Here is a 72,089-nt window from a genome sequence, read left to right on the forward strand (position 1 = left end):
AAGATAGCAAGGGAGTATTATGAAAGGAGGGAAGGAAGGAAAGAAGGAAGGAAGGAACAAAGGAATGAAGGAACAAAGGAATGAAGGAACGAAGGAAGGAAGACAGACCCCAACATGACTAGAACTCACCAGGATGATGTCTTCCATAAATTCAGAACACTGGTGGACTGCAAGTACCACCATGAGTACATTAATGATCAAATAAATGAATCTGGCTAGAGCGATGCTAGCATTGCATCCAAGAATCTGGTCTGCAGATTCCTTTGTATTCTATGGGGTATTAAAATTAGGAAAGCAATTATGAATGACCAGAAAAAGGCATAGTAGAAGAAATGTCCTATCAAAACAATCGACCATGTAGTTGAGTTGAAGAAAACATCTACTTTTAAAGTTTTTAACTTTGTAGCCTAATGATCTATAATTATTATGGGAAAATGGAGATTAATTATGAAAGAACAGCTTTATAGAAGCACGCGGAAATGTCACAGGCACTCTGTACTATATAACTCTCAAAGATTAATCTTCAGACTTCAAGAAGCACAATTTCTTCCATGCAAATAAATAAATCTTAAAGAAAAGTCCACGTTCAAACAACTTCATCAGTAAACTCTGCCGAACAATTATATACAGTCAATATCAACTCTAAAATTTCTTCTATAATAAAGAAGTAGGAAATTTCTCATTTTCCTGGCAATTTTCTGCTATTAAAAACTAGACGAATTATTAAACTAGAAGCAAGGAGAATACAGAAGAATATTTTTCATCAGGATAGTTATGAAAATTCTCAACAATACTGGCACATTGAATCCCAAACAGTATTATAAAGAAATGTTATTTTTCAAATACATAGGCAAATGTCATCATTAAACCACTGAACTGAGAACAAGACCCCCGTTGAAGGAATCTTAGAAAGAACTGAAAGAGCTTGAAGGGGCTTGAGACCCCATATGAACAACAATGCCAACCAACCAGAGCTTCCAGGGACTAAGCCACTACCCAAAGACTATACATGGACTGACCCTGGGCTCCAACCTCATAGGTAGCATTGAATAGCCTAGTAAGAGCACCAGTGGAAGGGGAAGCCCTTGGTCCTGACAAGACTGAACCCCCAATGAATGTGATTGTTGGGGGGAGGGCGGTAATGCGGGGAGGATGGGGAGAGGAACACCCATAGAGAAGTGGAGGAGGAGGGGTTATCGGGATGTTGGCCCGGAAACCAGGAAAGGGAATAACATTCGAAATGTAAATTAGAAATACTCAAGTTAATAAAGGTGAAAAAAAAAGAAATTCTATTTTTTCTTTGAATAACAGATACAACATTGAACGACTATAAAATAACTTTTACATAACATATTACATGATTAACATACTACAAGAGAAAACAAATAATAATTTCTCTAAATTCAAGAGAAAATAACCATATCAGTCAACATGGGAAAGGCTGGCAGCCTTTCTGTCTCTCTCTCAGCTGAAAACTGCATAGAATACGAAAAGCAGTAGCCTGAAAGAACCCGAAGCTTCACAGAGCATTCCAGAAAAGAAAGCTGCAAGAACACAGAGCAGACAAGTGGTGTTCGGGGGCTGGCTAAAAGATGTAGGAAAACATTTAGAGTGTGATAGGTCTGCCTTTCTGTGTCCTGGTTCAGTAATGACTACATAGCCATTATGAGATGACATGAAATTGAACATTAATACATAATTTAATGCATGTAAAGTCACCCCAAACTGGGCATGATGTTGCACACCTACTCCAGCCCAGAAGGTCCTGAGCTCCAGGCCAACCTAAATTATGCATGGAAACCTTGGCTCCAAGAACAGTTAGGCAGTTAACCTTCATTTAAAAAATAAAAACAATTCAGTAAGAGTTTTGTATATGAAGTCAAGGTATAGACTTTCTAGAAAGTGGAAGAAAAAAATACTAATAGATGAAGGCAATCTGGAAAGTCCTTTTCTAACTTGTTCAGTTTTAGAGTTGACATTTCCGCTTTAAAGGAATTTGTTTTTTAAGGTAAAAGAAGTGGGGACTTGAGTGCCGAGGACTCAAATGCTCAGCAACAGAGCGCTTTCTAACGCGTGAGGCCCTAGGGTCAATGTCCAGCACTTCACAGAGTGAACAGAAAGATTTCTAAACTGAAGGTTTAGAGAACACCAGATGAAACCAGGGAGGTAGGCAGGTAGATAGAGAGATGATAGAAAGTTGATGAATGATAGATAGATAGATAGATAGATAGATAGATAGATAGATAGATAGATAGATAGATAGAGATAAACAGATAACAGACACATATATACATGTATGCATACATACATACACACATAGAGAAATGATTAAGCAAGAAAAACATGGCTTAATGAAATTTTAGAAGTCTAGATTGAAAAAAAGTTTCAGAGAAAAAGGGCAACATACTATGTAAAAAGATGGAGGGGTAAGGGGAAACTGAAAGCTGGAAAGTAGTAGAGAAATTCACTTCAGCAGTCATAGTTTCCAGTCTAATGCCATATGTCCAGTCATACCGTACACTAAAGACACTAGTCAGAATATTTTAAGATTTGTGTGCTCTAGAAAAAAAAATCAACTTTGTGGGGCAATGGGCTGTGAAAGGTACCCTGATTCCTGGTCGAGATAGGTCAAACCCCTGGGAACCCTAAAAAGGATGACAGATGTGTTCCCAGTCTCCTAGAGATCAAGACCTCACTAGCTGCAGCCTCCCTCCCCCCTAGACCCCTGTAGAGAGGTTTGAGACAGACCAGTCATGTAGGGCAATGCCCCAAGCCCCTTCTTCACAGGTGAGGATGTGACCACAGGTCATGTAGGCTCAAGACAGATCAGTCACAAAGATAGGACCATACCCCTGAATATGTAGATGAGGTCTTCCCAAGCTTTCAGGCCAACCAATAGGAAGTACCTGCTGTCAGACATTGACCCATTCAAAAACTGTATTTAAGAGTCGTGTTCAGGATTAAAAGTGTGCAGGAATTACTTCATTGTCTGAGAGCGTCTATCATAAGAGCTGTAACACCGCCGCTTGGGGAAGAGATCCGCTCTCTCAAAATCTCCACTAGAAGCTCCCCTGCACCCCTTGCCAGCTAGTCAGTCTCCTGATGGCTCAGCCTGGCCCAAGCAACCAAAGTGGCTGAGGCAGAAAGGAGAAGGACCAGCAGCAGGGGCAGCAAAAGCTGTCCCCCATCCATGCCTGAGTTCTGTCCCCCCTCACCTGAACCCAAGCACCTAGTCGGGCCAGAGATGGCCATAGAGAGCCCCTAGGTGCCAGAGCCCCACACGACTTTACATGCCCACTTGATCCCGACTCTACTACAAGAGGCATTTTACCAAAACAAGAGAATAAATTATGAAGAAATAGGGCCTGGGGTTCACAGAACAGGAAATCAGCACTGCCATGTGGTAATGAGAGCTCCCAGATACAGGGTAGCCTCAGGAGAACTCAAGTCAGCATATTTGGAAAATGCTACATGAGTAAGAGGCTGCAGGAAAACACACCCAAGTAGAGAGAAAAGGAAAGTGGCAGTTTATCAGATGTCCTTGGCCATTTTTGAGGAATGTTGTGATTTGGCCCTAAAATGTTTATTTTAAACTTTTTTAATCAAAATAGAATTACATCACTTTTTCCTCCCTTTCTTCGCTCTAACCATCCCACATACCCTCCCTTCAGAGCCTCCCATGCTCAATTCAATAGCCTCTTTATCTTTAATTATTATTACATAGATATAGATATAGATAGATAGAGTACAAAATGAATACATACACATATGCATATGCACAAATATATATAAATACAGCATGATGGATCCCTTTTTGTTGATTTTATTTAATATAGTTACAGGGCTGACCACTCCACATTAGACAACCAGTAAGAGAGGTGTCTCATCCCTGGAAGAGGCTAATTCTCTTTCTCCCAGCAGTCCTTAGCTGCATGTAAAAGGACCCTGGGAAAATATCCCCTTTCCATAGAAGCATGTCATCTGAAATTTTCACTGTTCTAGTCTGGGTTAAGCAGTAATTTCTAAGAAAGACTGTTACACAGCACACTTCTTGGTATTCTGGCTCTTAGAATCTCTCTTCCTCCTCTCTGCAAAGTTTCCTGAGCCACAGAAACAGGAACTGTCCTGGGCAGCCTACAATCATTAGATTTCCGAAATGTGTCCAACTGTATTTTTATGTGATGGTCTATATTTGTTGTGGAGAGAGTCTTGTTGGATGAGTGGTAGTAGCCACGCTTACCTGATTTAGAATTTAATAAAAAACCATGCTGATCTAGCAAAGTAAGAGTAGTAAATCCTTTTCTAAGGTCCATAACCCCCTAACCATGAGGAGCTGCCTGGGTTTCTAGCACCATTTTGTACCTGTTACTTCCTGAAGTTGTTGATTTTTCTCCTGTCGATTCAACTTTAAGTCCCGTTAGACAGCTGTTGGCTGCCACCTACATGCAAGTGCCACTTGCTGCATCTCTGTGCAGACCTTGACATGCTCGTTATTGCTGTCGTTCATAGATGTTGCAGCAGAGTTGAACCTAATCTTCACTGCCTTGGAGGCTTGTACTTTCTAGAGCCATGAAAGCTAAACTAAAGAAAAAAATGCTACCAAGTCAGACCCGGCTCTAATCATCTGAGTCCTTTGTCCTAAGTGTGCGGTATCTTCAGCAATATGTGCTCACTCTCAACCCCTGAGAGGCAGCTGAAGGCGATGTCAATAATCTGCATTGTTTTGGGAGTCACTTAGACAGCTCTGACCAACAATTCAAAAGGAAGCTTCTCCTGCCTTATACTGGGGTTCTTTAGTCTATGTTTATTGTGCAAAGCATTGTCAGTCCAAGTGTTTTTTGACAGATAGATAGATAGATAGATAGATAGATAGATAGATAGATAGATAGATAGATGGATGGATGGATGGATGGATGGATGGATGGATGGATGAATGGATGGATGGATGGATGAACAGATGGACAGATGGACAGACAGACGGATGGGTGGGTGGGTGGGTGGGTGGGTGGATGGATGGATGGATGGATGGATGGATGAACAGATGGACAGATGGACAGACTGATGGATGGGTGGGTGGATGGATGGATGGATGGATGGATGGATGGATGGATGGGTGGATGGATAGATAGATATTTATGTATATATTAAAGTCTGGAATAACAGTCTCTCCAGCATTCTTTTTGCTTAGGATTTCTTTGACTGGGACATTTTTGGTTCCATATGAATTTTAGGATTTTTTTCTATTTCTTTGAAGAAAGTTATGGGCATTTTTGTTGGGATTGTATTGAATTTGTAAATTAATTTTGGTAGGTTAGTAGTTTTCACGTATTAATTCTACCAATTTATGAACACGAAATATCTTTCATGAGAAAGATACTTTTCCATAGCATCTTCCTCAATTCCTTTCCTCGGGGCTTCTAAATTTTCATTGTAGAAGTTTTTCACATCCTTCATTAGGTTTATTCCCAGATATTGTTGTCTTGACAATGTGGTAAATGGAAGTGTGTCCATAATCTCTTTCAGTATGTTTGTTGTTGAAGTCTAGAAAGGATATTGACTTTTATACATTAATTTTGCACCTGTTACTTCCTGAAGTTGTTGATTTGCTTCTAGAAGTTTTGAGGTAGAATTTTTGAGACCTCTTGTATATAATATCATGACATCTGCACACAGGAATAATTTGACTTATTCCTATTCCTTTACTTCCTTCTCTTATAACGTTGCTTCAGCTACTGCTTCAAGAACTACATAGAAAAGGAGTGGGACTAGTACTTAGTCCTGTCTCATCCTTGATCCTAATGAAATCTCTTCAAGTTTTTCTCCCTTTAGGATGAGTCTGGTTGGGAGAATGTTTCTTTCTATCCTACTTTTTACAGTAGCTTTATTGTGAAAGCATGTTGGAATTTATCAAATGCCTTTTCAACATCTGAGATGATCTTATGATTTTTGTCTTTGAGTCCATTGATGATGTATTATATTTATAGATATATGTATACTTAACCAACCCTAACTTTCCAGTAGGTAAACTTGATCGTGTTGGATGATCTTCTTGGTATTTGATTGCATTTGGTTTGCTAGTAATTTATTGAAGATTTTTCCATCTATGTTCATCAGAAATATCAGTCTTAGTTTTTTTGTTGTTTTGGTTTTTTGTGCCGGGGATTTTTTTGCTTTTTTTTTTTTGTTTGTTTTGTTTTTTTTTTGTTTTTTTTGTTTTGTTTTTTTTTTTTTTTTTTTTTTTTTTTTTTTTTTTTTTTGTTTTGGTTTTGGTTTTTGGTTTTTGGTTTTTTTGTTTTTTTTTGTTTTTTTTTTTTTTTTTTTCTTTACATGGCTTGAGTATTAGAGTGATACAGGTTTCACAAAATAGAGTGTTCTTTCTGTTTCTCTTTTTTGAAGAGGATATAAAGGGTTGGTTGTAGTTCTTTGAAAACATGGTAGAATTCTTCTATGAATCCATCTGGGCCTGGACCTTTTCTCTTGTCAGAAGACTTATTACTGTTTGAATTTCCGTCTTTGTTCTATGACCCTAACTAAGGGACTTAGCAAGGGATGTGAAGAAAAATAAATAGTAAGTTTAGAAAATACAGAGTTTTATAAGAAAGTGAACATATTGTAACACATCACCAACTGTAACTTATAATAAATGGCATTTATTTAAACAGACATTCTTGTGGAAACTTGAAAATGGAGAAATGGTGGGTAAGTATAGAATTGTGCTTTGATGTGATGTAAAAGAGTTAAGCACCCAGCATAAAAAGTAAAATGAAAGCAAATTGTGGAAATTTGAAAAAGCAGGAAGCAATACTATAAACTACTTGAGGGAAAACTGTTGAATGACACAGGGGTTGGAAACTGGGAATAAATAATGATGAAGAACTTTTAAACAATAAGATAAAAGTTAATGTGGAGCCAGAACAAACAAGGATGATACCAGTAAGCATGCTAAGGGGGAAGAGGGAAAGCTTACAAGGATGATACCAGTAAGCATGCTAAGGGGGGAGAGGGAAAGCTTACGGCCCCTCGGAGCCTAAAAAAAAGAGCTCCATGAACACAGCTGCAATTCTTTCTCCTCCCCTGCCCCTCCCCTTCCTGTTCCCTCACCCTCCTTCCCTTCTCCTCCCCCTTCCCCTTCTCCTCCCCTTTCCCTTCCCCTTCCCCTTCTCCTCCCCTTTCCCTTCCCCTTCCCCTTCTCCTCCCCTTTCCCCTTCCCCTTTCCCTTCTCCTCCCCTTTCTCCTTCCCCTTTCTCTTCTCCTTCCTTTTCTCCTCTCCTTCCCCTTCCCCCCTTCCCTTCTCCTCCCTTTTTTCCTTCCCTTTCCCTTCTCTTTCCCCTTCCCTTCTCCTCCCCTTCCCCTTCTCCTCCCTTTCCCCTTCCCCTTTCCTTCTCCTCCCCTTTCCCTTCTTCTCCGCCTTCCCCTTCCCCCTTCCCCTGAAGCTCTTCCTGCTGCGAGGCAGCATACATTTCTGAAGACTTTCCCCAATGTATCCTGAATAAAGGCAAATGTTTAACCCACAAACTCTGCCATTGGTTGTTTAGAGTCTTTCAATAGGAGATGACCGTGGACTCTCTTCCAGTCTGATCTCTTGCTACCTTCATTGGCTCCAGACGAATTCAACACTTGTGACTTCTTGAAAAAAGTTGTGAATTTCCCTCCTCATAACTGTGTTCACATTGTTTGTGACAAACACACATTTCCCAGCTTAACCCATCTTAATGGCATTCAGTCCCCACAGCAATGCCTTTCGTGGGATGGATGACAGTGAATGCAGAGTTGTCTTTCCCAACATTCTCTGCCCAGCCCCCACCATTCTCCAAAGAAATCTCTTTCTTCTCTATGCTGCTACACGACTTCGCTTGTCCATTTACAGGAATCGTTACATGCTGCCACACAGGAGCTGTTTTACTTCATTACCCTGCTGAGTGATAAAACTCTTGAAACACAAAACATTTTGTTCATCCTCAATGTATGCCATTAAATATAAAATGATTATCCAGGCTGAACACTCAGATTGTCTACTTCACCAGAATTCTGTGGTCATGTATCTTCTAGTATTCCAAGATAGAAATTCAGAAGTTTGAGTGGGAGACATCATGCTAAGTATTTTCAGGCTCTAAATATAAATAAGAGTTCTCTCAAACACAGAATGTAATTTTTATCTACTTTTTCTGAGGACAATAATAAATTAGTTAGGACTTAACTTGTATTTAACTATGACTTCCTTTTTCGTTAAACACTTTGTCCCCAATGTTTACGAACTGGGTTTCCCATCAACCAGTATGAACTCACTGTAGATAGACTATCAGATAACCAGATGTGCAGTCCATATAAGGGGGCCTTGTGTACAGTGTCAATTCATAGTCTCAATAGTTCAAGTCTTGAAAGTAGGACTGGCTTGACTCTGCCAAGTAGTCCAAAGCTACATCAGCTGTCCAAAAAGAGAGTTCTGGTAACCAGAGGCTATGAGTGTAGCCTAGGTATAAGACATACAGAGTCCTCTCTCCAGTGAAGAAAACGTTAAAAAAAAATTAGAATACCTAAGTTTGGCACCATTTTTCTAAAAGGAAGTCCTTAGCTAACAAGCCCAGCAACTCAGCAAGAATTTCCATTAAGGACTTCCCAGAGACCTCAACTCTCACAGAATCTTAACTGTAAAGTGATATAAGAGACCAGCAGGCCGTACCAGGTTGGATTCGAGGACAACACAAAGTCTTATGTGACATAGGTACTGCCAGATGGCCTTGTCTTCAGTTGTTTTGATTTGTGGATCTTTATTCCCACCTTCTTAGCAGATCAGAGAATGGAGGTGTATTGTTCTGTTTGCCAGGTTCCTTCTCTTCCTAAAGAACAGTCCCCTTCTCCTAAGAAACTACTTTTGCTTTCTCTTCCAACAAACCTCATTTCCTCAGATGATCTCAGAATGATTCCTGGGTTTCCTTTTCCTCAATTTACCTAAACTGATCTAATGAAAAGGGAAGTTCCTTCTATGGCAATGTGGCCATAAAAGTCAGAGACTTGAAGGAATCATCCCTCCCCTTTGTAGAGAAGAAGCTGGCTTATGTTGTCGAAACACAGAGAAGCTCTAAGGACCGTTAAAGAGAATTGGTCTTGGCAGTCTTCAGAGCCCTGGGACCAAGCTGCAATAGTCCTGTTCAGTTACTGTGGAAGCACCACAGCATCCTGCGGGCTTAGAGTTTTCAGAACCGACTTTAATTAGGGTTCTTGAAAGCTTTAACCTCCCTTCTAGCTCACCGACCAGAGGTAATGGAAAAAGGTTAATTGGAAAAGGGGCTTGTGGACCTGTTTAGAAGTAGTTCTTTGAGGCTAGTCCAATCTTAATTGTCAGAATATCAGCAGTCCAATCCAACAACAAACACGAATCAGAAGCCGACACTCAATCCGGCAGAAACTGCAAGGCTCCACTGAATTGGCGAGAGTCAGAGGAAGTGGCAAGAATTAGTCAGAATACCATGAGAGGTTCTTTGATGCATTTGTCTATGAAGTGAAGACCAGCAAAAACCAGCTAAGTGTCATAAGGCACAGCAATGCAAGAGTATCCTCTGACTGTCTGTGGGGTTGGTTACATTTATATTTTTTTCTAAACATCACTCACTCTCTCAAGTGTCTTCACCAGCAAAACATCATATGCCCTCTCATGTGTCTGTCTCTGCAAAACATCCTCTGTTGTGTCTACTTCAGCAAAACATCCTCTTAAAAGACAGCTTCCAGAAAAACATCATGTGACACAACTTAGTTTCCAAAGAAACCAGAAACTTTCACTTCATATCCCCCTTTCTGTTAAAAAAAAAATGTTTTTTCTCTAACATTAACAATCCACACACAATAGAAATATTTATAAGAACCATAAAGTTAGAACTTTTAAATAAGCTGTGTATGTACAATATATCAAAACAACCTTAAATTTCTATCATGATTCGTTCATCCATGCCAAAGTAAAATATTGAAGACTAGTATACTTAATTTTTTATTTTAAAATCTTTATTTATTGTTATTCCCTTTCCCCTCTTTTTTCTCATAATAAGATAAGAAAGTTCTTTTAAAGAATGAAAAACAGAGGAGTAAAATCTCTGATTTAAACTTTATTTTGTTTCCTCCCCTATGATAACAACCTACCACTCTAAATGATTACAACCATAACACAACAAATGACCGAAACCATCCACCTCAACTTCGGGGACAAGGAGCACAGTCTTTTAATAATTGCTTCCTGCCAAATTGGGGTGAAAAATCCGTGTTTGGGGCCCAAGAATAAAATGGTTAGACTTTAGCTGTAGCATTTGTTGCCCAGTCTCTGTGTTGTCTGTCCAGTCTATGCCTTGTCTAGTCTCTGTACGATCAATCATTCGGGGTAGTCTTTTGAGGTTGTTTTGCAATCATATTTTGGAGACATCAGTAACTGAGATACTCTGTGAGAGTGAACCGCCTGGGCTATTGGCTTTGTGATCAGGTCTCAGCTGATAAAAGGTTTTTTCCTTGGTCATGTCTAATCTTTATAAGTTTTGTGGGTAACTACATTTTTTATTCCCTATTGATACATAACCATTCACATCCCTGTCTTAAAACTACTGCAGGTTTCCATTCTAATGACAGCACATCCCTAGAGTACATTGCTTGGCTTAGTGCCTCAGCTTGTGTTTTTTTTTTTTTTTCCAAAACCCAGTGTTTCTCAGCAGCTATTGTTCTTTTTCACCGACATTAAGAAAATTCTGGGTTAACAAAGCATTATTTAGTCTGCTTCTGGAGTTTTTTACTCTTAGTTTTTGTTTAATAAGCATCTCTTTTAAGGTACAATTGGCTCTTTCTGTAATTGCTTATCTCGTGGGATTGTGTGGTATACCAGTAATATGTTTTATATTGTAATATGCAACGAATTGCTTCATCTTATTGGATACATATGCGGGAGCATTATCAGTCTTAATTTGTGCATAATGTCCTATTAAAACCCTCCTTTGGGCAAAGCTCAGTCAAGTTTAGTTTCTAGCATTCACCAGCAGGAGTCTTAAAAGGGTAAAATGAATTATATGTTCTATCTAACCTGTATAAAAGACACGCAATCCAGGTATTTCATTTACAAGCTATAAGCCTAGATTGGGCAGGTTTGAGAACTATTCTAACTTACATCCCAGTCATATGTCCCCTTGTCACTTGCTGTTTCTCCCAGCCAGATGTTCATGATCTGTGTCCTCTCACGGTAGCTTCCTCCTTTCTTGGTTTCCTTTCCTCTCTCCTAGTCTCTATATCCCCAGCCAGGTAATTGAAAACCCGCCTACCTCTATCTACTGCCCAATCACAGGCTTTAGCCTTTTACTGACCAGTTAACCTAGGGAAGGTTACATAGCATCACGCCGCCATGTACATGAGGATCTTCTCATTGGGGACAACCAAATCTCGGGGGCCAGTATTCAATATTTGAATACATAGCAGCACCAGGCCAACCACAACATGGCAGCAGTGACTTTGTCCCTTCTTTTCCTTCAGTGACAACTCTCTTCCCTGCCCAGAGTGAAACCCAACCTCAATGCTGCTCCTACTTGCTCTCCCCAAACTTAGCTTCCATTTCATCGCGCACTAAAACGCAACATCCCAAAAGCCACCCTGGAGAGGGTCGAGTGTCAGGCTCAAGAGTCTGTGGTTTTGGAAGACGTATACTCTAATTGTCTCTGATGTGCAGCTGGATGGAGGCATGACCAGGCCAGGTGATGCATGAACCCCACTAACCTGAGAACATATGGACCCGCTCCCCAATCAGAAGTGCATATTAGTTCCCCTCCCTCTGCCGAAATTTCCCCATGCTTCTTAGCCACAGCTTGCCAAAAGAAAGCAGAATTATCACAGTTGTGGGAATGCATCGGGGCAGTTCCAAGCTCTAAAACAACTATAAAGGAGGTTGAAGTGACTTTGCCATCTTGGAGCATTAGGGGGACAGCCCAGGCTCCTGATGCACTCTGCCATTGATATCCTCCCACTGAAGGTCAGTAATGTAAAGGCAATTCGTTCCTTTGGAAAGGCTAGAGTTATATCACTGGCCGGTATAATTTTGCTCACCAAGTGTTCTTTGGGAGTGTTGTTGTTGTTTGTTTGTTTTTTGTTTTTTTGAAGTAGTTCTCCTCAAGAGGGCTGGGTATACATAGTCCCCGCCCCCCAGGGGGCATAATACTGAAGTACAAGGGGGAAAACCTGCTTTAAAACTGTAGGTCACTTTTGAAGGTGTCAAACTAGCTCTCTGTTTCTTCTCACAGAAGGGAAGCAATCCACAGCACATCGCCTTTTTCTTTTGTAAATGAATGCCAGTTGGAGAGTCAAGCCAAGTCAAGCAAGAAGCATCCTTTTCTCTGGCTCAGTTCATGAGGAGCTGAGCATATCCCAATGAGGTTTCCATAGGACCTAGGACAGTTAGAAGCAGTTTTACATTTGATGCCATATGGCAGTTGTTTCAAGACTTTTCCTCTACTATGAAACGTCTCCCTGTTCCCTTTTTTATTTGTATTCCATTGTTTTATGCTTATTTCTACCGAGCATGTAGAACTTGGGTCTTAAGACTTTGCAAATCTTGGCATTATTGCAATCAGAAGAATTTGGCCATTTGGCCAATAGCACACCCCCCCCCCTTTACGGTATTTCATTTCGTGTGTGTGTGTGTGTGTGTGTGTGTGTGTGTGTTGTCCTTTCCTCCTACCCACCCCCTCAAAACATTTCAAAGAGTGCCCCAATAAAGGGTGACAAACTTACATGTGCTTCCCTTATGACTAAACCTCTGGGCCTCTGGCCAATCCCTGCCCAGCTCATATGGCTCCAAACTTTAGGCATCCGGGTCATCCGGGTCAAGAGCGCCGCCGCATTTGTAGCCCTGGTTGGAACTGAGAGGGCGGAGGGTGCTAGGGAGTAGCGGTGTCGGGGAAGGTGAAGCAACTACACGAAGAGGGCGTTTCCTTCTCACGAGCTGTAGCTGGCTCTGGGTCTTGGCCTCCGGGCTCCACCCAGTCCCTCCCTGCGCTCAGGGAAAAGCCAGTCGCCACACACACACACACACACACACACACACACACACACACACTCTCTCTCTCTCTCTCTCTCTCTCTCTCTCTCTCTCTCTCTCTCTCTCTCTCTCTCTCTCTCTCAGGCACACTCAGGCCGGGCGCCACGCCCTGAGGAGAGCGGCCTTGGGGCCCATCACCATGGCAACCGCGGAGCTCCTTCCACTTCTCCACCCAGCTGATTCCCCCACCCCATCCCTCCTCCCAGCGCAGCCAACCGGTTTTGCGTCCCTGGAGCGCACTATAAAACCTGCACGGGTGGCGCTCGCTGCTCAGCCAGACCTGGGTGAAGGGGCAGTCCCGTCTCCAACTGGTAACAGCCCCAGCAGGCAGAACATGAGCGCGTTCCTGCGAAAGCGATGCCTCTGCCTAGGCTTCCTGCTCCTCCAACTCTTAAGTCAAGTAAGTGGCGCACGCTTAAAATGCCCGGGATACTTGGTCCTCTTACACTGCCCCTAGTCTGTCCCGAGCTCAATCTGCTTTAAGTTTGCCCCTGATAACCAGAGTTCGTTTTCTTGTCTCGCCGCTCTTCCTAGGTCTCTGCAACTCTGCGCTGCCCGTCTCGGTGCCCGAGCCAGTGCCCCAGTATATCACCGACCTGCGCCCCCGGGGTGCGCTCGGTGCTAGACGGCTGCTCCTGCTGTCCGGTGTGCGCCCGCCAGCGCGGGGAGAGTTGCTCTGAGATGAGACCCTGCGACCAGAGCAGCGGTCTCTACTGCGACCGCAGCGCGGACCCCAACAACGAGACTGGCATTTGCATGGGTAACCCTACCTCCCACCTCCTGCTGTCCCCTCCTTGGCCTGACCTCTTTCTCCTCTGGCAGTTAGATGAAACTTTGCCCACTTTTTTACTTTCCCAGAGAACTAAACGAAAACATTTGTAGCAATAGTGCAGTAAGTGACATGCGTGGAGGGCTTTCAGTGACCAGGCATCAGGTTGGGAGGAAACATGCCCCGTGCAGGGAAGTCACTTGCCACCTAGAGAAGGGATGAAGGCAGAGTTAAGGGCCAGTGAGATCACTTTATTTGGCCAACTCCAAGGGAACACTTGGAGTGATGGACACATGGGCTTCCTCCCAGACCTTTCCCCCTGCCCCCCAGCAGCCCAGCGCAGTTGTTTTCACACCTGTAATTGTCCTAATTTGAGCCAAAGCAATTCCTTCTCTTGGGAGGACTAGGTCACTCCAGTCTGAGCTGCAGTAAAATAAATGCCGGCAACTAGCCAACCCAAGCTCATGAAAATTAATCCATGGGAGATCAATTTCCCATCAAGTACCATCAGGTACACTGCTGTAATCAGGATCATACCTACCACCCTTAGTAAGAGTCTAAAGTGCTCCCTCTCCTCTCCTCTTCTCTCCTCGCCCCTCCTCTCCTCTCCTCTTCCTCTCCCTTTGTCTCTCTCTGTCTCTGTCTATCTCTCTCTGTCTCTCTCTCTCTCTCTCTCTGTCTCTGTCTCTCTCTGTCTCTCTCTGTCTCTCTCTCTGTCTCTGTCTCTCTCTCTCTCTCTGTCTCTCTCTCTCTCTGTCTCTCTGTCTCTCTCTCTCTCTCTCTCTCTCTCTCTCTCTCTCTCTCTCTCTCTCTCTCTCTCTCTCATAAGCTAGTGATGATGTACTGTGTTTCAATGCCAAGAAAGCTTAATGCCCTTCCCGATCTGACCAGTGAACCTGTTTGGGTTTCAATCCTAAACTACTGCGGAGATGGTTCTTTGGAAACGACCTCATCTTTAGAGATAGGGTCTCTGGAGCGTGACTTCAGCATTTATTCTTGTCTTTGTTCTGTGTTCTGTCTTAGAAATGAAATCATTTCGGGGTAGGTGCTTTTGAAAGGAAGTAGAGATGTGTCAGAAGTCATCAATTAACCAGAATATGTGTATCAGCCGTGTCCAGGGTCCATAGTATTTACGCTTCTCTTTGCTCACTCATGAGAACTAGGTGAAGAAAGAAGGTTCAGGCGAGGATTGGTGCCTTCTCCTCCTTCTGGAAGCATCCACGAGGACTTATCTCTCCTAAGACATAGACTAAGTCAGTCATTTGCACTAGAAAAGGAAGAACTGACCGTTTCCTACCATTTTACACAGCTTTCCAGTTGAATGGTGCTTTAATCTCTCTCTCTCTCTCTCTCTCTCTCTCTCTCTCTCTCTCTCTCTCTCTCTCTCTCTCGCTCTCTCTCTCGTCTTCCCTCTGAATATTCTAGTTCCAGAGGGAGACAACTGTGTGTTCGATGGGGTCATTTACCGCAACGGAGAGAAGTTTGAGCCGAACTGTCAATACCACTGCACCTGCAGAGATGGGCAGATTGGCTGTGTGCCCCGCTGCCAGTTGGATGTGCTTCTGCCGGGTCCTGACTGCCCAGCCCCGAAAAAAGTCGCAGTGCCCGGGGAGTGTTGCGAAAAGTGGACCTGTGGCTCAGAGGAGAAGGGGACACTGGGAGGCCTGGCCCTTCCAGGTGAGAAACTCAGCAGACACAGACATGAGACAGTGCGGGGAAAATGCAGTCACAAAGCAGGTTTGACTCTGGGATTTGAGATGAGAACTGCTTTACGTCTGGCTGTTCCTCTGTGAACTACAGATCAAGCGAATGAGATCAGATATATCACTTATTTAACCCTGAGCTACATTACTGAAATATGCACACAGCCTCTTTTTCAAAGGGGCCCAATAGAGACGACCACCGTGTTTCATTTTTTGCCTTCTGGGTTAGGTATTCTTTGACTCTTTCTTTCCATGGATGGATCCCTAGAATTATTTTTAAAAATCCTTTTTCTTTGATAGATTTTTGATTTGGCTGGCTGTCCTTACTCATCAGAATTAAAAATGTGACATTGGGGAAATGTCTCAGTTGGTAAAGTAATTACAGTGCAAGGGTGAGGACCTTAGTTGGACCCCCCAGCACTCTTCAAAAAAAAAAGACCCACCTGTAATTCTAATGCTGAAGAGGCAGAAATCTGCAGGTGTCTTGGGGTCACTGGCCAACCTAATCAAGTAGCCCCAGATTTCAGTGAGTATGCTCATGAGGAACAACACTTAAAGTAGATCTGTGGCCTCTGTACATGTGTGCATGCACACATTCAAACACATGGGCACACACACACACACACACACACACACACCTGAACATTCTTTATATACAAAAAATTAAACTGTTGACATGACCTTTCTATGTTACAAATTATGTACTGAGACATTCAGCTTATAACGATATACATTCCTACATTCATATAATTACTAAGTTTCTTAGGACAAGTAACCCTAAGCTTCTTAGGGTTTGGTGAATAAAGATTTCTTGAAGTCCTATATTGTCCCTTACCTATTGAGGGATTATAACTAAACCTAGTTCTGTGCTCTGCAAGAACTGGTATATAGTAGCTACAGAATTAAAATTTGCCATCCAATGTTTTCTGAGGGACAACACTTATATCTCCATCCTTTACTCAAACAACGATTTATGCCTTCAATAGCCTACAGACCGGAAGCCACCGTAGGAGTCGAACTCTCTGACTCCAGCATCAACTGCATTGAGCAGACTACGGAGTGGAGCGCATGTTCCAAGAGCTGTGGAATGGGCTTGTCCACCCGGGTCACCAACAGGAATCTCCAGTGTGAGATGGTAAAACAGACTCGTCTCTGCATGGTTCGGCCTTGTGAGCAAGAGCCTGGGGAAGCAACAGATATGGTAGGAGCCCATTTACAGCAGTAGCCTCGCCTCCGTGAAGCCTGACCACCAGAAAGTCACTGTCACACTAGCTGACTGAAAAAAATAACAAAACAAAACAATATGCCCCAGTTGGGCATTAACCCAAACAAAGGACCCTGAATCAGAATCAGTACCTTCTATCTTTCATTTTTAAGATATACAAATGCCCCCCAAGCCATTCACATCAGTTCTACAAACAAATGGGAAAAGACACAGAGCTATAATACTTTATCCCAAAGACGATGCTCTAGTAAATCGCATTCCACACCTGGAGGGAAAAACAGCTTTCCTATTGTGAAGGAGAGCTGACTTTAGCAGGGTTGGCTTTTAAGTAAACCAGGTATGCGCTGTGGGAGGGGCCAGGATAGAGACTTGGTCTGCTGTATTCACCTGGCCCTGGAATATATTGTATACATCATAATCAGCTGTCAGCATGCATGAATGGATGTCTGGGAATTATGAACAATATTTTTAAAAAGCCTGGTAGAAATAGTACATTTGCCAGAGTAGGGCAACCTGAGCCAAGGGAAACAACATATTCCTTCCCAACCACCACCACTTTTTTTTTTGTTGTTGTTGATGGAATTATGTCAACACAGTATGTTGATTCTAGGTATAAAGTGTGCAGTTCAGGAGCCCTAATTGGTTCCTGATGACATAGAAGGTCTTGTTGCAGAACTGGGTCAGATAAATATAATATCAGATTAACCATTACATAGATTCTTCTATCAGCCTGAGGACAAAATAAAACAGCCCCTGGAAATTCAAGCTTTCTGAGTGTCTACTCTGAAAGCAGTATCATGTAAGGTTTAAGGGGACAAGACTAGAGCCAGTTCAGCCTGGCTTTAAATCCTTTCAACATGACCTAGCTTTGTAATCTTGGGCAATTAATTTTAAATTCTTTCCCCATGGACTGTGACCATTTATATCTCTGGACATACCTCTAATCCCTGCACTCAGGAGGCAGGGGCAGGAAAAGCTCTGTTAGTTTAAGGCCAGCCTGGTCTACATAGAAAGTTCCAGTTCCAGGAAAGGCAGAGGAACACAGAAAAATTCTGACTCAGAGAGAGAGAAAAGGAGGGGGGGTGGAGGGGGGAGGGGAGATGGAGGGAGGGAGGGGGGAGGGAGGGAGGATAAAGCAAAGAAAGAGGACAGAAGGAAAAGCTCTATCTTGAGGTTGTCATAAGGATTAAACAAAATGAATTTACAAAATGTTGAACATAGATTAAATACTCTGTTAATGTTAGCCATCAAATACTTAATTCTTTTTCCCTGCTGCTAAAACAAGAGACCCTTGTGATCTCACTGGTTATGTGGCTGTTCAGCTATAGGACTTTAGAAAATTATCACAACTTTGTTACCTCTGCAAATTCAGAAAGAACACCTAGAAACGCCTTTTTAATCCCCTTGCCTCTTCTGACACTTAGGAAATGTGTGTAGCTTCACCACACAAGCATTCACACATTTACTTGTATGCACACACAATTTGTCAGTGTTTAATGGCCACTGAAAAGAATATATCCTGAATATTAACTACAAAAAAGGAAAAACAGGACCTTCAACATTTTCATATTTCATATTACGTATTTGATAGTTATATCTTTATTAAATAAGGTCTTTTTATACAGTGCTTTTAGAATTTGGTCATTTGTGTTGTTCCTTAATACAACTGATGTTTCTTTTAACACCTCTCTTTATATGGGGAAATACTATGCTTAAGATGTTTATGTGGTGTACATTCTGGAAATGTGTTTGGAATATAGGACTAAATGTTTTCTTTTTTTAAAAAGATGTATTTATTTTATATATATAAGCATGTTCTCTCTGCATGTACACCTACCTGGGTGCCAGAAGAGGGCATCAGATCCCATGACAGATAGTTGTGAGCCACCATGTGGTTGCTGGGAATTGAACTCAAGACCTCTGGAAGAACAGCCAGTGCTCTTAACCACTAAGCCATCTCTCCAGCCCCAAGATGTTTTCTTGTTTCTGGGTTTTCTTAAGTCTATGACTGAGACTCTTCTTTTGCAGTCCCCAGGGAAATAGCATCTGCTGATTCATGGGCCTCAAATCACAAGTGCTAAATCCAAAACTAGTTTAAGGACCAAAAGTCTATGTTTTAACAAACCCCCAATGTACATGTGGTGCTGATGTACATGACAGTTTGAGAACCACTGACATAAAAGGATTCCTAGTCATCACTCCACATTCTGTGAGCCTTATCCGGAAAGTGTGCAGTAATGAGTTGTAGCAAATTCATAGTGGAATGAGAAATAACAGTCAGTTGTTTGTTTATTTGGTGAAATTGGGCTGACTTCTTTATTATCTGAACTGGTAGGCTACTGAATAAAGTCTCCACTCAATTCAGTTTCTTGGAAAGAATCTTAAATTTCGCTGTCCCAGAATTTCCAAGATAATATTGGAACAAACTGGCTTTGCATCAGACAAATTCCAATACTCTATATTTTCTGATCATTTTAGTCTTTTGAGACTCCATTTTCTCAAATAAAATTGGATCAGTTGTGCAGTGTATAAACAGGTATTCCTTGAGTGAATGAATGCTGTCGAAGTTATATGAATCAATGCCTAGAGAGTTCCTTGAAACATTAATAGACTTTACCAGTGCTACATTTGGTCCTTCTCTCAAGAACAGCAAAGAATACATTTAGCTATAGAAAAGCAATGTCTTTAAAGAAGAGAGAAATGCTTTCTTCTTCCTGTTCATAGCCTCAGAGACAAAGGGGGATTCTGCATATTTATATTCAAATTAGAGAAATTCTATTTCTTAGTAGAGAAAGTAAGAGACAAGTAAGAATGTCCAAAAGGCAGAGGCTTGCCCAGAATAATTGGACTGGTGTCATTATTGGACAGATATTATCACAGGTTCCTAGATATTCTGAGGAAGTAACTGATATCAGCTGACAATGTTGTCCAAATAAAACTGATGATTTATTTAAAGGGAAGAACGACCAAAGGACATTGGTTGGGTAACTGTTCAGGTGGTCCTTCAGAAAAATTGCAGGATTTCCACTCAACACTCTTCTTTTTCTTTTCTTAGAAAGGTAAAAAGTGTCTCCGGGCCAAGAAGTCCCTGAAATCCATCCACCTCCAGTTCAAGAATTGCACTAGCCTGTACACCTATAAGCCCAGGTTCTGTGGGATCTGTAGTGATGGCCGCTGCTGTACGCCCTTCAATACCAAAACCATCCAGGTGGAGTTTCAGTGTTTGCCAGGGCAAATAATCAAAAAACCAGTCATGGTCATTGGAACCTGTACCTGCCACTCCAACTGCCCTCAGAACAATGAGGCCTTCCTCCAAGAGCTGGAGCTGAAGACGAGCAGAGGAGAAATGTAACAGGTGCCCAGGGAAGTGCATTGGTTGAGGCAAACTGTTGCTGTCACAAGGCCCGCCATCACCTGTATATAAGAAACATAGTGAAGGAGTTGTCCCGTGTATGTTTCTGTGATCATATGAGGTCATTTATATTTGTCTCTGTTTTTAATGAAAGCTGTTCCAAATGTAAACTTAGAATCAAGATAAGCTCAGGATATGGCTTAGGGGTGACTTGCTTTCCTGTGCTGTTCATTACAAGTGCAAATTTGTGTAAATTTAAGTCACATAGATGATCTAGTTGGTAGAATGTGTCACATCACACTCATTTTCTGTACACTAGTTAAATCCCAATAAATGTTACAGAAATGATTGGCACAGTGAAATCTAAGATCATGTTGAACATGTACATATCTCTCACCATATACTGAGGTTGACTTGAGGGATCTCTACTGAGCTCCTTTTGGGGGTAGGTCAACTTTGTGCTTTCAAGTGTAAAATCAAAGGAAGCATTCAGCTCTTGAACATGAAGTTCAGAGACTGATTTTCTACTTAGTACGCTAGGAAACGTTCTATCACTATAGCACTGAAATGTCTGGTAATTAAGTGGGCTGGTGTCATGAACTTTCTCCATTGTAGACAAACTGACTCCTTTCCAATCGAAAGAAGCTGAACCAAAACCTCCCAATGCCGAGAGGACGGGGCCTCTCAGCACATGGTTTGTATCCCAGAGGCTGCCGAGGCCCACTTCTGCAAAATCCAACAGGGATTCTATCATAGGTAAACAGTACACTGAAGACCAAGCCACCTCATTTACAATCTCTGGGGACTTTCAAATGTGCTTTCAAGGCAATTTTGAAAAGGAAGAGCAGAATCTACAAAATTTTATGAAAGTTTACAGTTACTGAAGACCTGCTCAAAATACATCCTTTGGTCACAGTTATGAAAACACAAGCTATACATGTGTACCTATGTGTGTTTGATAGACAAAGTTCAAAAAATATGCTAAAATAATACAATTTGTACATCGCCACACGAGCTCCACTTTTCTCCTTAAAGTATTTATGAAAATATAAATTATACTTTGTAAAATATTCTCTTTAATTTCCCTAGTTGTTGCAAACAAACTTTAAAAAAAATACAATGTTATCAGTACGTGACTCTGGTCTTAGTTTTGTGTTACCAGTTTAATGTTGTTTACTGAAAATAAAAATGCGTGAATTAAGGACATCAATCAGTAGTGTCTATTGGAAGCAACCTGGATATTTTGCAATGAGTTCATAACTTTTCATCAAAGGAAAATGAACTCCATCACCAAGGTGTAAACATTCTCTGTGCCGCTTACTCAGACCGCCATCTTCAATCCCAGTCATTTTTTAGAAGGCCCCCCAGACATCCTTCTACACTGCTACCTGAATTGCAATCTTAGAATCAAAACTCACTTCTCCAAGTCCTTTATCAAAGTCAAAGACAGTCCAGCCACTATTTCTAATACCCAGGTAAAATCATGAGTATCCTCTTTTCAGTTTGCATTTGCCACATGCCCAGAAAACTATGCCGTTTGCCATCTATATCCATCAGGGCTGTACTAAGAGATGCACCCAACCAATCTTGGATTGAAGAGATTACTGGGAACAAATCTTACTTTGTAACAACATGGAGTTGGCCTGGAGTGGTTACATGGGTAACAACATAAGTGTATGTTGGCTTATTCTGAGTCATCCAAAGATGATAAACTATAGAGGAGGGTGGGTATATGTTTTAAGTAAATATTACTGTTCTGTATGAAGGCCTTGAGCCTCTATGGATTATGGTTTCCACCCTGGACTCTCATGGTCTCCGAGGGATACTGAGAGGCACCTGTATTTCCAGTGATGACGCAGAGCAGGACTAGGACCACGGTTGCCATCTGGGTGATATAAAAGCCAAAACACAGTTAATATGAATTTTTATAGTTTGAAGTTTCTGGCTGGTGCAGTATGAACCCACAGTTCTTCCAACTTCGTTTCCTCAGATAGAGCGTCCTTCCCATCCATCTTTATAGCTGGTTTATATTTACCTTTGAGATTAACTGGAAAGCAAATTGGACTTCTAGGTGTTGATTCATGGGAGATTATCAAGGCCATCTAACATTTATTGCATACTTACATTGGACTAAGCACTTTGTTTACATCATTTAATTTGCATGACAGTATAAAGTCAGTACTCTTCATGTCTTCTGGCTACCTGTGAAAAATATTTTTTAAAAACTCAGAAAGTTAAAAGAAAGGACCACGGAGGAGTCTTGTAGTGAGCAAAGTGCTTATTGCACAAGTGCGGGCATCTGAGGTTGGATTCCCCAGCACTCCTGTAACAGCTGGGGATGGCAGTGCACACCTGTGCTCCCAGCACTGTTCAAGAAGGATGGAAAGGAGCCCATGATTCACTGGCTAACCAGTCAAGCTAAAATATCAAGAGCCAGGTGTAGTGAGGGACCCTGTCTTAAAGCATAACCTGAAAGGAAGAGAGGAAGATACCCAACATTGGACTTCTGTCCTCCACACATGCACACCTACACACACGAATACACAAAGTATAGAACAATAAAATCAGGCATCTGTTTCTGTTTGAAGAGATCTCATAACCTGGTGTGGTTGTGCACCCCTATAATTCCAGTTGAGGCTGAGTCGGGAGGATCACAAGTTCAAGGCCAGCCACTGATACAGCAAGACTTGGTCTTAAAACTTCTACCAGCATCAATCAAAAGAGATGTAGGAAAAAATGTACAGTATAATATTTTTTAGTATAAAATAGGTTAGTGTTAGTGCTGTTTATATTTTTATGACACTTTTTAAAGTAGGAATAAACCATAAGGCTAGATCAAGATGTCCCTTCAAGCCATCCTGTGACAACTGCTTCATGCAGAATTAGCTGCACATTTGAGAATCAAAAAAGTTGCTAATTAATTCATCTTCTTCATCTAGTAAATGTTTAGTCGGCTTCTATGTGCCTAGCATTGTTTTAAATTCTGGGAACATAGCTGAAACCAAAACAGGAATAAATTAAACAGGTTACCCTTCTTTCTGAAATTTACACTGTTTGAAATTGCTAAAGCAAGAAGCAGTGAATATAGAAGATAAATATCTAGCAGTGAATACATATACCCTATAATTAAACCAGTTGCTAATGTAGTTTGAGGTAAGGATTTCTATTGCTATAGTGAAACACCATGACCAAAAAACAAGTTGAGGAGGAAACGATTTATTTGGATTACACTTTGACATCATAGTTCATCATTGGAAGAAGTCAGGACAGGATCCTGGAGGCAAGTGCTGATGTAGAGGCCATGGAGGGGTGCTACTCATGGCATGCTCAACATAGCTTGGTCATCCTGCTTACTAATAGAACTCAAGACCACCAGCCCAGAAGTGGTACCATCCCCTATCAGTCACTAATTAAGAAATGTCCTACAGCCTTGCGTACAGCCCAATCTCATGGAGGCATTTTCCCAATGGAGGGTACCTCCTCACAGATGACTTTAGCTTGTGTCAAGTTGACATAAAACTATCTGGTGCATTTTTCTAGTGACTACAGTTGTTCCTAAAGAGCTGACATTTCTTCTAAATAATGAAGGAAAAGAGAATGAACTCACAGGTCAAAAATAGCATCTAATACAAATGGAGAAAAAAGGGGAGGAAGGTAGGAGAGCCATGGAGACATACACATACACACACACACACACACACACACACAGAGAGAGAGAGAGAGAGATGGGAAAGATACAAAAACAAAGAGAGACAAAGAGAGTTGGAGAGATAGAGAACTAGAAGCATGAAGAAGGCTTCATATAGTTCAAGCACCTGATGAAGGTCAGCTGGACAATGTCTTTTCAAGGAATTAGCTTAAGGACTTGTCACTGTTATCAAAATTCTAGCAATATTTTCTAACTGATTCTTTATACTCCTATTACAGACACATTGAGTGCATTAGCTGTCATTACATCTCCCCAAGTATCTTATGTACAATGTACCTCCTTGTAGACCTGCTGAATGAATAAGCAAATAATGACTGCTTTCTGGATTGACAAAACACATTAGTTCTTTGAAATAAATGCCAGTCCTTTAGACTCTCATTCTTATCACTAGTTCTCACTCTCCAACACATACAAACAGTCCCTCACACTTGCATTCCTGAAATTATAATTAAAGGTTAGAAAAATGTGGTCTGACGTATGAATTTTTGTAAAGTTCAAAATGTTCTTGTAACATAGTAAGGGAACTAACACTGACTGAGCCAGTTTAGGACCACAGACAGCACTGCCTGGGGACTCACTCAAGCCTGGCTTTGAAAACCAGACTTACTTTCTCCCAGCTCTGGCATATTAGGCAGTTTGTGCCTGAGTCTCAGTTCCCAGACCTGTAAAGTCTACATATTGATGAGTGAAGCACAGCTCAATTTTCCTCAACTGAGATGGTCTTGAAGAATCAAGACTTGCCATTGTAAGCTCAGACCAGTCTCAGGCAAAGTAGGACAAGTCAGTCACTTTACATACTAACTATAGAATTAAGACAGTATGTGCTCAAAGCAGTTGATTGTGCCTGTCACATGGCAGGCTTGTAAATGACAGCTGTTGTAATAGACACAGTTCTTTATTCTATATAGTTAATGTATGTGTAGATTATTGAGCTCTCTCTCTGTGTCTCTGTCTTTCTGTCTCTCTCTTCCTCTGTGTGTGTCTGTCTCTCTGTCTCTTTCTGTGTGTCTCTCTCTGTCTCTGTTTCTCTCTCTAGAGTGTGTGTGTGTGTGTGTGTGATATGTGTGTATGTGATATGTGTGTGTGTGTGATATGTGTGTATGTGTGTATGTGTGTATGTGAGTATGTGTGTATGGTGTGTGTGTGTGTATATGTGTGTGTGATATGTGTGTATGTGAGTATGTGTGTATGTGAGTATGTGTGTAGGGTGTGTGTGTATATGTGTGTGTGTGCACTCGTGTGTATGTTTAATAAATGATCACATGTTTCTGAAAATATGTTGGCCAGAGCAATATACTGTGCCTTTCTCAATTGCTCTCCATGGGGAGATGGTCTTTAACTGAACTTGGAGCTCATTGATTTGACTAAACTGGATGCCCATCAAATCCAAGAACCTTCCCATCTCCCACCCTCCAGCACTAGGAATATAGGGTACACTGCCATGCTCAGCATTTTGCATGGGTCCTGAGGAATCCAAACTCAGGTCTTCATGCTTATGACACAAACATTTTACCCACTGAGATGTGTCCCCCAGCTCCTGTGGAGTTCAGCTTTGCAAGGAAAGAGAAAGAGACTCGAAACGCTGAATGACCTATTAAGGACAGAGTGCATGAGAGGGGGAGAATTCAAACTCGGGGTCTGCCTGAGCTCAGAGCCAAAGCTGTTTCCTTTCAAGAGTGCCAGAGCCACTGAGGCCAAGTGTATTTTCAGCAACCAAAACAATTCCAACAGTTCTCATTTTCTGAGCTATTTTCCCAAACCATAAATGTTCTCTTTTAGAAACAGCATTGCAAAGTAGTGACAGTGTGAGGTCATTCTGGGAGTGTGAAACTTTGAAAGCACTCAGTTGCTGGAGTTGTGATAAGGCACATTTCATTGAAAACTATCATCAGAATTTATTTCAGGAATTTTCTTTTCCCACACAAGGATTCAATTAAAGAGTGAGGCAAGGATACTCTTGACTAGACAAGGGGATAATTTGTCTTATGCAAAGCTCTACTTGATGAAATTTTCAATGAAGTTTTTGATAAAGATTTCTGGGAAGTATTAGATTTAGCTCTGAATATCCTTCTTGTAGGTACACATTGTTATGCTTCTGAATGGACCTCCATTCCAAAATGCTCAATATCAGAAGTCAAGTCATCACATCAATATGTTCTTTTTGGCTGGGTGCTATTGAGCTTCAGCCGAAGATCCTTTATTGTTAGACATGTATTCATCTTCGGCACATCCCATGGTTCTTGCAGGCAATGCTATGCTGGCTGGACCACAGAGGGTTCACAAAATTCAATTACCACTTCAATAACACTGCTGGCATCTGCTGAACTATGGATAATGAATAATTCTCTGCAGCCTTCCAGCTGGGGACTGTAAATTACTGTTACATTAAGCCAGTTGTTCAATGGATAATCAGGAGGTGTAAAGGGCAATGTTGGAGCACTCTTCCTAAAGGATGTTTTCTCCTTAGATATGTCAGTCCAAAAAAACTACATGCAATGTGCAGTTCCATTCTAACTGCAGGGCTTCATACCAGAGACAGCTTTTTGTTTCCACTGGAAGGAGTTTAAAAATAAATACTGCATAATCCAGGAAGAAGATGTTACTTGGACTTATATTTTATTAGCAAAATCTAAGAAGCAGGTTTTGCTTGTAACATTTCAAAAGTTCTTAACTTAGATTAAATATGGGTCATTGTGCTCCAGACTGACCCAGATTTATCCTAATGAAACAAAGCCTTCTGCTAGGGCCTTGGAGGGTATTGGCATAGAAGGGCCTTGTAGGAGGTGATTCTAGTTCCTCTGGAAGTTCAAGAGTGAAGATCTTCTCTGTTCATTTGTATAACATAGAGACAGGAAAGAGGATGGAATCTCAAAAATCTCTCAGATTTAATGTTGTTTCATGAAGATATGTTCAGCTTACATAAGATAACTTTTTGACCAACACACTTTTGCACCCAGCCAAACTAACCACTGCCTCTTTTAAACAACAACAACCAAAAAAAAAACTTTAAATTTTTTTATTTAAACACACAACAACATACTAAATAGAGGTCAAAATAACTCAGAGAAGCTAATTCTCTTTCCACTATATGGACTCAGACATCATGAAAATCAGGTCATCAGTCTCCACAAGTGCTCTTATCCACTTTGACATCTCACTAGCTTTAGTCTCTTCCTTATGTTCAACCATTTCTCATAATAATTATTATTATAGCTTCCCATCTGTTATTGTTTTCATGTTTGTCTTTCACTAGACTACAATCCATGATTGCAAGCGCTGTTTTTCTCTCCACTGTTATACATGATACCTCTCAACCTTTTCCAGAATAATACCTCATACGGGAGAATATACTGAGCCTTTGCCATCTGAAAACCTCACATTAAAAGACTGTAGAATTCAGATTAAAGTTTGTGAGGCATCTTATATTTTCTTTTTAGAACTCAAGCAAATTGTGATTTCTACTTAGCATACTTACATTTGTTTAAACATTAAAACAATCTTTTCTTGGCTCGAGTATGTGAACGTTCTACCAAAATATCCAAATGATATTGATGCTTTAAAGAAATACACCACGTTCACACTGAAGCCTGGCACATCTCTTTTTGTACCTCGTAATGTCAAGTCAGCATGATCACATTAACAACAGTTTCCAAAACATCACACTGTAGACATCACTGATTTTAAGATGAGCTGTAATCCATATATCAAAATGAAATTTTAAATTTCTATCAATGGACACAGAAGTCCTCATTATTTGTAAGTCCTCTCTCTCTCTCTCTCACTCTCTCTCTCTCTCTCCCTCCCTCTCTCTCTCTGAAACATAAAGCAAAACACTCAAAGTTTATTTCAAACTATGTGAAATTAGTAAATAAAATGGAAAAATATACAGAAGAGGAGGTAAGGAAAGAAGATGGAAGAGAGGAAAGACGCTAATTATAGCAAGATTATAAGTTACCGAGCACTATACTATATACATCGCTCATTTATTTTAGTTTTTCAAGTTTTTTTCTATCAGGCTGATACTACGTTCTCACAAAATTGCAGTTAAGAAAAAATCCAAAATTTTGAAAATATAGTTTGTACAAGGTTTTAAATCTATTATATAGTAAATACAAGATTGAATGAATCCTCCACACTCTGAATCTTAAAATGTATACATTTAATAACCTGAAAGGAGAAAAGGAACTAGCCAGAGGGAAGCAACTGGCATGTAAGAAGCCAGTGGAGAAGGGGAAAGAGTGAGCGCAGGGAATAGTGTGTGAAAGCGTATCTACACAAGAACATATGTGTGAAAACGCCATGATGAAATCCATTAATGTGTGTGCTAATGTAAAAATTTAAAAAAAAATGTGCATTTGATCCTTCTGGCTAATTTCCTACATCTTGGACTGCACGTACTTCAGTTAGCAGAAGCAAAATTTGAAAATGCAAACAGGTTAGTCAACTGCTACTGAGTTTGAAAGATTTGTACTCTAGATTTTGATCCCCACCTAAGGAGTTCCAACAACCAGAGGTCATGGAGGCCATGCATATCCTTTTGGCAAGGAAAAGTGTTGACTTTGGTGAAAACTCTGGAACCAAGAACTGCTGGAGTGGGAGGAGAAGTCAATATTATCCTCACAAAGTCTATGAAATTATATGACTCTTTCCTTTATGCTTGATTCACAAGACCAAATGCCCTTGTCATTTCAGTTTTTCCTCTCTCCTAAACACCATTTGACCATGATCATAGTTGTAGACTTCTTACAGGTGAGCCTCGAAGGTCATTCTGAGACAGCGTAGTCACTGGTCATGTGTGAACCAACCTCTCTGACATGAAGTTTCCTATGAGAATGATGTGACACAAGGTCATCTACTTGGAAAGACTACACTCCTCTCCTACCTACTACATGCCTCAGAAGTTCCAGAAGTGCCCAGAAAGAGGATCTTCAGATGATTCTCTTCACTCATGAAAGGAAAGGTGTTATTCCAAAGCCATGTTCAATGGTCTGTGCAGAAGCCTCACCGAACTAAGAGGGTTCCTGTCTTACTGTGGTCACATCATCTACGTTTTCTACCTAGTGTCCTCCTTCCTTTGCTTTATGTTAATCATTAAGACCAACCTCAAAACATCCTCTAGCAAGATCTCACTGACCTCAATACAGCCCAACAGAGGCAAACCCATGACCAAAGAACCAATTAGGAAACAATGTACTTAGAGTCAGAAGACCAAACATTACAAGGTTGCCTGTTGTTAGAGCTGTTGTGTCCACAAAGATGTTCAATTCAGCAACTTCTGTGGTCCCAACTGTGTTGACTTATGAGACAGCTATCTCAAACAGGCTTGTAAATACCGTGGATCCTCATTTTACTTCACTACACCCACCAAGATAATACTATTGTCCCACTTATAGATAATACTATTAAAGATTCATACCCAGAGTACCTGGCTCTAGACCCAAACCAGATAGATTGCCAGCTCCCAAGAGCTGGAAGCACCCTCCCCACCCTGCACCCTGTCTCTATCAGCTACGCACATTTCTGGATTACTCTCCTGTGGCACAACGCTTAATTTCTCAACTAAAAAATAACCACAATTGCTTTGAGGTGTATTCTGGTCTCTCAAATCACAGAATAAATGGCAGTCATGAAATGAGTAGTGAGACTATTCGTTAAAACTGTACCTACAGCATCTCCAAAACTGGAAGCTGGCAAAAGTCATGCCATCTCACTCATCAACAAATGTGACTTGTTATTTTTATAGTGCCACTTGCTTTGTCAGGGTGCCCAAAGTAGCTATGAAGGTGCATCATAGATACAAAGACTCACAGACAGATTCGTCCAGTTAGTCAGGTCAGCTTTGGAAATGGGTCGTTGTAACCTAGCAACCTGTGATGATGCAAGTTATTCATTAGTTAATGATTCCTATCCCATATACTAAGAATAATTACTCCATCTAGTAGAGCCTTGGTCGCATTTCTAAAATTAATCTACAATGTTTACATAAGAAGGCTACAGTTATTATTTATTACTTTTATTCAACCTTTGTCAACTTGCCCATAATAAATTCTTGCATTATATTATTGGCCACAGTTTCTTTAACAAAAGTGCTGAACTTTTATATAAAGTAAGATACTTAAAACGGTAGATACCTCCAAGTTAGCACAAAATTAACAGCCAATTATTATTTTATAACTTCTTAATTTTTTAATTTTATAAAATTTATGGATTTATTATATCATCTCCACAAATGTATAAAATTTATATATTCACACCTACCCACTCCTTTTTCTTACACTTTCTCCCCATTTTCCTTTTCCACATTCCTAGTAACTCTGTTTTGATTTCGTGTCTTTTCATCTCTGCTGGACTCCACTTGCGGAAAAGAATGTGTCATATCCTTTCTCGTGAGCCTTGCTTCTTTCATTAAATGTGATAATAGCCATGTCCACCCACTTGTTTGAAAAAGACACAATTCTATTTTTCTTGCATTTGTGTTTGTTCCGTTTGTTTTTAGAAACTACTTCAGTTGTAGCACTGGCTAGCCTCAAACTTGTTATTCTCCTGCTCCAGCCTCCCATGAAGGCTACAACTATGTGTCTCTGTTCTTTTGCTAAGCCTTCATTTTTCTTAATGACTACATAAAACTCTATTGAGTGTGTATATACATATATGCATAATATCATATTTTCTTCATTCACCTCCTGGGGGCATCTAGATTGATCATTAATTTGGGTAATATGAATAGTGATACAATAAGCATGAATATACTGTCATCTCTATAGTAAGGTGACTTTAATTCTTTTGAATGCATAAGCAGACATGATGCAGCTGGATGTTAAGAATTTTTGTTTTTATCAGAGAAAGAACTGGAAGAGCTTGAAGGAGCTCGAGACCCCATATGTACAGCAATGCCAACCAACCAGAGTTTCCAGGGACTAAGCCACTACCCAAAGACTATACATGGACTGACCCTGGACTCTGACCTCGTAGGGTTGCAATGAATATCCTAGTAAGAGCACCAGTGGAAGGGGAAGCCCTGGGTCCTGCTAAGACTGAACCCCTAGTGAACTAGACTGTTGGGGAGAGGGCAGCAATGGGGGAGGGTGGGAGGGGAACACCCATAAGGAAGGGGGGGGGGGGATGTTTGCCGAAACCGGGAAAGGGAATAACATTCGAAATGTATATAAGAAATACTCAAGTTAATAAAAAAAAAAAAAAAGGAAAAAAAAAAAAAAAAGGAAAAAAAAGGAAAAAAAAAAAAAGCATTTTTGTTTTTAATTTTGATGAACTTTCATAGTTATTTCCACAGGTGATAACCTGAAGGCTCATCAGCTGATTATAAGGAGTCTCTTTCTCCTCATCCTTGTCAATATCTCTCACTCATTTCCCTTGGTGGTACATAGTCTGGCTAGGGTAAGAAAAATCACAGTGTAGTTTTGATTTGCATTTCCCTGATAGCTAAATATGTTGAACATTTTTTGACATATTTATTGAACATTTGCCATTTCTTCATTTGAAGACTGTATGATTCATACAATCTGTAAACTTGAAAGAACTCATTTATAAGTTCATTTGAACTATCAGTCATGTTTCCCACAAATGACTTAAACTTGGAATTATCTTACTTTCCCAACGGAATAGAAAGGCATCCTTTTGGGTTTTGTGGCACTTGCCCTTTTCTAGAAAGCTCTTCAGTGCCCATTACAGAACTTAGAAAAGATGATCACCATTCACTGTACATCAATTTATCATCGTATGCTGGCAACATCTAATTTCTACAGCGCACTTCTACCAAATCTACAAGTCATAACCCATTTTGCGGATGATTGACCTATGCAAGAAAAATGAAGAAATGGGAGTGATACTTTTATTTCTTATAAATCATGCCTTGTTCCAATTTACCCTCAATATCAGAGGAGAACTGGTGCCATTTGGATGAGCTCATTGAAACCTGTCAGGTCCTCTCCACAAAGATTAATTAGGATGTGTCAGCTGTGTTGGTGGTAGAGCTATTTTGTTTAAAGACTTCAAGGAGCAATATACAATGCAGAGCAACAACGGTTCAATCTTTAACATGGCATGCATAAAAACCAATATTTCAAGCTCCTTTGGGAGATACAGTTTAGCATGCTCTTTATGCATCGTCATAATGACCTCAGCCAGCCCCTCCTGTCCAGTGGGGAAAATGGAATTTCTCAGCCCTTCAGAAGAGACTCAAAATCTGGGCAGTCTGCAGGGCCAGTGGACAGGTTGATGGTTTTCTAGAAGACAAATGTCAGATGTAGGATTTTCCTAGATGCCACAACCATAATCAGTTCCATGTGCTCCGCACTCACAGCGCCAATCCTACTCACTGGAGACAATTAGAGACAGCAAAGTTTGGGCATGCTCAGAGGACACTTCACTATCCAGGAGAGTGCAAGCAGATGAGGGACCTCTAATTTTATCAGTACTTTTTTAATGTCTGGCATATAAGGGAGGTAGTAGGGGGATGCAAGTGGAAGCCTGAGGTTGATACCAGTGATTCAGCAACTTTCCAACTAATTTCTTTTTGTTTTTGTGGGTCCAGCAAACTTTATTGATGGCATTCAAGGAAGTAGGGCTCTAGAGGCCCCTCCTATTATTATGGAGGTCTGGGATGGAAACTGAGGAAGACGCTTAGTGTTGGGGGCTGAGTTGGGACAGGGAAGCCTCAGCAGCCCAGGGCCTTTCCCTTGCTCTTATGTTCCTGCTAGGGTGGGTGGTTCAGGACTTCTTACTCCTTGGAGGCCATGTAGGTTATAAGGACCATCATGTCGCTATAGTGTCATTGAGTATAGTATCTATATACAGAGATGTAAATACATATCTATATAGATATGTATGTCTATATGATGTATAGATACTATTGTTATAGTATCATTGGCATACCAGGAAATGAGCTTTATGAAGTTGTCATTGAGGGAAATGCCAGCCACAACATCAAAGGTGGAGGAGTGGGAGTCATGTTAAAGTCATAGGAGACAACCTGGTTATCGGTGTAGCCCAGGATACCCTTTAGTGGGCCTGCCCATGCCTATTTCACTGGGGTCATCTTCTTAATGCCATCATACTTGGCAGCTTTCTCCAGGTGGAATGTCAGATTCAAAACAGATACAATGGGGAAAGAAAAAGAGAAGGCCACATCAGTGAGCTTCCCATTCAACTCTGGGATAGCTTTGACCACAGCCTTGGCAGCACCAGTAGATACAGGGATGTTATTCTGGGCTACCCTATGGCAATCATGCCACAGCTTTCCAGAGGGGCCATCCATAGTCTTCTAAGTAGCAATGATAGCATAGACTATGGACATGAGTCCTTCCACAATGTCATGGATGACCTTGGACAAAGGAGCTAAACAGTTGAAGATGGTGATGGATTTCCCATTGATAACAAGCTTCCCATTCTCTGTCTTGGCTGTGCTGTTGAACTTGTCATGGGTAGAGCCATACTGGAACATGTAGACCATGTAGTTGAGGTCTGTGAAGGGGCCATTGATGGTAACAATCTCCCCTTTACTAGATGAGCTGGCAGCCCAGGTAGCCAGCCTCCCAACATAGCAAAATGCATTCACTCGGACCTTCACTATCATGTCTAAGGGCCGAGGCTGGCTCTGCAAGAGAAGATGCAGCTATGTATAGAACCAGGAGAAACAGAGAACTTTCAACTTATTTCTTGATATAGGGTCTTTTAATGAACCTGGAGCTTATTGATTTGGCTATACTAAGTGGCCATTAAGCTTCAGAGGTCCTCTTGACTCTGCTTCCTCAGTATTGGTACTAAAGGGGTATGGTGGTTTGAATATGCTTAGCCCAAGGAGTGGCACTGTTAGGAGGTATAGCCTTGTAGGATTAGGTGAGGTGCTGTTGGAGGAAGTGTGTCATTCTAGGTTTTGAGACCTCCCTGCTAATTACCAGTCTGCTAGATAACAGTCTGCTCCTGGCTTCCCTTCGATGAAGAAATAGAACTCTCAGCTCCTCCAGCACCATGACTGCCATGCTCCTGCCTTGATAAGCAATCTCCAATTAAATGCTGTCCTCTATAGAGTTGCCTTGGTCATAGTGTCTGTTCACAGCAGTAAAACCCTTACTAAGACAAGGGGCTGACTGAAATACCTGGTGTTTTCCCATGGGTGCTGGGGATCAAATTCTGGTCAACATAATTATATGACAAGTATTTTACCTACCCCTAATTTTAATTCCTGACTTTTTCAGTCTTGGAGAGAGAAAAAAATGAAGTGATGTTTGTGATTTAGATAGTCAAATATCTACCATTTCTTCTATTGGCATCTGAAACTTTATTTCTAATTGAGGATAATCCAAAGAGGACATGGTTGAGGTCTTACTACACCATAATTCTCAAACCAAGATGATTGTGCTCTCAAACTGTCATATGGTTCTGTCTGGAGACAATTTTAATCATGACAATGTGAAGTTGTCACTGACATTAGTGAGCAGAGATCAGATCTGATTCTGAATATCCCTCCACAGAAGGGAACTATCTGTCCCCATAATGTCCATATTGTCATTGCTGAGATCCTCGAATTAACATAATGGTAAAAGACTAAGTTTATCCAATGGTAAAAGCTCAATAGATTAAAAAAAAGCTTCACATCATGTTACAGGAAGCAAAGAATAAAATGAATTAATTGTTCTAAAAGTGAAAATTGAGAAAGCTCTGAGTTCCTGCCCACAATGAGGACAGACAGACAGGGATATAAACAACACTGCTAGGTCTAACATGGATCCAAATCCATAAATGGGTCTGGAGTGCCAGAGCCTTGGAGGTGGCAGAAATTCTCTGAGGATATTTTATAGCTAGAGATAGTTTGTACCATGGTGGGATTTGTGGGGGAAATGAGGAAACTTTAGAACTTTTAAAGAGTATTGAAACTGCTAACGACTATAGGGAGTCTTGATGTCAGACTAAATACATTATGCAGTATGAGCTGGCATATGCCTATGGGACTGTGAGGTGGGATGGGACAGTTAACGTGAGGAATGTCTTCTATAGATTCAGGTATTTGAGCCATTCCCCTGTTGGTTGAAGGAATAACAAAACTTTTCAGTGGTGAAGTTGTTCTGGAAATACCTCACTGGAAATGAGCTTCCTGAGTTAATAGCCTCCCACCATCTCCAGTTTCCTCTCTGCTTCCTGTTTGCTGTTGAGATGTGATCTCTGAGGTTTCTCTTCCTACCATGTGCTGCCATGCCACGATGAGTTCTTATTCCTCTGAAGCCATAAACCAAAACACACTTTGATCTGTAAGTTGCTCCTGGTTGTGGCATTTTGTTACAGCAAGAGAAAAATGATCAATGCATGCTCCGCCCTATGGCTGAAGACATGCCCTAGGTAAGATTTCGTTCACAAAAGTAAATAAAGTGAATTGAGAAGGACTTCTTGACCTTGAAGATCGGGATGGAACATGTGTGCTTCTGCCTTGTGAAGATTCATCACCAACCTCTGTTACATCTGAGGAAAACATAATCCTGGAGAGGAGAAAGATGCCTTGGCCAAAGCTACTTGCTGGAAAGAATGGAGGACTGGTGACAGTATTCAGGACCTGACCTGAGCCCGGGAGGACCACGGCCTCTACATACTCCTTGTCCTGACTCCCCCACTGACCGGCACAATCCAAATATGAGTTGCTTTGGATCAGATGCTCTTGGAAGGAGGAGGAAGTCGATCCAGGGGCAGATATGAGAACCTGAAGACCAACCCCAGCTGGCTTTTCTTGGAAGGGAAGCCTAGATTCACCCGGGGTGCTCTAGAACACTCAACATTTCGTTTGCAGCCAGTACCCAGCAAGGCAGCAGAGAGGACGATCTTCCTGTCCTGAGAACTGATCCTCTCCTCCTCCACAGATAACCTCCTCCTACTGAAAACTCTCACCAGGTCTTGACTTTCCTCCACTCTTGGAACATGAGACTGAAAACTGGAAGCTGAGATTGGAAAAGGTGTCACCACTTTCCGTGGTGTCCCCTCACTGTCCTGTAGTCTTCCCATAGTGTCCCCTCACTGTCCTGTAGTCTTCCCATAGTGTCCCCTCACTGTCCTGTAGTCTTCCCATAGTGTCCCCTCACTGTCCTGTAGTCTTCCCATAGTGTCCCCTCACTGTCCTGTAGTCTTCCCATAGTGTCCCCTCACTGTCCTGTAGTCTTCCCATAGTGTCCCCTCACTGTCCTGTAGTCTTCCCATAGTGTCCCCTCACTGTCCTGTAGCCTTCCCATAGTGTCCCCTCACTGTCCTGTAGTCTTTCCATAGTGTCCCCTCACTGTCCTGTAGTCTTTCCATAGTGTCCCCTCACTGTCCTGTAGTCTTCCCATATTCCCCTAAGCTGGTGCCTCTGGGTCCTTCACACTTCACACGAGGTAGTGCTCCAACTGCCTGCCTCTTTGCATCCTTTTCAGAGCAGGGCACAGAACAAAGAGCAATGAAAAGAATTACGACAGAAACCACCCATGCGACAAAATCAGACAGACCAAAAATTCAAAAGACCTTACAGTTACCATTATAATTTAGAAAAGTAAATTTCAGACACAACTGGACAAAAGAAGTGATGCTGGGAAAACTTTCCCTCTTGTGATGCATTGGAGCTGACTTAAGAGTCCCCGAGTCCCCAAAGTGTTAAGTTCAAGAGAAATTGAAGGAAGAGGATGGAGGTTAAGATAAACATCAGCTGTGACTTACTCCTCAGCCACAGTTGAAGAGAGGCCTCCAAACATGTTTTTTTCGTTCATTTTTCTCTTTGTATCTCCCCTATGTGAGAAACATGGCACGCACAATTGGCGCCTATATTATCCCCTGGCCAATACTTTACCCCAGTTGCCTTAGCAACTGTCAATATTTGTCTGGTATGTCTCAGCCCCAGTTGGCTCAAGGCTGGCTCAGCACTGGCTTTTGTGAAATTTAGGGAAGAGAGACACCCAGTGGTCATGTTGTTCTGTTTCATTTTATTTTTACTGAAGACATTTTTGATAATTTTAAAGTCTAATCCTCTTATAATGATCGACAATCCGCAGAGTAAAAGTAGGTAAACATGGAAGGACATGGGTAAACACACTAACCTTCCCTATAAAGGCCTGACAGGAAATAATTTAGATCATGTCGGCTATATGCTCTGTTTGGAAACTACTCAGTTCTGCTGTTACAAGCAAAATCAGGGGTAGAACTTATGTCAACCAGCATAGCTGGGTTCCAATAAAATATTTATGTGTGTGCATGTGCACATGTGTGCAGGTGTGTGCACATACATGCAGAGTCCAGAGGACAATCATTAATATTGTTCTTTGGGCACTACCTTTTAGACTAACCTTATACTGACCAAAAAGGAAGCCTGACCTTGCGAGAGGACTCCAGAGATCTATCTGTCTCCATCATCCCAGCACTGAGATTATAAGTTTATGCTCTCATGTCTGACCCCTTCTATAAAAAGTGAGGGGTTCTGGGAATCAAACTGAGGTTGCATGCTTACTAAGGAAGCCCTTTACCACCTGAGCCATCTTCCCAGCCAGCAATAGTCCTAATCTACAGAAACAAGCAGCAGGCCAGAGTCATTCTGCAAGCAATGGCCTCCAAACCTTGCAAGGGAAGTTCGAGTCTCTTCTTTCAACTTGCACATGTAATTGCAATTCTCTCTGCATGCCCCACATTGAAGACAGTTGGAGCATCACTGTGAAAGACATAGGAACAGTCTATTTGTAACATGCAGCTATTGAACTTGTCTCGGGCACCATGCTAAGGACCACACTGTAACAATAACGCACTACGTTGCCGATTTTGCAACTCCTCGAACTCAAATATTAAAACCTGAGCCCACGGTGTGATGACATTGGAAATAGGGTCAGTGAGTCATGAGAGTGCATCCCATAAACATAATTACTGGTCTTATAAAATGAGAGCTTGCTCTCTTGTGTATACTTGCCTCTCTGTGCATGATAGAGCACAGAAAGGTAGCGATCTTCAGTCAGGAAGAAGGCCTTCACTAAATTCCACATCTGACACAGCTTTGACCTTGGACTTTCTATCAGTCCATGCTGGCTAGTTTTATGCCAAGTTGACACAAGATAGAGTCATTTTGGAAGAGGAGACCTCCATTGAGAAAATGGCTCCAGCCGACTGACCTATGGGCAACCTGTAGTGCATTTTCTCGATGGATGACTGATGTGGGAGGGCCCAGTTCACTGTGGGTGGTAGTACTGAGTGCTATGAAAAAGCAGGCTGAGCAATCCACATGGATCAAGCCAGTTAGCAGCACTCTCCATGGCCTCTGCATCAGTTCCTGCCTCCAAGTTTCTGACCTGCTTTCAGTTCCTGCCCTTACTTCCTTTGATAATGTACTATGCTGTGAACTGTACACCTAAACACAGCCTTTCCACCCCAAATTGGTTTGGCTGTGGTGTTTTATGAAGGCAATAGAAACCCAAACTAAGACACAGACTGTAGTATATAAATGTTTCCGGTATTCCATAACAGTGCCCCAAACTAGGAGTCAGTTACTTAATGAAAATACAAATTCTCATTTAACTCAAGTGATAGTAAATGATGCTCTCGGAAATTTTTAAGGCAAATCAGACTGAGAAATATTGAATTGAGGAAATTTTCTATTAGAAAGATCACTTAATACAGAAATAGTGGCACAAGCCAGCTATTCCAGGACTCAGGAAACCAAGCAAAGAAGGTCACATGTTCAAGGTCAGCCTGGGCTACATATCAAGTATATGATCAATTTCGAGTTAAATAGTGAGTCCTCCGTTTCAAAACACTAGAGCTGGCAATGTAATTCAATGGCAGAGCACTTGCCTAACACATGTAATACCCGGAGTTCCATCTCCAGCTGTAAAGCTTTTATTTGCCTGATTTAATTGTTGTCTCTAAGACTTACTGCCCTCATCTGCTAACCTAAACCTAGTCCAAGCTTCTCGCTTTGATACAATCTAATCTACGCCTAAATGTTTTCAGCCTCTGAAAGTTGCTACTGAATACACTCACCCTTTCTAGTGCGTTCTGAGCTCTGGCTGCCTAGTTCAACCCAGCTGCCCTGTCTCAAACTCCTCTCCAAGCTGACTGATTCAATCTGGCTTCTCTCAGTTTCTTACTGAATTGCTCTGCTTGACCTCCAACTAACTCTGGCAATATGTTCTAATCTTCTGCCTCCTCATTCTCTGGAACATTCTGTCTTCACCTGTGTCTAGTTTGTTTTCTCTTCAACCTGTCTCTGTAAAACTCTCCCAGTAAAACTGGGAGTTCCTTTTCTCTCTGTGTACTGTTCTCCTAAGTAGCTTCCCTTTCCTCTCTCTTCTTATGAGGTTCAGGCATATCCTATTCTGTCAGATCTTTTTCTGGTTCATCATTTTGTCACTCAATTAAACATCACTTTCAAATGTGAAGAGTTCCTTCTACAACTAACTTTACCTTCATTTGTGTGTGAAGGCTACATCATAACTAGAAACATTTTTCAGCAAATAATACAATCTTGAGGTTCACAATGTGGTAAAATATCATTCAATATCCAGCACTGAAAATAAATAAATAAATAAATAAATAATATAAAGGACAATTGTGACATTATTTTAAGGTAGCAGTTACCAACGTTATTGTGATGCTCCAAAATATTTGGCCAGGTTGTGGACTCAATATTTATAGGCCAACTCTTTAACTCAAATGCTGATAACATCAGAGAAATAAATTTTAAAAAGTTCAAAATGCATACTGTCAATTAAAAGCTGTCTTGTTTAAGTCAACCAAATGTCCACAGCCTCTTAATTATTCTGAGGCCAGTGCGAAAGCAATGGCAACTAGTTCTTTCTTGGGAGGAATTTCACATGTAAACGGAAAGCCTGCAGTCCTTCCAAGTCTAAACTCCTGTAGCCAAGTCTGCTTGGCTTTATTCAGATCAATGTTTTATCTCAGTTCTGCACAAATTACTCCCTGGATCTAGCCCTGTGGTAACTCAAGGTCACTGGAGAGTTCCTGTTTGAGAATAAAAATGAAGTAGCCTTTAATTCTATAGTCACAATTTCACTTCTTGACTTCTAATTACAGCACTGGTTACACATGCACAAAAATGCACATGCACACACACACACACACACACATACACATACACACACACACACACCCTCATGTTGAGAATTCTCCAAAATAAACATTAATATATGTTCACAGCCTACTATTAGCTACTGACGCTGTTTGAAGTCTTACTGGATTTGTTCCTATCTGACCCTGATTTCCCCCAGAATCAATAATTGTCCAGAAAATTACTTGAGATAAGCTTCTCACTCTCATTGTCAAACCAGCATGAGAACACCAATAGCTTGCTTCAACCTGTCTGCTTTGAAGAATCAGAGGCACTGGGCTCTGAACAGAGTTGAAAAGAAGAGCTCAAATCAGGATCCTTTTACTCATTCATTCATTCATTTGAGCATCTTCAGTGGATCTGAGTGGTGAAAAGTAGGATGTCAGGGCCAGTGTGGTAGCATCTATCATTAATTTCATTGATCATAGTGAGTCTCTATGAGTTAGAGGCCAGCCTGGTCTACATCGCAAATTCCAGTACAGCCAGAGCTGTATAAAGAGACCCTGTCTCAAACACAGTAGGGTTCAGTGTTAGTGCTCCTGGGTCCAAATGACACCTGGTCTCTGCCACCATTCTCAGGTCACTTACTATGGTAAGTGAAAATGGCCTCATAGGTTCAAGAGACTGGCACTATTAGGAGGTGTGCTCTTGTTGGAGTGGGTATAGCCCTTGGAGCTGCCATGGTCATGGTGTCTCTTCACAGCAAAAGAAACCCCAAGATACTTACTCACTTTGAGCAACAGGTTACTTCTCTGTAAAGCAACATGATAAGCCAACTTCATGAAAATGCCATTAGACTGATATGAGATCAGATATCGGAATACAGCAGCTCTGGGAATGAAAGCTAATGCACGTGCTTCACTGTGTTCTGAACCACCCCAGCAAGTGCACTGGGATTACAACAGGAGCAAACACAGTTCTATGACACTAAGAATCAGTTTGAGAAAGTGGCTTTCTACTCTAAACCACTTCACCTACTAACCTCAGACAGAACATCTTGTCCTATTTGTTTTTTCGCATGGGTCTCTTCTCTGTGCCTAGAGCATGCTCTTTCTCCATATTTTCAAATGGCTTGAATAAATACACCTCTTTACTACTCTTACTTTTACAGGTAAAGTGTACTTTGAGTGTTTCTGCATACATCTCATTGCTTCCACTCTAGCACAAACATTTCTCATCTGAACTATTTCAAAAGCCTTCTAAATAACCTTCGCACTTCCCCTGTCTACACACATATATATGTGTGTATGTTTTCCTTAATTGTCCCTCGGGAATAGTTGGGAGTTCTGTTTAACATAATCTAACAGCTCACTGTTATAAAAATCTAAGACCATTGATATAGGGTGAGAAAGATAATTAAATGACAGTTTATTTAAATCCTTCCTTTCCATAGTAATAGGGTTGTACCAAACTATAGAGTCAGCCCTCCCTTGAAGATGTACGTGGCCAGTGTTTGCTTATCTGTTGTTGAATAACCAATCATACTAAAAAATGCTTTAATAATTAATTCTTATTATAAAGTTAATTATGCAATTATCAGTTTATTATCATTGAACTATTCATATAACACACACATGCATGCATGTGCATGTGCACACACACACACACACATATACACACACACACTAAATTAAATAAATAAGAATTTAAAAAGTTTCTAACTTTGTGAGTCTGGAGAAAGATCCCAGTCAGTAAAGTCCTAAGTTTGGCCCCCGAGAACCCACATAAAAGGAAAGACATGATAGAATGATTATAATTCTAGCACTGGAGTAGGGGTAGAGACAAGCAAATCTCTGGGGCTATTTACTCAGACAGTTTAACCTACTTGGTGTTCCAGGTCAAAGACCCTGAGTCAGAAAGCAAGGCATATGTCACCTGAAAAATGACATGCATGATTGTCCTCTGATTTCCACACAGACACGCACATATCCACACTCACACTCCTCCATTTCCACTTGCAGCCACACGCACCTTCATAGCATGGCCACGTCCTTGCAGAATCTGACACCTAAATCCATCTCTATCCTATACCCTCTTCCAAACCCCACCAGTAGCTTACGCTTGAGTCACTGGTGCACATTTTAGTCTCCTGCAGACAATTCCTGACTGTGTCTTTTACCTTCAGGGTTTTTGTGCCATGCATTTTATCTACCCGGAATGCCCATCCTCTGCTCTCTCTAAGAGATTCCATGTCCCCTTCAAAGTATCGTTCAAGGGTCACCGTCATGAGTATCTAAGCTTTTGACATTACAACTCAACTTTGTTATCTACAAAGTTCATACCAGTGAACCATACAATCAAGTTAAATGTAAGAGAAGAGAAGAGAAGAGAGAGAGAGAGAGAGAGAGAGAGAGAGAGAGAGAGAGAGTCTTAGTTATGGTTTCATTGCTGCCAACTGACACTATGACCAAAGCAACTCTTTTTTTTCTTTTTTCTTTTGTTTTGGTGTGTGTATAGGTGGGATACTTTCAGTATTTTCCTTTTAAGAATTTACCTCATAAAAAAGAAAAAATATTACCTCATGTATTTTTAATAAGCAAAGACTTGGGACACTGGAATAGAATCACATCAAATATTAACTTATTCTACATATTAATGTATTATTCTCCTTATCAGTCTTACCATGAAAACACTTACTATCTAAACCAATGTAAGACATCTAAAATATAGATTTACATCTATTTTATAAACATTTCCACATAATACCAAGCAAGATTAAAAGTATAACATGTTTTTCACTTAATAACAATATTAATTCATATTTTTAAATCCTGTTATGTATTGCTAGGGTTTTTTCTTTTCTTTTCTTTTCTTTTCTTTTTTTTTTTTTTTTTGCTTTTTATTGATTCTTTTTGTTTCCCATCATGTACCCAAGTCCCCTTTATCTCCCCAACCCATCATATCCACCCTTTGCCCTTGCAACCTCCCCCACAAAATAACACACACACACACACACACACACACACAGGGGGAGAGAGAGAGAGACAGAGACAGAGACAGAGAGACAGAGACAGAGACAGAAACAGAGACAGAGAGAGACCAAGAGAGACAGACAGAGCGAGACATAGAGAGACAGAGACAGAGAATAGAAAACATCTTATTCTGGAAGCTGTAGTGTGTCACAGTGTGTCCCACAGTATATCCCTCTGTCCACACATTTTCATTTGCAAACATTCATTGCAATGACTCATTGGTGTGTTTCAAGATCTCTGGTTTCTGTGACACCATCAGTGTTGGATCCTCACTGGGACTCCTCATTATGTGGTTGCTGCCCTGTATCATGGAGATCCTGCAGCTTTGGGTCTGCAGGACCCGCCCCTCATGGTCCTAGCAGTTCATAGATAGGGTAGATGGGGTGGCCAACTCAAAGCCCTGATATGGCCTGGGTGGAACTGAGCTGGTCAGTCCACTGGCTCTCCCTTTGCCTCACCATCAGAGCAAGCTCACCAGCAGGGCTCCAGCTAGGCCCTCCTGGCAGCTGTCAGTAGGAGCAGGGTCAGCTCTCCTGATCTCATGCCCTCGGGGGCAGCTCACCCAAATCTATGCCTCTACAGCCATCTCCACCTTGCTGCTCAGTCAAGGCGTGGGGCCTGCTCTCCCAAGTGCTGCAGCCTTCAGGGGCTGGGCCAGCTCTCCTGCTCTCACACCCTTGGAGCTGACCTATCAGTGCCTGTACCATCAGAGCCAGCTCCACTGTGTTCCCCAAGCAGGGCCCCCTCGCTTGAGTGCTACAGCCAGAGAAGGGACAGGGCAAGCTCTCCTGCTCTCATGCCCTTGGGCCCAGCTCTCTCAACAACCATAGTAGGGGCGGGGGGCGGGGGGCGACAACCCCCAAAGCACTCACACCACCTCATGACAGACAAATGTCAGGGCCAGCTCTACTGTGCTCATGCCCACTGGTCCAGGTCACCTGTGTCCCCTCCCCAAGAGCCAGGTATAGTATGTTGCCCAAGCAAGGTCTGTAGCCAGCAAGAGACAGGGACAGCTCACCTGCTCTCAAGAACCTAGAGCCACTCTCCTGACCCCTGCAGGTGATGAAGGGTAAGGCTGGGAGGTTATTACCAGGGACAGCTCTCCCTATACTCCTGCCCTTAGGACTGGCTCACCTGCGCCCTCCCTCCCCCACTCCCACCCAGGCAAGGTGGTGCAAAGCAAGCTTTCCCAAGTGCTGCAGCTGGTGAGAGACAGGGATAGTTCTCCAGCTCTCATGACCCCATTGGCATTTCCCAACTGCTGGATGGGGGAGGGGGGACGACATTACTCTGTGGTGAGAGGTGGGGCCAGCTCTCCAGAGCACCACAGTCAGTGAAAGGTTGAGCTACTTCAGCATAGCCTTTGGACTGTGGTCCCTGGAGGCTACCCCAGCCAGGGACACCCCTAGTTCTCTAGTGATAATGTGAGTCACAGACATGACATGACACAGACCCCTGCTGCTGTGTAGCCAGAGATCCAGACATGGCCCTCGGTGGCAGTCCAGGCTGGAACTTCACCATGACCCCAGGTAACTCCTCTCCACCCTGCGTCTCCAGTTCCACCTTCATAAGTTCAAGCTGCTCCACTCTGTGTCTTTCCCACCTGTCCATCACATACTAGCATATTGTGGTGTCACTGTGACTGGCAGGCCCCTGGGTGACACCATCCATCCCTGCTGCATGGTGTGATGGCAAGCAGGTCTATGGCCGGCCTGTGCTGTATGCCAGAGGGTAGGTCTCTAGGTGCTATGGCAGCCCACAGGTCTGTCTGTCTTCCTCCCCCATGTGAGCTGCCTGGATTTGATTTGATTGGATTTTTATGTTTCCTGGCATAAAACAGTTTTGGCCACCAAGCCAGGCACCACACCAGGATGAACAACGGACTGACATCTGCTCTGCCCCTGACTGATATAGGAACACCACCACCGACAAGGTAGCTCTTTGTCCACTGCTGGGGGCTTGGGGGATGACCAAAACAACTCTTATAAAGGAAAGCATGTTATGAGGACTAGCTTACATTTCAGAGGGTTAGTCCATTGTCAGCATGGCAGGAAGCATGGTGGCATGTAGGCAGACATGGTGCTGGAGAGGAGCCGTGAGTTCTACATCTGGATTTGCAGGCAGCAGGAAGAGACGGTGAGCCACTGGGTCTGGCTTGAGCTTCTGAGACCTCAAAGCCTATCCTCCAAGAACGTGATGGACGTGATGCACGTCCTCCAAGTCCACACCTCTTAACAGTGCCCCTTCCTGTAGAGAGAATATCTTACATCTATATTGTTGTGGCACCTGTCAATAATAAATCAGATAGCCTATGGCTTAGACAGGAAATAGGAGGTGGGGCATCCAGGAGGCAGAAAGAATTCTGGGATAGAGCCAGGCAGGAGAATGTAAGGAGACGAGCTCATGGTAACCGAGTACAGGTAATCAGACGCGTGGCAGGATGTAGATTAAAATAAATGGTTATCTTAGGATTCCAGTCAGAGAAGAGCCTAGCTATATGGCCAAGGTCTTTGTAAATATATTTTGAGCCCAAGTCTGATTTCTGGGAGAAAGAACCGTGTTTAACTTCTACAACTTCATATGGGCCTGTTGGGCCATTTTATTCAAACTGTGCCCCCACACCTCCGCACACACACACGCGCGCGCGCACAGGGCACTGCACAGTGAGTTTATGATTGTGTGTTGAGTTGCATTCAGAGCTATCCTTGGCTGTACATGATCTATGTGGCCCACAAAAACAAACCCGTGCTGGCCCCGTTATAACACTATAACCCCGTGTTATAGTCCCAGTGCTGGGGCATGGAGAAGCGGAGACCAGTGGATCCTGAGACTTCGGGCCAACCACAGGGAGGGACTATCTCGGAGTACACAGAGGATAGCTTCTAAGAAACAACAGCAAAGGTTTTTTTTTTTTAATATTAAATTGATTAATTAATTAAAAATATTTTAGTTTGCATTTTTAAAACCATGTTTTATTCCTCCAGACGATATTATATAATTTCAGGAGGGAGTGGAATGTTCTCTGGGGGTTAGAGGCTTTCCTGAGCATCTGCACTTGGTGTTTGTTTCCAGAGGCACCCCAGCCTGCAATGCTGAAAGCTGTGAAAAACCTTTATTGAATGAAGCCTTAATTTTGTGCTTCCTATGACAGAAAAGAGCCACTAGGGGGAGCCTTGGTTACATACTTTTTTTTTTCTTTTTTTTGTAGATGGACAGTGATTTAGGGTAAAATTAATTTTGAAAACAAGAAGGAACGAATGTTTAGTCACTCTGACTTTTCAAAACAAAGTAGAAAATTAAGTTACTAGTCTTTATTTTCCTCTTCACACCACTGAAAGTGCCTGATTCTCATACCTGCGACATCGCTGAAGAAACCGAATTCCTCATTCTCCCCATCTCACTCCAGTGAATTTGTTGTTTATCAAATATTCTCTTCAAGTCTGAGTGTAAGCCAGTTTGATAGAAAACATGGAAGACAGAATTTCCAACCATGTGTGTAGTGGCATATTCCAGAATTTAAGGGTTTGGGATAGTAGAATACAGTGAAACAATACTCTGTTCACGCTCAAATAGGAAAAAGAGAAGTCCCTTTGTGCACTTTTCAGAGGTGAACAATGCAGTTCAAACCACCCCTCCCCATAACATTGTTCTTCTGTTATGGAGACAGCAGCAAAAGGATAATGTGGAAACGACCGGGTTGGACCCTTGCAAGTTGGCCATGCCCGACGATGGAGGCCGACGTATAGAAAGGCTACAGACAGAGAGATTTAATGACAGCACAAATATTAGCTATATAAGGCTTATCTGTTCCACAGCAGTCTGTTCTGAGTAAAAAATAACCTCCCCGAATTAAAGGTGTGCTGGAGGGAACATCCATGTTCATCCTGCTAAAAGTTTTAAAATAAAGTAGACCTTTCACAGTATGAGTGACCAGTTAGAAGCGGCTGGGGCAGAGGCTGAGGCAGGGGCTGAGGCTGGGGCAGAGGCTGAGGCTGGGGCTGGGGCTGGGGCTGAGGCAGAGGCTGAGGCAGAGACAAAGGGAGAGGCAGAGGCAGAGTCTAAGAGAGAGAGACTGAGACAGATAGTGTGAGAGCCAGAGGCTAAGGCAGAGACTGGGATTAAGGTTGAGGCCTTGTGAGGCCTTAATTCTTAGTTGTCAACTTGGCTGTATATCAAGTCAATCCCCCAAAATAGAGGGACCACCTGTGAAGGACTTCTGCTTAATTTGAAGTGGGAAGCTCTTCTAACTCAGATCTCTGTGGTAGAAGGACACGCCTTTAATCCAGATGTAATCTTTTGGAGGCCTCTATAATTATGTACATGGAAGAAAAACGCTTTTGCTCTTCGTCTGTTTGCTCTTGCCTTGCTGACAAGTCCATTCCTTCTCTGGCATTCGAGCCTGCTTCTTCAGGATTCTAGCGGATACTGAAGACCAGTGAGACATCCAACCTTGTGGATTGGGCAACTACTGGATTCTTGGACTGTTTTTTTTTTTTTTTTTTTTTTTTTTTTTTTTTTTATATAGCCAGACATTGCTGGATCAGCCAGACTATAGCCTGTAAGTCAGTCTAATAAATCCTATGAGACAGAGAGGGGTGGGGGATTCTATATGTTTTGTTGCTCTAGAGAACCCTGGCTATGGAGGCTTCCTTAAGTATAGGAACATCCAGTCACAATTGCTGATGCTGAGAAGTGCTTACTGACAGGAGCCGGATATGGATGTCTCCGGTCAAAGCCTTACAGATACAGATGAGGATGCTTGCAGCTAACCTTCAGACTGAGCATAGGGACCCCAATGGAGGAGTTAGAGAAAGGACTGAAGGAGCTGAAGGGGTTTGGAACCCCATAGGAAAAACAATATCAACCAACCAGATCCCCCCAGAGGTCCCAGGGACTAAACCACCAACCAAACAGTATACCCGGAGGGACCCATGGCTCCAGCCACATATGTAGCAGAGGATGGCCTTGTCTGGCATCAATAGGAGAAGAAGCCCTTGGCCCTGTGAAGACTTGAGTTACCAGTGTAGGAGAATGCCAGGGTACTGAGGTGGGAATAGGTGGGTGGGAGGGGGAGCATCCTCATAGAAGCAGGGGGAGGGGGATGGGAGAGGAGGGAACTGGGAAAGGGGATAACATTTGAAATGTGAATACATAAAATATCCAATAAAAAAAAAGAAAAAAGTATAGGGGCCACAAAGGAGAAGCCGCCCCTACCTTCAAATAGAAGAATACATCCCATCTGGAAAAAAGTTTCTCATTTGTAGTCTGGGACTTTCCAGAAGTTAAAGCCAACTATACGTGACCTCATCATCAAAGGTCACCAACATGTAAGATAAACTCCCATGAGACAAAGTCATCAAAAGCAACTACTTAGACCATTGTGACCTCAGATATTGGGACCATCAGACACAAAATATAAAACGGCTTAAGATATTATTTGAATAAATTAAAGCTGAGATAGCATTAACCCATGTAAAATATAGTAAACGGTTCTCAAAAAATAAAATAGGAAAGAAAGATTTCAAAATGACAAATATGGAATGAAATACCCAACCTCTGCCCAGTCAGAATTCTGGAAACAGGATGAGGGGACGTCCATATTCAGCAAACAGAAGCCTAAGAATGTTCCAGAACTGAACCCACTTTCATCAAAGACCTGATTATCTAGCTATCAGAAAGCACGACAAGCCAAGCAAGGTATAACATACACATAATACCTTACATTATATTAAGATGTGGGCTAAGACATGCCACATACATAGTAACCTCACATTGGTGGGGGGGGGGGTGTCCCCAAGCTAAGACAAATCACACAAAACACCCTGCATATGTGTAGGTACAGCCTGAAATGACACATCAAACTGATTCCAAGTTCAAGCAAGCTCAGGAGAGGTAAATTTTATTCATCACAAAAATAAAAAAACAAGGCAAATAAAATATTCTTGTCATTATACAGCTCTGCAGGTCAAGGGGACTCAGGGACAAGGCTCTGTCAACTTGAGCCTGTGTGCCCCATACAATGGTCTAGTAGCCTTTCTTCTAAAGAAAGAGTCCAGACACCATGTGCACCATTTCGAGAAGAATCTAGATCAACTTTGTTGGAAGAGCAGCAAGTCAAAATGGAGGGGGCTCGAATGAAGGACAGCATTTTCCATCCTGTCATGTTGTCTTCTGGGGATTTTCTTGAGTTGGCAAGTGTCTGGGAGATCAACAAATGGCAGAACCAGTCACGACAGACCTCCAGAGCTAGAACACAAAAAGCAGCTAGCTTCCTTTTTGATCTGTTAGACGATGTGCCTTTGGGAAGACAGTCATACATTGAGATGTTATTCACAAGAACCATTAGAACCATGAATGTGAACGTAGGTCTAGCATGTGCAAAGGCCTGGGTTCAATACCCAGCAGAAGAAGAAAAAGAAGGAAGGAAAAGAAAATATAAACAACATCCACACTAAAGTATAAAGGAAAAAATAAAGACTAATGAAATCCAGAATAGACAGAGCACAGTGTGGGGACCCTGAGGAGTGGAGACAAGATGAAGAGTTCAAGGTCATCCTTGGCTGAGGCTAGCTCAGGCTGCTTGAGACTTTGTCTTAAAAAGTAAAAGGCAAAAGCAGCTACAAGAAGCTACAGGAAATGCTATAAACAGTGTGTAGTGACAAATTGCAGCAGTAAAATAGGTGAATTCTTAAAAATGCAAAATTATACTGAACAAAGAAGAAAAGAAAATCTTCAAAAAAAGAAGAGATTAAATAAAAGTGCAAACAACTACCCCCCTCTCTGAATAAAATACCAGATCCAGATAGCATTTCTGGAAAATTCAAATATTCGAATAAAAATGAATACCAAGCTAGGTTGAGTGACACCGCTTATAACTGGCTGTTCGGCAGGCTGAGGCTGAAAAGATCGCAAATCCAAGTCCTGTTTGGGCTATAGAGTGAGTTATAAAATGATACTGAAGTAGACTTAAATAACATTCAAAGGTTTGTATGCAAAGTCAGTGGAGGAGAGCAGGTGTTTAAAAAGCAAACAAACCCAAGAACATTGTGTTTCACAGCTTCAGCAGTCAGTACTATGCTCTCAGCAGAGAGTTGGGGAAAAATAAACTGACCTAAATGCTCTCGTTTAAAACAATACGTATTCCTCCACTATCAAAGACAAACACCATAAACCACCCCGAGATTTTGTGGTTTTCACAAGGCAGTTACTCTTCATGGTTACTATTCTAAAAGCGCTTTCGAGGTGTTCTCCTGGAGTGAACAATTTAGTAAATAAAGTGTGCAGGATGAGACCCAGAATCACTGTCAGAAAAAGAAATTACGAATAAGCATAAAAGAGAGGCAATGGATTTGGGTATCAGAGCGACCTCAAGTTTATGCATGTTCATATATGTGTGTATTAGAATCTATAAACTTATCCTCATCTATAGATACCCTTGTACTTATCTCTATACAGATATAGAAATGGGCAAATAAAATGCAGGTACTCACAATGCATGTGTGTTTATGTATGAGTATATATGAGTCTGTGTTTGTGTGTGTGTGTGTGCCTGCATGTGTCTTTGTATGTGTGCATATATGTGTGTATGTATGTGTGTATGTTTATATGTATGTGTGTGAATGTTTGAATGTGTATGTGTGTGTGTTCTTCTATTGCATGAGAAAGCCTACATATAGTGACACTTCAGAAACAACAAACCCATTTATTTGATGACCATATTTTGGGTTCTAAATTCCCCATATAAGGAGCTTGGATTCTTTACAGGAATAGTCCATTCTAGGCCTTAAGTGATGGGAAAATAATTTATGCAATTTATCCTAGAGCATATTATGGCGCTAAAAAGTAAGAAGGTGACAAAGGAATAAAAAGTAAATAGGCACCTGCCAAAGGGTCTCAGGCTAAAAGCAGGAAGAATCACGTGACCCAATAAGTAGTGATATTCCCCCAAAATAAAACATGAACAGCCAGGACTCAAGTCAGATAAACAAAATAATGGATAAATTGGAGGGAATAGAAAATGCTTTGTCGGAGCTAAGTAGGGTGATGAGTTTTATGTGTTCTAACGCATACCGAGATGGTCTAACAGTTTGACTCTGGAGTCAGCGGTGATAATGACAGATTCCAAGTCTCTTCGTTCCGCGTGTTCTTGGACTATTCCCATGGTGATGTGATCCTGTGCTCAGTGGCCTCCTGTTTCCCCAGCTTTCTGACTGGCAGATGTCTCTGGATTGGCTAGAACACCTGCAGGTGTCTCCTACGGCTGGCGGCTGGAATCTGGCTTTCATCGGTGCTAAAGACCCAACCTCAGGAAGCCCTGCAAAACGAATCAGGTGTTGGAGCCTAGCAGTCCTGAACCCTATTTTGTTCAGATGGCGAGGAACAGGCATTCCCGAGGACTGCATCTGTGGCTGCTGATGTGTCCAATTTATCCCCAGAAGTGAAAGGGTTCTCTTTCCTCTACAATTTGGAGGTGCAGGGGTTTGGGAAAGATGAGCTAACCTGTTTGCGTTTCACCATCTGTAAAATGAGAATGAAAGTATCCACCTTGGGCCAGTGAGATGGCTCGGTGAGTGAAAGTCACTTGCCACTAAGCCTGAAGACCTGAGCGTCCCTCCCTAAGAACTGACTCACTGCAGATCGCCATCTCCCCTCCAGCCGTGCACCTCGGTGCTCATATGCACCCAAGCACTCACATCCCACACTACATAAGTAAACCAACAGACACAATGGCAAAAGTAATCTACCCCGGAGACCTCGTGGGCCTTTGTTGTTCTGGAATCTGTTCGTTGAACATCAGGTGGTTACACAGCTGGTTCTCCTTTTGTAATATTAAAGCACAACATGATTGAAAAAAAAGAAAATGTTTTTTCACAGAACTCACATTAATAAGTGCAAAATGGGAAAAACAAAAGTGATTAGAGCACTCATCGTTTCAAAAGTCAATTGACAAATATTGGAATCATTGGGCTTGTTGGCACAGCCTCACATTATCTTACTAACCATACAATGAATTTGATGTGTCTAAAATTCATTAATATCTCTCCATCCAGAGACAGAATTTCACTGCCCTTACCTTGAGTGTGATCTAGACTTGCTACAAAGATAAAATTTGCAGATAGAAAATGATTACCTAAAAAACAAAACAAAACAAACAAACAAAAAAAAACCTATCAGGCATCATATAAACAAGTGGCCCAAATTTGTCTGTGTCATAAACAGTGGAAATTGCTCATTCTAGACATGATGTCTCAGGGCCACTGTGGTGTTCTCCATGAGCCAGTGACCTCAGTCTGGAAAGAGAATGCCCCATTGAAACATAAAGCTAATAAAGTCATGTAAGAATTTCTAGGTGACAGTTGGCATCGTTTCTATAAGTCCAAGTTGTTTCCAGATAAAATGTTCAAAATGCAAATTATGTATGCTTATAATTCAATAAATTATGCTAATATGGGAGAAGACAATCGTGAAAGACTGACAGATGCAAAAACATGGACGATTTTTAGAAACATGCTAAGCATCTAAGCATGGGGAGCCTGACACAAAAGAGGGGATAGCGTATGTTTCTAGTTATACAAACTGCAAGATGGGCAAAACCAGGATTGAAACAATTTCCTTGTGGTGTCCCTGAACAGGGAGAGACTTAGCGTAAAAGGACAGGGGGAGGGGGGTGTCCTGGGATAATGGAATGTTTCATGTCTGATTGGAGATGATGCTTACACGGGTGCTTACATTCGTGGACTCTCATACAGTCTCTGCTTTTAAGGTGAGTTCATCGTATGTGAATTCCACCTTTAAAAAAATAAAAAAGCTTCTTTTGAAAGAAAGATTATGAAGTGGAGAAATGAGCGTAGAAAGGACTATTTATAAAACTTACAGGGCACAAATAAAACAGCACTAGCTTGATCAGGAAAGGATACAAGAACAGGCAATCATCTGTTAAAGCTTTGAAAATAACCAAAACACCCCAATTAACCCCAATGCCCTGAGCACTGAAACTGAGAAATGGTCTAAATTTCCAGTAAAACAGGGGTGAGCAAAGCCGTTCCTACACCTCCGGCTAGTTCTGGCCCCCATGTATATTTGACATTAATTTGCAGGAGAAAAGCGCTAATAAACGATCAGAACTCATGACTCCCTTCAAGGGCTCACTCTCACATTCACGTCATTTCTCCCCTCTGCTTGCAACCACTTGAAGACAAAGATGGCTGTGTTCCCCCAAAGAAACAGGTAAGCTGATCCCCGAATGAGCCTGGGCAAGGTCATCTGAAGGGTTCACTTAAGTGCAATCTGGTATCACCCCAACCACACATTCAGACCTAAACAAGGCTCCTGGGTGGCTTCTAAGCCATTGAGAGAGTAAATTAGACAGGAAGGGAAACACTGGAGAGAAGATATGGAAATTAGTTTGACTTTCGCACTGTCTTCTTGCATCATGAGCAAGAACACTCAAAGGGAGCAGAAAGGAGATGAACTTGATTGGGTAACTTCAGAATCTGGGCTGAGGTATCAGACATATCCCTAATTTGGAAAATGCATGCATGTAAGCCTTCTAGACCTCAGTCTTCTAGTAAAAGAATTGATAATATTCCTTCTGTAAGGAGACTTCTCCACAGGCCTGCATGGAGTGCAAAAGAACTAAGCAAAAGGCTGGTGGTTTCAGGCCTCCGACTCAGCGATTAAATGTGAGTGGGTGTAATCTGCACACATCTCTAGTTGACAACTTCTTTGTTAAACTATGCACCCCATTTTCCCCCTCAGAATCTGGGGCCTGTATTCTCCCACCTCCTCGGGATTCTCACCAAAAAAAAAACAAAAAACAAAAAAACAAACAAACAAAAAAAACAAAAACAAAAAACTCTCCTGGAAATAATATAAGATCATTCAGGATCAACTTCCCAGGGTATCTGTTAGGGTTCTCAGGAGATAAAATAGACAGATGTGTGGGTTTGTTTTTTGTTTTCTTTTTTTTTAAATTATTTTCTTAGATGGGAAGTGTGATGTATACCTGTAATCTCAGCACTTCGATTCGGCAGGAGGATTGACAGCTTAAGGACAGCCTGGGTTGTACAATAAATTGAAGGTTTATCTAAGTTATCTTGTAAGATCATGGGTCATAAAACCATAAATTGGATATGGGACTCAGCAGTAGAGCATTTGTCTAGCATGTGCAAAGGAATAGTTTCAATTCCCAGTGCCATACACACACACACACACACACATTCCACACACATACAACATCCCACACACATACACAACACACATACACATCCCATACATATACAACACAACACACACATACAACATGCCACACACACATACCGTTACACACACACACACACACACACACACATACACACACACACACACACTTTTTTCCATTGAGAAGTCATTTGTTATTCTGATGGATTTGCCTTTATATGTGACATGTGTTTTCTCTTTTTCTTTTCTTGGGAGTGGAGAGCAATGTCAGGAAAGGGTTTCTCTGTGTAACCCTGGCTGTCCTGGAACTCACTCTGTAGACCAGGCTGGCCTCAAACTCACAGAGATCCACCAATCTCTGCCTCCTAGCTCTGGGATCAAAGGCATGCACCACCACTGCCTGTCTTTCAGTTTTCAATACCCTTTCTTTGCTCTATGGTTTTACTGTTGTAACCACAATGTACCAGGGAGGTTTTCCTTTCAGCTCGAATATGCTACTGCGTGCTTCCTCTATCTGAGTGGGTAGGCTTTCCTTAATTGGAGAGGATTTCTTCTACTGTAGTGTTAAAGATATGGTCTGTGTAATAAACTTGTCATTCTTTCCTTTCTTCTATGACTAAAATTAATTAATTTCGTCTTCTCGTAATATCACAAAGTTCCTACATGATTTTTTTGAATTTTTTTATATTCTTTGATTGAGTGGTCCTATTCCTCTACTTTGTCTGCAAGCCCTCGTGTTCTGTCTTCTGTTCAATCTAGTCTACTGGTAAGGCTTTCCTAGGGATTCATATTGGTTTGATGAGTTTTGCAATTTAATCTTCATTTCAGCTTGAACTGTTTCCATTAATTTTATCTCTATTGAATTCAGCTTTTAAACTCAGAATTACCTTTATCATTGTGTCTGTGTGAGTCTGTATGTGTCTGTGTGTGTCTTTGTGTGTGTGTGTCTGTGTCTATGTCTATATCTGTGTCTGTGTATATGTGTGTAAATATGTGTGTAAATATGTGTATATGTGTGTCAGTGTGTCTACATGTGCCACCACATTGTGTATGTGTGTATAAAGGTCAGAGATCAACTTGTGGGAATTGTTTCTGGTTTTGTCCTTTCACAAAGAGGGTCCTGGGGATGGAACTCAGGTTGTCAGGTTTGGTATCAGATGCCTTTACCCAAGGACCCATCTTGCCTGCTACAGTAAAAAAAAAAAAAAAAAAATAGACTTTTAACAGCTCAACTGAAGTTCGAGTGTAAGCATGAAGCCTCAGCCTCATGCTGAGTGTAAAATCCTAGCAGCTGGGGCATTCTCCTGCAGAACTGCCATGCAGTCATCAACAGCAGGATGCAGACATGTGCAATGATTATAAAGTTTCCATTAACTTTTGCTCTGTGTCTAACAATAGTCTTGACACCAAAAGGAATCATCTCTTTTGTGTTTAGTAAAAAAGGTTCTTGAGATTCACTTGGGGTGAAACCATGTCTCTCCTTTTTTCCCCTGGACTTTTATGATCTCAATTCTTTTGAGTCTGACATTCCACAATTGCTTACCTCATTGAAGCAGATAGCATCCTTACTCTGACTCTGTCTTGAGTCATTCCACTTAGAAGCAAGATTCCCTCTTCACTCTCCCCATGTGTGTTCAACTTTAACACACTCAGACTCCAGCATGCCATCCTTGCAAGGATGATCCCTTCACCAACCTTTGGTTGTCACATCTTTTATAAAAAGCTTCGTGAACGTTCCCATATTCCACCTGAGTTAGGTTTTAGGGCAGGATGTATAATTGAAGTTGAGTGTTTTAATGGTTCCAAAATCTATTAGCACAAAGTCAGCCAGAACATTCCTGAAATATGTGAAAGATCAGACTTCAAAAAAAGAAAGAAAGAAAGAGAGAGAGACAGAGAGAGAGAGAGAGAGAGAGAGAGAGAGAGAGAAAGAAAGAAAGAAAGAAAGAAAGAAAGAAAGAAAGGAAGGAAGGAAGGAAGAAAGGAAGGAAGAAAGAAAGAAAGAAAGAAACAAAGAAAGAAAAAAAAGAAAGAAAAGAAAAGAAGAAAAAAAAAGAAGAAAGGAAGGAAGAAAGAAGGAAGGAAGAAACAAAGAAACAAAGAAAAAAGAAAGGAAGGAAGGAAGGAAAGAATGAAGGAAGAAAGAAAAGAAAGAAAGAAACAAAGAAAGAAAGGAAGGAAGGAAGGAAGAAAGAAAGAAAGAAAGAAAGAAAGAAAGAAAGAAAGAAAGAAAGAAAGAAACTGTAATGGGAACAGTTGAGTCAGCCCTTCTTCAAGTCATCAGGTTCTCTGATTTCTTCTTCCTTTATAGAACAGCTATTGGCTGCCAAGAAGCACATTTATTGTTACCACTGTGAGTTCTAAGTGATCTTGGATCAATCCTGCCATCACATTTATTGACTTCATCATTCTGAGAAAAATATTAATATCTCAGTATTCTTTTATTACAAAAGGCAGAAATCAACTTGCCATAGACCCCATTTGCCTGATTGTAAATGGCAGCCCTTTCTGTTGGAACTGTGAGTTCTGTCTGCAAGGCCCTGGCCCTTGTAAGGTTCCTAGGAACCACCACAGTTAGACATATTTGTTAATGATGCCTTCCGAATGTCATGAGCAAAGAAGGCAAACAGCAGGAGCTGAGGGACAAGCACAACGTGATACTGGGAGCAGCCAGGGTAAATAAATACAGAAGAACTCCATGACGGCCATCTTGCCACTTAGCCTGTAGGTCATTCTGTCACGTGCAGCCCTACCATCCCATATCTCTTTTGCCTTTCCCACCAGCACACAACATTTCTAAAGTTCTTCTACCTGTAAAAATTCCTCCTTTGTTACATATGACCCTGTCCTTCTGACCTCGTCCTTACTTCCTTGTTGCTCAAACTGCTCTCTGAAGGTACCTGACTCTGACCATTTCTGTTTTCTCACCCCATTCATTTTTCCCAGTTTCAAGTCAGATTCCTTATCACCACTCCTAACGACAGCCATGAGCAAGACCAACTAACACTATTCTGTTGCTAAATCCAACAGACAGATGTTTGTCAATCTCTATGTATCGGCCTTTCCAACAGTGTTTGCCTCTTAGACTATCTCCTCCTGCTTGAGATGCTCTGCTCTTGCATTGAGGAGCATCCCTATGTCCTGGTTTCCCCACTAAGCCCTCTCACTGCTCTGTTTTTATAACATCTGCTTTGACTTCCCCCAGACAGCCCATGGTTCCACCAGAGCTTAGTTCTCATTCTCCAGTGATCACATGTACTCATGCCCAGCCTTTAACAAAGAGCCTCAATCAGGGTCTCCTATCTGGAGCTCTCTAATACCCAAAAAAGCACTATGTTGCTCACTTGATGTCCAGAACCATACTCTTTCTCACCTCTCCTAGAAAGTCCCACTGAGGCCACACATCACTCGAGACTCCATCTCTGTTTCTACCATAGCTGTTGCAATAGAATACTTGTCTCTCTTTCAAACTACTGAAGAGCCTCCAGCCAGCATGGTACTTGTTCTGTATCTGTCCTTTTTCCATCAGAAAAGTCCGTCTAACTTCCATTTTGATCGTGCTGAAATGAAAACTGCTTAAATTCACAGCCTTCAGAGCATGCTGTGAAACATTAAAGCATCCTTATGATCTGGTATCAGTCTAACTTGTAAGTTATGTCCTACAAAACTTCAGGTGAATTGGCTAGGTTTTTTTTTGGGGGGGGGGCTGTCAACTTGACACAAGCTAGAGTCATCACAGAGAAAAGAACCAGTTGAGAAAGTGTCCAAAAGCTGAGAATACCGAAGATACAATTCACAAACCACATGGAGCTCAAGAAGAAGAAAGACCAAAGTGTGGATGCTTCAGACCTTCTTAGAACAGGGAACAAACATATTCACAGGAGAAAATATGAAGACAAAGAGTGCAGCAAAGACTGAAAGAAAAGCCATCCAGAGACTACCCTACATGGGGGATCTATCCCATATACAGATACCAAACACAGACAATATTGCAGATGTCAAGAAGTGTATACTGAGAGGTGCCTGATATAGCTGTCTCCTGAGAGGATCTGCCAGAGCCTGACAAATACAGAAGTGGATGCTCACACACAATCATTGAACTGAGAACAGGGTCCCCAATGGAGGAGTCAGAGAAAGGACCAAAGGGGTCTGCAACCCTATAAGAAGAACAACCCTATCAACCAACTAGATACCCCCAGAGATCCCCAGCACTAAACCACCATCCCAAGAGTACACAGGGATGGATCTATAGCTCCATCTGCATATGTAGCAGAGGATGGCCTTGTCTGGGCATCAGTGTGAGGAGAGGCTCTTAGTCCTGTCAAGGCTTGATGCCCCAGTGTAGGGGAATGTTAGGGCAGGGAGGTGGGAGGAAGTGGGTGGGTAAGGGAACACCCTCATGGAATCAAGGTGAGATGGGGTAGTGGGTTTCTGGACAGGAAACTGCAAAACAGGATAAAATGTAAAATGTAAATTTAAAAAATTCAGAGAGAGTGAGAGCTAGAGCAAGGGGGTGGTGAGGAGAGAGGAGAGTGGAGAGAGGAGAGAGGAGAGAGGAGAGAGAGAGAATGTCTCCATGAAGCCCAACTGTAAGGCATTTTCTCAATAGGGAATCAATTGGGCACCATTATGGGTGGTGCCATTCCTGGGATGATGATCCTGGGTTTTATAAAAAGACATGTGAAAGGGCTGGAGAGATGGCTCAGTGGTTAAGAGCACCGACTGCTCTTCCAGAGGTCCTGAGTTCAATTCCCAGCAACCACATGGTGGCTCACAACCATCTGTAAAGAGATCCGCTGCCCTCTTCTGGTATGTCTGAAGACAGCTACAGTGTACTTATAATATAATATAATATAATATAATATAATATAATATAATATAATATATAAGTAAATCTTTTTTTAAAAAAGACATGTGAGAAAGCCAAGGGAAGCAAGACAGTAAGCAGCATCCCTCTGCATCAGTTCCTTCCTCCATGTTCCAGCCCTGCTTGAGTTCCTGTCCTAACTTCCTCCAGATGGATTATGATCTGGAAGTGTAGGAAAAATAAACCCTTTCCTCCCCAACTTTTTGCTCATGGTGTTTGGTCACAGCAATAAAACCCTGACTAAGACACCCTGCAAGCCATGATTCCCCAGTCTTTGGGGCTTTCCTCACTGCACTGACTTGAACCTATCCAGCTCTGGTCAAGCTGCAGGCCACTTTGTTTAGTAAGTATATTCTGGCCTTGCCACTAGGCTTAAACAGCACACAAGCCTCGCCTATCCAAACACTCACCAAGGTGCTGTATATCTGCTGCCCTTCTCATCTCTCTGCCCTGGGAATGTACAAAGTGGGTTCCTATACAATATGTGCAAGTCAATGTATATATGTCTTTTATTTACAGAAACACAATTAAAATTCAGACTTTAAATCAGTTGCCAGCATGATAACTCTAGAGATTATTTTTTTGGTAACAACAAATATATATATATATATAGAATATATATAGAGAGAATATATATAGAGAATATATGTTTATATATAGAATATATATATACATATATATATGTATATATATATATAGAGAGAGAGAGAGAAATCTAGGTAGATATACATACATCCTATGTCCCAAGCTTCATCCTTCTGAATTGCATCAATTTTTCTGAAGTAAAGCCTTGGATGCCCCTCTTTACAAAGAGGAATTGCTTCTCAAAACAAATCCCCTATATAACCTCATTGTTTATCCCCATGTACTAGCCTTTGTACTCCAGCTTGTAGATCATGTGCCCCCTTCCAACATGAATGGCATCTTATGATTTTATGCCTAATGACACTTAATAATTTCATGTCATTCTCTCTCCCTGGCCCATCAGAGTACTTGCAGTCAACAGCAGCTGACCGGGCAGCTAGACACAAGCTGTCGATCCCTTTAACCAAGATTACATGAAACCAACCAGGGTGACTGTGCCTAAGGCTCTGTAAACACCGGCCAAGTGGGAAAGGGTGGAGCTGGAGACACTGAGGGAATTGTGGAAAAGAAAATTAGCCAGCTATTGAATTCCAGCTACTGTGACCCTGGCTTCTGCTTCGGTAACATTGGGTGTTTGGTGAATGAAATCTTGACCCAAAATAAAATATGTCTACTTTTCCCCACTCTGGGGAGATGACTCTTTTTTTTCCTTTTCCTTTGGAGATGAGACCACATGTAAAGAGATCGGTTTCCTCAAGCAGCTGTGTGAGGACTTTTTTAAAGCTGTTTTATATTGAATATGTAACAGCAGTCTGTCTAGCTCATTGCCAAATGAGTTTAGGCATTATTCAAGAGTAATACTCAGAGCTGTGGTTTTCTGGAGAAGTACAAAGCACTCCTAAGAATAACAAATGAACATTTGAAAAGAACAAATGTTGATCCAGTAGCCTTCCACCTCACCAACTATATACTGCTGCTATGAAGTTGGCTGATCACACCAGCCCCAGCATCATCCAGCCAGACTCCCCCTTTTTTTGACAAAATAGAAGAGACTCCCGACATCTAGAATGACAACATCTCTGAGGCCTTCATTCCCAGATAAAAAGATTCTTTGCCCATCCTTCCTTACCCAGCTGGTCCAGGCATAACTCATCTTTTATTTTTAAATATTTTTACCATATCCAGCACACACAAATACAATATCATCACCATATCATATCAAACACAAACACACATGCCTAATACCACATAGCATTCGTGCATATACACACATACACACACACACACACACACACACACACACACACACACACACACACCTATCCCTGATTAAGAACATCCATAATTTTAGGATTATCTTACAGAATCACTTTTTATTCATTTTTTCTATAGTTCAGAGATGGGGATTTCAGATAGCGCAAGCACAGTCATTTCCACTTCTAGACAGTACCCCATTAATGCTGTAAGCCTCGAAGTCAAAGAAAACTGTGTTCATATTTTGGTGCTCATAACTTAGTACCAACACTTCCTGGCTGACCTTAATCAAGTCACTTAACTGCATCAGAAGTGAAACGCAATGAATCGGTTTGGGAAAATATTGTCTATAGTAATAAACATGAGAACAAGTAAATATACAAACATAAAAAGTATTTCATTATGATTAAAAATAACATTAGTAAATGTTTTTAGTAACATTTTTGTCCATGTTATCAAAATCATACAACTCTTCATCATGACCTCTGCAGAGTGAGGTCATCCCCATAAGTCTACTTTCGCAGATTGGGAATCACAGATGACCAAGAGCAAGTCACTGATAGTTAAATACTAAACAAACAAGAATCTAGACTGAGCCTGATTAGCCTGTATGATGCCTTTTGTTTAGGTCCAGGGATGGTTTCACAAACCATACAAAATCTGATCTCAGTCAAAGAGGGATAGTTTATTGAGTATATGGCCTGGGGTCAGTAACCAGGGCCATGGTTCAGATTTAGGAACTGAACCATGACTCTGATTTATGATCATATGGAATTTTTAAGCCCCAAATCCATAAACATCTGTGCCAAGTTATTTCACCAATCAGGACTTAGGGATAGGGGATTTCCTTAGGAACGTGTCTTTGTTTACATTTGCCCTGTTCCCATTGGTTGGGGTATGCAACTGTGGTAGGGGACTCGCCTAATATTTATGCCCTAACGTCTTTGAAGATGAGACTTATCTAACATTCATGTCTTAACTTTGCCAACCAGGATTTCAGTTTCCAGGGAGGTCTTGGGAACTTAAACTTCACTGGTCCACTTCTCAAATGGAAGTCTTAGTTTCTTATATTGGTGCAGGTGTCTCTTATGATGGGGTCCATCCCTCATAACATAAAAGCTTATACACAGGTTCAGGAAGTGCTGTTAGACAGTTGGTTCAGGTCCAAGCTTATGGGTTGTGGGTAACTATACAAAACAGTTCTGTGAACTTCTATCATGGTTGGTTCCCAGGGACACAGAACATAACAGCATATATAATCAATCTTGGCATTAGAGAGTTTCCTAGAAACAGCAGAAATATATGAGAAAGTTTCCTTATAATGGCAAACTAGCCAAGTAACTGTAACCTAGGCCTTAACAATCTATCTAGGCCTTAACGATCTATCTAGGCCTTAACATTCTATCTGGGCCTTAACATTCTATCTAGGCCTTAATATTTTACCTTGGCCTTAAAACATTTCAATGTCAAAAAGATCAAAAAATTTAAAGGCTTAAAATTATACCAAGCCCTGTACTGTCAAAAATAATGAGTGGTTCCTTTGTCCCCATCCTTCCTTCTATTACATTCTTCCCCATACTTGCACTTCACACTTTTTCTGTCCCCTCTTTCACAATGTTTCTTGAGCCTTGTGAGGGTTGATATAGACTGCACCACTCAGGGATGAGCATTCAGCAGTTACTTATTCTTACCATGTTAACCACTTACAGAACTCTTCCTTAACAACCACAGAAAGAAGTTTCTTTCCTAAGGCTTAAAAGCACCCATGTATACAAAATAAATGTTGGGAAGGTAGTTTGACAAGATGACTATTTAGCAACACAACAATAATAGGCTCCTACTTATGACTTAAAACACCATCACCTCCAGCTATATTTTTTAAACCAGGTTTGTAGTATGAGCATGAGTTTCTTCAGGTGGAGCAGACATTAAGCCCAATTGGAAAGTAGTAGGTTACCCTCCATAACAACTATACCATTATTGTGTCATCTGGCAGATTGGATTTGTAGCATAGAGGGTCCATGCTGGATAAGACCATTGATTTATTTTCTCCATCAGTGTCTCACATAACAACTTCTGGCACTATGAAAGCTACCATGTGGAATATTTTTACTCATTCCAAACTGACTTTTCTATGTCTTGCAACCAAAGTGTCTCCAGCAGTACAGTCTTCCCAGTTTTCAAACTCCTTCTTTTTTCAATTATAACTTTCAAGTATCTTATGAAAGGTTTACATGAAGTTTTTTTTTTTTTTTTTTTTTTTTTATTAACTTGAGTATTTCTTATTTACATTTCAATGTTATTCCTTTCCGGTTTCCGGGCAAACATCCCCTAATCCCTCCCCATCCCCTTCCTTATGTGTGTTCCTCCCCACCTCCACCCATTGCCGCCCCCCCCAACAATCACGTTCACTGGGGGTTCAGTCTTAGCAGGACCCAGGGCTTCCCCTTCCACTGGTGCTCTTACTAGGATATTCATTGCTACCTATGCAGTTGGAGTCCAGGGTCAGTCCATGTATAATCTTTAGGTAGTGGCTTAGTCCCTGGAAGCTCTAGTTGCTTGGCATTGTTCATAAGGGGTCTCGAGCCCCTTCAAGCTCTTCCAGTTCTTTCTCTGATTCCTTCAACGGGGGTCCTATTCTCAGTTCAGTGGTTTGCTGCTGGCATTCGCCTCTGTATTTGCTGTATTCTGGCTGTGTCTCTCAGGAGAGATCTACATCTGGCTCCTGTCGGCCTGCACTTCTTTACTTCATCCATCTTGTCTAATTGGGTGGCTGTATATGTATGGGCCACATGTGGGGCAGGCTCTGAATGGGTGTTTCTTCTGTGTCTGTTTTAATCTTTGCCTCTCTATTCCCTGCCAAGGGTATTCTTGTTCCCCTTTTAAAGAAGGAGTGAAGCATTCACATTTTGATCATCCTTCTTGAGTTTCATGTATTCTATGCATCTAGGGTAATTCAAGCATTTGGGCTAATAGCCACTTATCAATGAGTGCATACCATGTGTGTTTTTTTCTGTGATTGGGTTACCTCACTCAGGATGATATTTTCCAGTTCCAACCATTTGCCTATGAATTTCATAAAGTCATTGTTTTTGATAGCTGAGTAATATTCCATTGTGTAGATGTACCACATTTTCTGTATCCATTCCTCTGTTGAAGGGCATCTGGGTTCTTTCCATCTTCTGGCTATTATAAATAAGGCTGTGATGAACATAGTGGAGCACGTGTCTTTTTTATATGTTGGGGCTTCTTTTGGGTATATGCCCAGGAGAGGTATAGCTGGATCCTCAGGTAGTTCAATGTCCAATTTTCTGAGGAACCTCCAGACTGATTTCCAGAATGGTTGTACCAGTCTGCAATCCCACCAACAATGGAGGAGTGTTCCTCTTTCTCCACATCCTCGCCAGCATCAGCTGTCACCTGAGTTTTTGATCTTAGCCATTCTCACTGGTGTGAGGTGAAATCTCAGGGTTGTTTTACTTTTTTTTATTCTTATCCCACAGCTTCACCAGGAGTGTGTTCTCTCTCTCTCTCTCTCTCTCTCTCTCTCTCTCTCTCTCTCTGTGTGTGTGTGTATGTGTGTGTGTGTGTGTGTTTTCATACCTCTGTCACCTCTTTAATATATAGAGTAGGGGCGTGGTTTCTCTACATTTTCCATTTGTTTTAACTCTCTGTTATCTCTTGTCCATTTTTTTCACAGAGAAGAGGGGAGTAAATATCATGCTATTTAATTCTTCCACACACTTCCATTTTTCTAATTGCATTGCACAACTTTTTTTCTAGTTATACTTTTAAATACAAGAAACAAAATTTATCGATCTACTGACAAGAACAGAAATCCTGAGCTAGAGAAGATGAAATTGCTAAGCACATACAGCATTCTCTCTCAGTTGGAGAAGTGAAAGTTTCTGAACTGCTACATGTGCCAAATACAAGGACTGTCTAAACTTTAATTATGTGCAGTCTGGGAAGCAACTGTGTCCCTAAATTCTCATCCTTGCAGCTCTTTATTTTCTGCTCAATGTAACCCTTAGCTCCTCAGTCTCTTCCTGTTTTCCTCATATTTTAATTTCTTCTGGCTTTGCTGGTCTCCTAACCTGACTATTCCCTTGCAGTCCAAGAACCACTATTTCTTCAAAGTTCACTTCTCTGTCTCCCAAAGGCTAACAATGAAGGGGCTGCAGATTGCAATATTTTTAAATCTGTGGTTAAAAACATGTACCGTCTAATCTCTCTCTTAAAAATTTATGAATTTACAGTATAGTGTTGTTAACTAGGAGCACAATACAGTGTGGCAGCTCTCTGGAACTTTTTCATGACGTGTTACTGCAGTTAGCAGTTCTCTCACCTCCTCCACTCACTCTCTGGCACCAACTGTTCTGGTTTCTGTCTCAACAAGTATCTAATTGTATGTACTTCATACGAGTGGAGACAAGCTAAACATCTACTGATTAATAAATGTATAAATAAAATGTGATTCTGCATAGAGCAGGATATTATTCATCCATAAACAGAAGTCTACCCCATTCCACAAGATGAGTGCTGAGGTCTATAATCAGATTGTGTCCCCCAGAGTTCACAAGCTGATCCTCAGTAACTATGTGATAGCACTCAGGGATGGATTTGGAAGACAATGAAGCCCAAAAGGCCAAGAGCTCAGAGATTCAGAAATGGGGCTTTGATAAAAGGATGTGAAGGGTAAGGTCACTGTCCTCTACTTGTCTGACATATTAGACATCACAGTGTTTGTGTTCGTTCTTGCTTTCACCACATAAGGATAGAGCAAGAGTTGCCAACCTGTAGGTAGAAAACAGCTTTGCCACTCTGAATCTACAACTACTTTTAATGTTGATTCCCTAGCCTCCGAATTCTGAAAAAAATAATCTTTGTTCTTTATAATTTATTCAGGCTAAGTTATTTTGTTATAGCAACACAGACTAAGACTCTACACTAAGGCAAAGAGTTGGGTGTCATTCATAGAACAGCCAGAATTCCTTGAGTGTGAAGATATCCATACTCCTATTCATCTCTGTGTACTTGGGATATGAAAGATACTTGGCACTGTTGAACACATACATGCAGAAGATGAAATTGGCTGTACTGAAGTGCCAACCATACACACACATACACATGAACACACATGTTTGTGTGTATATGCATATATATGCATATAAATACGTGTGTGTGTGTGTGTGTGTGTGTGTGTGTTGCCCGAATGCTGATCTTTGTGCAACTCTTAGCTTCACTCCTGTACTGTGTTAAAACACTCTGACAAAAGCAAGTTAAGGGAGAAAGTGTTTTTATTAGTTCAAGGAATAGCCAACACAGTAGAGAACTCAAGGCAGCAGAGCTTGAAGAAGCTGGCCATACCACATCTGCTGTAAGAAAGCAGAGAGGGTTAAATACATGTATGAATTTACTATGTTCAGCTCAATTTCCCATTTCATACATTACAAAATTTCCTGCCCAGGAAATGGTCCTAACCACAATTAAAAAGAATCTTCCCGTATCAATTAACACAATCAAAATAATCCCTTGCAGACATTCTGGAAGACTAACTTTGATCTAGGTAACCCCTCACAGGTGTGCCATCTCACTGGTAATTCTAGATGCTTTCCAGTTAATGATTAATGCCAACCATCACACCATCCATAAGGGTTTCCTTATTGACTGTCCACAGCAACTACTCTAAATCTTTCCCACATGCCACGCTCCTGTGACCACTTCCTCTGCCATCTGCATGCTGCTTTTAGTCAGCTTGTTCGCTCCTTTGAAGCTTTCTGCTGGGAACAACCTTGCATGTAATTATTCAAGATTATACCTCCCAATCCCCAGCTACTCTCCAGAGTTTTGTGCTAACAAAAAAACAAAGAAAAAACAAAAACAAACTTTTCCAATCACACTATCATGAATAAGTGCACACTTTTCCTACTAAATGTTTCAAGCATATTCAAACCACATGGAACAGTTTTGAAATCCACTATTTTATCACAGAAGTCTTTATTTCTCTCCTTTTATAAAGCCTTCAAAACGTACTTTATAAAAAAAAGGAAAAAAAGAAAGAGCAATGGAACTACATATATATATATATATATATATATATATATATATATACACATATATACCTGCTGTCAGTCTGCAGATATTTGCTTCTGAAAGCTTATCAATTTCAAAACCAGGTTGCCCTACAGGATGACTAAATTCAGTTGTCCTTTTAAAAATTATTTAATTTTAATTAATCTTTAGGTTTTGTTCAAATGGGTATAGTATACAGTCTATTCTCTCTCATACCTCCTGCCCATTCTTTTCTCTCCCTCCTCCTTCCCATCAGTTGCCTCTGCACCCTACACAGTTCCCCTTCTATTGGATCCACATATGCGTACACTATTTTCTTCATCTACATAAAACTCTAGAAATCACAAATGAGAAAAAAAATACTATGCATGACTTTCTGAGACTGGCCTAGTTCACTCGGCACGATGACATCTAGTTACATCCATTATTCCACAAAGGGCCTGATGTTATTATTATTCCTTTTGACAGAGGAGGCTTCTCTGAGTTTCAGGAGCAGCCTCCAAAAGTGCTAAGCCTCACACAGATGGATAGCAGCCAGAATCTCAAGGCAAGCTGTGAGTCTCAAACACTGGAAGGTCAGTTTATTTCCTGAAACCCAGTCCCCCAGAGTCTTCACTTTCTTATTGGTGCTTCCACAGTGGGTGGATGAAACACATGTGCAAGTGTTTGGTGTCTTGATCCACAGGGAAATGCACTCTTTTTGTGCTAGAATCTTTGCGATGCCATTATACAAAACATCTTGAAAAGAATAAAAAATGACCTATAAAGGTTACATCGTTCTATCAGGTTGCTCTATTTATAGCCACAAATACATATATTAAATACATAAATGCATATAATAAAAGCAATTTTCTTTCTGGATGCCATCCTTTAAATGTGGTCACCATGCTAATATTGAACTTTGTATGTCATTCTACAACATAGTCCTGATATTCTATAAAGCTAAGTAACCTACGTCATCCAGTCCTGTGATCCCTGGGTAGTAGGCTCTCTTTCCTTCCAGATACTCTTAGTAAATGAGAAGCAAGAGCAGGAAGTTAACAGGCAGGGGGAGAAGGTACCAGGATCCCGAGACATTCTCACATGCTATAGGGCAGTGGGAGCTGCTCACCTCTGTCAGAGCCACCCTCAAGAGAAGGGAGGGGTCTTCTCCAGCTCAGCTGATCCTCTTTCTTCTGATGTGGTCCTCCCTCCCACTTCTAGTTTGAGCCTAAGTTAATCAGGTCTTCTATCACCTTTATGACATCTGATCGGCTTTCTCTAAATCCTTTCCTTAATTCAATCCTGATTTGACTCTATTTTTCTCCCAAAACCTGACTCAAAATGTTTTATAGATTTGAGGTCAGTTAATTTTTAGGAAAATAGATACAGCTGGAAATTGTTGTTGAAAAGAAGATATTCAAAGCGGCAAATGTTGTATGTTTTCTCACATATGCTAAATCTATAATAAAATTCTGTGTGCATACACTCATCTCCCATTCCTTTGTACCCACCCTCCACCCTTGCAATCCCCCCCCAAAAAAGAATATCCCATTGTAGAAGCTGTAGTGTGTCACAGTGTGTCCCACAGTATACCCTTTTGTCTATATATCTTTTCTTGCAAATGTTCATTGCAATGAGTTATTTTTCTGGTATGAGGTCTTTTAGCTTCTGTTTCCTGGAATCCTCACTGGGACTCTTCTCCGATATCCTGTTGTTGCCCTGTGCCATGGAGATCCTTCAGCTTTGGCTCTGTAGGACCAGACTCCCTTCATGAGCTCTAGAAGTTCATGGATGGGGTAGATGTTGGAGTGGGCCAACTCAGAACCCTGGATCTTGGCTTGGGTGGTAGTTGAGATGGTCACCCTGCCAACTCCCCCACACCCACACCATCAGGGCCAGCCAGCTCCCCAGCACTGCCCCAGCTAGCTCACCCAATGCTGCAGCCAGCAAAGGGCAGAGCCAACTCTCCTGCCTCATGCCTTTAGGCCAGCTCTCCTGAGCCCAGGCCAGCAGAGACAGCTCTATTGTGCTGCCTAGGAGAGGTGCAGGGCCCACTCTTCTGATTACTGGAGCTGGTTAGGGACAAGGTCACCTCTCATGGCAGTAGGGCCAGTTCTTCCCCTGCCATAAGTGGGGTGAGGGGCAGGCATCTCTAACTTTCTCTCACCAACGAACAGCATACAAATGGCAGGGCCAGCTCTCCTACACTCAAGCCCTTGGGCCGGCTCACCCGCAGCCCTCAAAACCAGAACCAGTTCTACTGTGCTTCTTTTGAGAGGTACAGGGGCCCACTCTGCTGAGTATTATAGCTGTTGAGAATGGGGGCCAGTTCTCCTGCTCTCATGCCCACAAGGCCAGCTTTCCCATGGTAGCCAGCTCTGCACAGAGCTCCTACATCAGCATGGTTTCAGGCAGCAGCACAGACCAGAAACATCTACATAGCCTTTGGTGGTAACATACCTCCTCTGCTGGAAGACCACTAATATATGGTGTTTGGTGGCTGCAGGGGCCAGAACCTCACCATGGTCTTAGGTGGCATCACTGGATACTAACATCAGGCTGTTCCTTACTACCCTGGAGTCTCCAGTTCTGCTTCTCTTCATTGTCTACACGTCCTTCTGCGTCTCTTTCTCTTCCATCTCACTGCCACTCACTTGCTCCTCTTAGTCGCACCCTGGGTGTCTGGGGTCATCTCAGGAGTGCTATGCCCTGCCATGCCATGTGGCATGGGGCAGGGTCGTCTCCAGTGTGGTGTGCCTGCCCTGGCCCTGTGGCACTGGGCGCTGTTGATCTTGGGGTTGTTCTAGCCTCCTTGGCCTCATGGCACCAGGCTGGAGTCATCTTGGGAGTGGTCTGCCAGCCTGGATCCCATGATTCAGAATCAAGTTTAATGACACACGTACAAAAAATGCCATAATAAAACTATAATTTTATATATTGGCATAAAATTAAATTTAAAAAAGAAATACCTTAAAACAGCCTGTAAAAATAAAAAAGGGGAGCCAGCAAGTTAGCTCAGCAGGTAAAGGCACTGGCTGCCAAGTCTAGTGACAGAAGCACAATCCACAGGATAGGAAAGAACCAGAATCCATATGATGCAAAGAGAGAAAGGAAGAAAGGAAGAAGAAAATGCCAAAAAAAAAAAAAAAAAAAAAAAAAAAAGAATTTGAAGTTAAGTCTAACATATCTCTGATGTCTATAATCTCAGCACTTAGAAGGTTAAGGCAGGAGGATTATGAGTGAGTTTTAAGCCAATTAGGGATACATCAATCCTTCTTCAAAACAAAAGAGAAAGGAAGGAAGGAAGGAAGGAAAGAAGGAAGGAAGGAAGGAAGGAAGGAAGGAAGGAAGGAAGGAAGGAAGGAAGGAAAGAAGTTAGTTGAGCGTAGTGGCACACAGTTTTAATTCCAACACTCAGGAGGCACAGGTGAGCAGATCTCTGTGAGCTGGAGCCCAGTCTGGTCTCCACATAGTGAGTTCCAAGCCAGTCACAGCAGCATAGTGAGACCATATCAAAAATAAATAAAAAGTCTCTTCCTGAATTGCTCAATACTTTGCTCATAGTAGCATGCTGTAAGTCAATGTTACAAAAGGAGAGTAACTGAACAAATGTTTATTTAGATACCACTAGGTAACAAATAGAAGATTACTGATGAAGAAAACACCATTCTACAACGCAGAAGAGGAGAGGGTTACATTCGGTTATATAAGACCAAATAGCACTGTTTACAACACTGGGGCATTGAAAATGATTTCAATGTTTAGCATCAGTGGAATGGTTGGATACATTTCACAGTGTACACACTAGAGGTCCATTAAGTTGTGTCTGCAACTATAGACAGGAAAGTAGGTCAATGATACATTAATAAAAGATATTTCTGACTAGTATGAGTGATTTAATATCATTTTTATGAATAAAAAAGAAACAGCAAAATCTGTCGATACATGCATGTGAATATTTTGGTATAAATGTGGAAAATATTAAAAATGGGTATTGAAATATTTTCAACAATTACCATTTGGTCACCAAGGGAAGAGAGATTTTATTAGTAATCACATATCTCTACAGTGGAGTGAGATATATATTAGAGAAATTCTGTGAGAAAAATATAAAGAAAAGACACACACACACACACACACACACACACACACACACAAGCTACATCCCAAGTGAGCAGTGTTCCTCACAGTTTTTGACCAGAACTTGTGACTCAGTTGATGTAAATTGTCTCGACCCTGCATGGAGCATAAAGAGAGTCTAATCTGGTTTAACAAACAGGAGCACAGACAGCAGGCAAACAAAATTGAAAAGTTTAAAAGTATTATACTGAATTTTATTTTTTTAATTTATTCATTTATTCTCTTTACATCCTGACTGCAGCACCCCTCCTCCCAGTCTCCCCTCATTCAGCCCATCCCCGCATCCCTTCCTCCCCTTCATCTCTGACAGGGTAAGGACCGCTCTGGGCACTAACCCATCCTGACACTTCACTCCTTGCAGAACTCAGCACATCCTCTCCCACTGAAGCCAGCCAAGACAGCACAGTTTAGGGGACATGATCCACAGACAGGCAAAAGAGTAGTCAAGATAAGCCCCTGCACCAGTTGTTTGGGACCCCCAGGAAGACAAAGCTGCACATCTGCTGCGTATGTGTATGGGACCTAGGTCTAGCCCTTGTATGTTCTCTGGTTGGCAGTTCAGTCCCTGAGAGCACCCAAAGGTGCAGGTTAGTTGACTCCATTGGTCTTCTTGTGCAGTCCGTACCCCCTCTGAGTTCCTCAAACCTTCCCCCAACTCTTCCACAAGACTTCTCAAACTCTAATGTTTGGCTGTGGGTCTCTGCATCTTGGTTTCAGTCAGCTGTGTGTGAAACCTCTCAGAGGGCAGTTATGCTAGGCTCCTGTCTGCTTGCATAATAGAGTATCAATAAGACTGTCAGGGGTTGGTTCTTGTCTGTTGGATGGATCTCAGGTTGGACCAGTAATTTATGGGTCATTCCCTCTGTTGCTACAACGTCTTTGTCCCTACACTTCTTGTAGGCAGGACAAACTTTTAGTCGAAGGTTTTGTGGGTGGGTAGTGTCCTTAATCCTCCAACGGGAGTCCTGTCTGGATACAGGAGGTGGCCACTTCAGGTTTCATATTCCCCACTGCTAGAGGAGTCAGCTAGAGACCCTCATAAACTTCCTGGAGCCTATCCCATCCCAGGTCTCTAGCATGTCCTAGAGATGCCAGCCAACACCCCCCAAGCTCCCCTCTGATTTC

The 72,089-nt window shown here is 41.7% G+C and overlaps 1 protein-coding gene, 1 non-coding gene and 1 pseudogene across 2 annotated transcripts; 1 reads left to right on the plus strand and 2 right to left on the minus strand.

The window, feature by feature from the left end:
• The first annotated feature begins 13,279 nt into the window (after positions 1-13,279).
• Positions 13,280-21,305, plus strand: Ccn3 (cellular communication network factor 3). The gene is made up of 5 exons (XM_032915452.1): positions 13,280-13,454; positions 13,589-13,814; positions 15,249-15,500; positions 16,513-16,727; positions 19,807-21,305. The coding sequence occupies exons 1-5, from the start codon at positions 13,389-13,391 to the stop codon at positions 20,101-20,103; spliced, it is 1,056 nt and encodes a 351-aa protein (XP_032771343.1). The 5' UTR covers positions 13,280-13,388; the 3' UTR covers positions 20,104-21,305.
• Positions 21,306-32,549: 11,244 nt separating this feature from the next.
• Positions 32,550-33,404, minus strand: LOC116888284 (annotated as a pseudogene).
• An 11,275-nt stretch (positions 33,405-44,679) lies between these two features.
• On the minus strand, positions 44,680-44,822 carry LOC116890505. The gene has a single exon (XR_004386690.1). It is a non-coding gene; the product is annotated as a small nucleolar RNA SNORA48 (small nucleolar RNA).
• Positions 44,823-72,089: the final 27,267 nt, after the last annotated feature.

This window comes from Rattus rattus, chromosome 1, assembly GCF_011064425.1.
Source record: "Rattus rattus isolate New Zealand chromosome 1, Rrattus_CSIRO_v1, whole genome shotgun sequence".
NCBI classification, from domain to species: Eukaryota; Metazoa; Chordata; class Mammalia; order Rodentia; family Muridae; genus Rattus; species Rattus rattus.

What these genes read in the sequence shown, in the direction of transcription:
- Ccn3 (XM_032915452.1), top strand. Translation starts at nt 13,389, where the DNA reads ATGAGCGCGTTCCTGCGAAAGCGATGCCTCTGCCTAGGCTTCCTGCTC. An exon ending in CGAGACTGGCATTTGCATGG is followed by an intron (nt 13,815 to 15,248) that starts GTAACCCTACCT and finishes TGAATATTCTAG; the next exon opens with TTCCAGAGGGAGACAACTGT. An exon ending in GGGAGGCCTGGCCCTTCCAG is followed by an intron (nt 15,501 to 16,512) that starts GTGAGAAACTCA and finishes TGCCTTCAATAG; the next exon opens with CCTACAGACCGGAAGCCACC.